This window comes from Pteropus medius, unplaced genomic scaffold, assembly GCF_902729225.1.
Source record: "Pteropus medius unplaced genomic scaffold, Ma_sr-lr_union100, whole genome shotgun sequence".
NCBI classification, from domain to species: Eukaryota; Metazoa; Chordata; class Mammalia; order Chiroptera; family Pteropodidae; genus Pteropus; species Pteropus medius.
In genome coordinates, this window is record NW_024345481.1 from 4,897,489 (window position 1) to 4,966,447 (window position 68,959).

General features: G+C 46.9%; 4 protein-coding genes and 2 non-coding genes across 8 annotated transcripts; 3 read left to right on the forward strand and 3 right to left on the reverse strand.

Moving 5' to 3' along the window:
• Positions 1-5,051: 5,051 nt before the first annotated feature.
• Positions 5,052-18,512, forward strand: ACAT2 (acetyl-CoA acetyltransferase 2). Its single transcript, XM_039873928.1, has 9 exons — positions 5,052-5,212; positions 5,863-5,997; positions 8,752-8,933; positions 10,232-10,349; positions 15,211-15,354; positions 16,208-16,330; positions 16,922-17,076; positions 17,597-17,707; positions 18,108-18,512. Exons 1-9 carry the CDS (start codon positions 5,158-5,160, stop codon positions 18,276-18,278), a joined length of 1,194 nt encoding a protein of 397 aa, XP_039729862.1. The 5' UTR covers positions 5,052-5,157; the 3' UTR covers positions 18,279-18,512.
• On the reverse strand, positions 18,418-27,433 carry TCP1 (t-complex 1). The gene is made up of 12 exons (XM_039873926.1): positions 27,230-27,433; positions 26,094-26,179; positions 25,773-25,901; positions 24,602-24,699; positions 24,102-24,212; positions 23,617-23,798; positions 23,200-23,326; positions 20,372-20,547; positions 19,910-20,033; positions 19,415-19,607; positions 19,098-19,261; positions 18,418-18,722 (listed from the first exon to the last, which is right to left on the reverse strand). The coding sequence occupies exons 1-12, from the start codon at positions 27,291-27,293 to the stop codon at positions 18,506-18,508; spliced, it is 1,671 nt and encodes a 556-aa protein (XP_039729860.1). The 5' UTR covers positions 27,294-27,433; the 3' UTR covers positions 18,418-18,505.
• LOC120611454 (small nucleolar RNA SNORA20) lies at positions 19,721-19,850 on the reverse strand. The gene has a single exon (XR_005655212.1). It is a non-coding gene; the product is annotated as a small nucleolar RNA SNORA20 (small nucleolar RNA).
• Positions 24,298-24,437, reverse strand: LOC120611455 (small nucleolar RNA SNORA29). Its single transcript, XR_005655213.1, has one exon. It is a non-coding gene; the product is annotated as a small nucleolar RNA SNORA29 (small nucleolar RNA).
• A 13-nt stretch (positions 27,434-27,446) lies between the features above and the next one.
• Positions 27,447-33,065, forward strand: MRPL18 (mitochondrial ribosomal protein L18). 3 transcript variants are annotated; one of them, XM_039873929.1, is made up of 4 exons: positions 27,447-27,684; positions 28,664-28,850; positions 31,933-32,164; positions 32,686-33,065. In XM_039873929.1, the coding sequence occupies exons 1-4, from the start codon at positions 27,462-27,464 to the stop codon at positions 32,755-32,757; spliced, it is 714 nt and encodes a 237-aa protein (XP_039729863.1). In that variant the 5' UTR covers positions 27,447-27,461; the 3' UTR covers positions 32,758-33,065. The 3 variants fall into 3 exon arrangements, with proteins under 3 accessions (XP_039729863.1, XP_039729864.1, XP_039729865.1); XM_039873930.1 differs by lacking the exon at positions 27,447-27,684 and adding an exon at positions 28,187-28,379; XM_039873931.1 differs by lacking the exon at positions 27,447-27,684 and adding an exon at positions 28,187-28,379 and having other exon boundaries at positions 31,933-32,015; positions 32,686-32,753.
• A 1,539-nt stretch (positions 33,066-34,604) lies between these two features.
• PNLDC1 (PARN like ribonuclease domain containing exonuclease 1) lies at positions 34,605-50,422 on the forward strand. Its single transcript, XM_039873932.1, has 19 exons — positions 34,605-34,680; positions 35,114-35,171; positions 35,440-35,513; positions 37,015-37,054; positions 37,631-37,754; positions 37,936-38,024; positions 39,302-39,402; positions 40,872-40,948; positions 41,135-41,278; positions 41,795-41,864; positions 43,349-43,434; positions 44,621-44,676; positions 45,477-45,541; positions 45,994-46,047; positions 46,236-46,278; positions 47,590-47,689; positions 48,007-48,182; positions 48,296-48,394; positions 49,179-50,422. Exons 1-19 carry the CDS (start codon positions 34,605-34,607, stop codon positions 49,240-49,242), a joined length of 1,596 nt encoding a protein of 531 aa, XP_039729866.1. The 3' UTR covers positions 49,243-50,422.
• The last annotated feature ends 18,537 nt before the right edge of the window (positions 50,423-68,959 follow it).

Sequence of the window (68,959 nt, forward strand, 5' to 3'; positions counted from 1 at the left end):
ATTAACCTTTTGTGCAGTCTCCAGGTAAATAAAGCCTATACAATTAGAGCTGATAATTATAAACATTTTGATTTATACTAAAACTAAATATTACCTTGATTAAGTAAGTACTGTGGGCTTTGGTTTTGGTTATGTATGTCCTTGTCCAATTTAAACAAAAATGGAATTTCTCTTTCCTTTTGGTGTTATGTAATCATTGATGTGCAATAGGAAATTTTCAACTAGTATAATTTTATGACTGATACCTATTATGTGTCGTTACCAATTTTCACATTTCTGTTGAATCTGCATTAATTGATGAATAATGATCAGAGAGAATTTAAAGATTTTGCAAAGTCAATATTCTTCATTTCTAGAATTGAATGCTTTATTTGCCATTGTGACTACAATTAGGTGGTAAATCATAATCCACTGAAAGAGTGGCCTCTAGAACTAATGGGTTTGAAACCTGGCCTTAACTTACCTGCTTCATGACTTGGGCAAACTACTTAATCTCTCTGGGGCTTAGTTTTTCCCTCTAAGGAGCATTAAATGAGTTAATGTGAAGTGTTTACCACAGTGCCAAGCTCAGTGACTGCTCAGTAAATGTGAGCCATTACTGTTGTCTCATTGTGAAGTCCAGCCCTGGTAACAGACCATCCTCATTGGTCAAACTCCAAATACAAGTTTGTTGTTTGGATAGTTTCCACTGAAAGAGAAAAGGCGGTAGCTTTAAATGGGTTTGTGATACCTTTGATGTGGAAGTGAAAGCTGCCTGTTTCCTGCCTGTTAAAAGTGTATTACATCTCCTTAAATAGGACAAGTGGGAGTGCGAAGCATTCTTTAGATGACTCCTGGAAACAGAGAAACCCAGAATTTGGCAAACGATGAGTACTGCCAAAGAAGATTCATTATTAAGGGTAGTCAACTTGGATAGAGGCCAAGATATAGTAAAAGTTTCAAAGTTTCTACTTTAGCTTTATTCCAGAGAGCTGATGGGTAGTAAAAAATGCCTTAACGCTTTTTTGACATCTGTTGAGTACTTACATGCCAGAAACTGACAGGTATTTTATATGCATTATTTTCACTCTCACCCCATGAGATAGGCACGTTATCCCCATTTACACAATGGGAAATGGGCTTAAAAGGGTGAAGTAACTACCAACGTGATGACAAAAAGTGTTGGAGCTGCCCTCTGTGGTACTGTCATTAAAGCCAGCAGCCAAACCACGTCTGATTCCAAGAGGCCAGATGTGACACTGTCATTATGCCCCCTTCATCCTCTTGATCGAGAGGAAGAAATGTTACCTGAGCTTCTGAGGATGACACGTCATAGCAGTCTGGGTTGCTGTGGCAAATACATACGTGTTGGAGACAATCGCAAAATGGTAATGCAATGATGGAAAAAATGCAAATTATAAAGATTTGTAGTTAAAGATGCTGGCTAAGGTAAGAGGATTTAGTCTCTTAGAAGTGGTTAACGTGGCCCTTGAAGGAAACGCTATCAGTTTGTGAACAAAAGGAATATTTCTCAAAGGTATGGCATTGGAGGATGTACCAGTCACCATCTCTCTTCATATAAAGTTCAGTGGATACTATTCGCTGGGAAGATTTAAATGAGAACAAAAATGTAAAGGTGCTTGTTAATAGGGCTCACTAGATGTTCTCTTGGCCTCTCAGCTGTATTTGATGGAACTGACTAATTAGTTTCTGGGACACTATTATGCAAATATAATTCAAAGCCATTCTTTCTGACAATTTTCTCTCAAATGTACCTTATTTCTCATTAATAGCAGCTTGACTCCTCACCTAGTCATTGCCTACTGCTCTGCTCTATGACACTTTCTTGGGAGTTCACTTAATCCCATGACTATAATTAATGCTGCTTTCAACCCTGAGTAATGTCATTACCTTTGAACGGTACCTTCCGTGGGAGAGTCAAGCCACCTCTATTAAGGAGCACCCCATGAACTCCAGCTGTGGCAAATCCGCTGTGGTAATTCACTGCTCGCTTCCGTCCAACGCCCGGACTCATGCAACCCTGTTTGTGAAACGACCAAGGGTTGCAAAGCCCTTTCAGGAGAAAATGGCTCAGTAACATCGTGTCACATTTGGAAGTTAAGGCGGCCACCCGCCCACCTATTTCCTCACCAGCCGAGGCAGCATATGATTCTAGGTCCAGACATAATTTTTTAAATGATGTCCTCTTTCACCTATTAATTATTCTAGTCCCCATCTGGCTCATACATAGCTTTGAGTAGATAATTGATGAGCAACCGTAATGAGGACTCCTGAGGACAGGTGCTGTGTGGCCACACAACAAAAACAAGCAATTACCTTCACAATTTTTGTTCTGAAGGTGGGTCTGGATAGAACCTCCAGGTAGGAAACGAATACATTCCTTGCATCCAGAAGAATATATTCAGATGTGTTAAGCACTGGACGTAAAGAATGCATTAGTATTCACATTTAATGCCTGCACTGTGCTAGGACTTGTATAGAAAGCCATATAACAAGATCGTCTTGCAAAGCTTATATATAGTCTAGTAGAGAAGACGTGACACTAGGAATTATATGGTAAGTAGAAAGTTAACGTCCCAAGGAGCACCAAATGCAGGAGGCAGACATCACTTCCTCCAGGAAGCCTTCCTTAGTGGGAGTGCTACATGGTAGATTGATTAACAGAAGATACAGTGCTCACTGACGTTTTTGAATAGAGAAGAAACAAACGTTGAAAAAGGTGGATATAATGAGTTAGGTTTAGATGTGTTAAATTTGATGTGTTTATGGGAAATGTTAACGAAGAGGGCCTGTCCACTCAGGAGACAACTAGGTTAGAGACGTTTCATTGCTGTCAGCTTATAGGTGGTAACTGAAGCCATGGGAGTTACTGGTATTACCCAGGGTGCCAGTGCAAACCTTGGGGAATATATTAAGGAGCAGTCAAAGTGAACCCACAGAGGAGACAAGAGTGGCCAGAGATGTAAGTGGACACAGAGTAAAGCATGAAGCCGAGGGACACGTTTCTCAAATTCCTTGGACTCCCATGTTTCAGGACAAGGAACACAATCCAGACAGAAAAGTCTTAGAGTGTGCTGCTGAGCTCTTGGGGAAGATTGCTGATTCCATCAGTATTCCAGACCCTAAGGATTTTTCCCCCAACAAAACTCTGTTATTCAAGCTCTTCCTTCTCCACCACCTGAGTCTTATGCTATAGTTATCTTCTCTCGTTTATCCGATCCATTCACATAGCTCTTCAAAGTTTTGATATAGGTTCCCAGGACCAAATGAATTGCAACCTACTTGAAAGTTTTTCAGGATTCCCTAGGCTTGTCAACAGTTTTTTTTTCCCTCTAAGATCTTGTGACAAAGTTCTTTTGCTCCAGTGTTCTCAACAAGCTGCACTGCCTGCCTAGAAACCTTTCCTCATTCCCATATTAGGTTGTTTCTCCTTGATTTCCCAAACATCTAAAAATCTTAACTTTCTACCAAGTAGTCAGCCCGGGTAAATCAGGATGCTTTCAGTTTGCATGTTACAGAACAGCTCGCCTAACTCAAGCTGGCTTAAACAATACGGAAAATTTGTCTCACAGTTGGGAGATCAGAGATTGAGTGGACTCTAGGGTTGGCCTCAAGAATGTCCTCTTTGCAAAGGCTGTACTTCTTTGCATCTCTGTTCTGTTGTCCTCAGCGTGTTGGCCTTGCAGTCTTACTGGCTCTCCTCATGCAGTTCCAGGCCTCATGTCCGGATACGGCGACGTCCAAAGGGAAAAGGATGTCTTTTTTGTATCTCTTAGAAGTGAAAATATCTTTCCCAGAGTCACCCTCCACACCCTTTGCATTTTGGTGGCAAAGGTCAGGTCAAATGTCCATTGGCCAAGGCTAAGACTAAATATTTGGAGTAAAATGGATGTTGGCAATCAATCACCCTAACTGGGTTCATGGAGAGAGGTGAAATGTATCAAGTCCCTGTAATAGCCATAAAATTCTAGCCGTCCCCAATTACCCCACACGAAATGTTTACCCTTTACTCAAACACACCTTGCCAATATTGACAATTGAAGGTTGTTCAATGTTAATCATTACTCAAATACTTGTAAATCTATCTCCATATCTGTACTGATTTTTAACTTCTCTATATGGGGCTTCATGCAGCCTTGTGATTGTAAAGGCTTTTAGATGATAATCATAAAAATTAATACTTGGTAGGCATTAATTATGTCCCTACTTCGTGCACAACCCTATTCTGGGTACTACAGAGAATAAGACAAAGCAAGACCTGGCTCTGGGAGACTGAACTAGACTGCGAGGTGTGTCTAGTCCAAGGGAAAACAGCCTGAGCTGAGGCTGGAAAATGACTGGGGCCAGATTTTGAGGTTCCACACAGAGCTCTAAAAGATTTTCAACTCTGCCTAATAGGATAGAAAGTCGTAAAGGCTGTTAAACAGAAGAGTGACCCAACTTATCACATGCTCCTTCGCATTACTCGAACTGTCTGCCAGAGGAAGTCCTTTTGACTTGTGGGTCGTTAAGACACTCCGGATTCACCTAGAGTTGATCTTCCAGGTTAAGAAAGGCAAGTGGTGTCAACCCGACGGAAGGGCAGGGAGTCCTCGCACGGGTCTGCACAGAGAACCAAGTTAACGCCTAACGGGAATGAATGATTATGGGCGTCCAGGCAAAACGTGGAGGAGCTTTCAAAGCCACGAGAGCAAAAGCACTCATCGGCACGCCCGCACGCCTGCAGGCGGCAGGATTCACACTGCCATTCTCGCCACTGGGGTTCCAGTCCTGGGCTGAACGCGGAGTACTCTCCAGTCACCTCCACTTTTCGCTGATTCGAAAAACACTAAGTTTTTTGAAAACTTATCCTCCCTAAAAAAACAAAAACAAAAACAAAACTTCACGACAGATACAACACTAGGACGTTCACGTAAGAGTCTGGGTTGGTGGTGGGCGGTACGCACCTGAGTCGGAAACCCGCGGCCCACGGCCCCGCCCACTGCGCGGAGCCCCGCCCCGCCCCCGCGCCTGCGCACCGGGCCCCGCCGGGGAGGCGGTGGGCGGGGAGTCCTGCGGCCCCGCCCCTCGGTGGTACGTCGAGGTCCCAGAAAGGCTTTGCCTCACTCGCGGGCAGCACTGGGACTACATCTTTGTGTGAGGTACTCGTGCGGCAGGATGAGTGCAGGTTCGGACTCCGTGGTCATCGTCTCAGCAGCGCGGACCGTCATAGGTGAGTGGCCGGCGGTCCTGGCACGGCGTAGGAGCTGCGGGCCTGGCCGGGTCGCGGGGACCCCTGGGGCGTCTGGGACCCCCCCCAGAACCACGCTCCTCAAGCCTCCCCCGGCCGGCTGGGAAGCCCCGCCCCTCGCCGGGTGAAGGCCATTCCTTTTCGCGTGCTCTGATTGGCTCCCCGGGTAGAACCACGCGTCGTCCGACTCTCCCATTGGCCGGCGTTCTCTGCCGAGGCTTCTGCGTGGTCTGCTGCGCGGTGCAGCGGTCTCTGCTCTGAGGACGCAGGGGCGGGGCCGCTGGGTGGTCTGATCCAGGGCCGGGGGCAGGAGTCTGGTGGGTCCAACGAGGATTACTGCGAACTGCCTCCTTCTCCCTAGTGCTGTAGAGTTTTCAAAGCCCTTGGAGGCGCGGGAGGGGCGGCTCCTTTTGTTAGGGAAGCGTGGCCCTTCCGCTTGGTCTTAGGGAATGAATGACCAGGCTTCCCGCGGGTCCGCGGTACCCCGAGAGCTCTGGGAGCCACGCTCCGGGGTCTCGGCTGCTACAAGTCACACGCTCTCTGCTTTGTACCCTGATGAGCTGCCTCCGGCGGCTGCCGTCCTCGCGCCGTGGGCACCGTCTTCATCGCCCTCGCATTCTCTTCTGTCCTAGGCTCCTTCAATGGTGCCTTGTCCACCGTTCCTGTGTATGACCTGGGCTCAACTGTCATCAAAGAAGTCCTGAAGAGGGCCGCTGTGGCTCCCAAAGATGTGTCAGAGGTTATATTTGGACACGTTTTGGCAGCAGGTAACTCCCCAGTGACTCTGGCAGAGGTCAGGTTTATTAGAAGCAGCCCATCAACGACCCCAACCCCACCCCTGCTGAAACTTATGTCGTTGGCTCCATACATTTGCTCACAGGAGTTCCTTCTAATTTTTCCTGTCGCCCGTCCTCCAAGTCCCATCAATAGCTTCTCTCCACTGGGTGTCTTTAAATTAATATGCTTTTTCTGAATGAACCTAGGCCACCATCCTCCACTGCCTTTTCATTCTTTAGAAGCAGGGCCAGCCTGAGGCATAGGAGAGTTTGCACAACCCTCTATATTTCCCTAAAGTGTCACACATTCAATAAAAATGTATTGCATTCTTCTTTCGTGCCCTGCACTGTGCTAGGTGGGGTTAGAACTCCAACAACACAGGGTCTTTGCCCCCATGGATCTCACTTCTGAACCAGTAAGGTGGGCTGTGCTTCCCAATCCTCACAGAAGGTGGGTCATGCCTGGGTTTGTCAAAAGTGTTTTACTGGAGTGCTCCAGTCTCACTTCTGATTCCCGCTGGTTTAATAGACCTGCAATCCCTGACGGTTCCTAATTAGTTAAATTATTTTTGGTTTTGTCGGAAACCAGCCGACCAAGTCAAACCGGGTACCTGAATGGGGGAGCGGGGACTGAGAAAAAAGAGAAGACAGACAGGGTGCAGGAGGGAGAACAGATCTCACAACTGTCTCTCCGAGTTTATTTCTTATGCTTCTTTTTATACATAATCTGTTCCTTTGTGTATCCCAAGATAACATAATTAAAGTAATATCCTGAAGATTGAGGTATGATCGACACTCCCTTCCACGCTCCCTTTGTCTATACTTAATCTTCTTCTTCCTGGAATTCCTCAGAACCAGCCTTTTCCCTTTTTTATGCAAGCAGGCCTCCCGAGATAATCCATGCACTCTTTTGAATTTGGGGAGCTTTAGCTCCCTACATGGTTTCATGCTCACTCGGTAGCACAAATTCTAATTTGTGGCGATCATTGCTAATGCTCACTAAACAACAAACTTTTGTCCTTACTCATTCTGAGATGAGACTTGGCCCATTTTTCTGTGTTTTTACTTTGTAATTTTGTAGTTCCTCTTCCCAGTCTTCCTTTCTCCACATGTCCACGTGATCCTTAAAGTCAAAGCATGCCTCAAGGTTTATCATGACTCAAGGTTTTAAATAACCTTCAGCCTTCAGTCACTTCTCCTTTCTTCCTTTCCAGACCCTTGCCTCAGCCTTACTCATGTGCAACAGGTTACTCAGCTGCTGGTTTTTCTGGTATTGTGTCCTCATCTCGCCTCTACAGTAGTTCCACGTAGTTATAATAAAAGCGATAGCTACATTTGTTGAGGGCCTGCTAAGTGGCCTTTAAAGTGCTGTGCTTCGTGTGTTCCTTTAATTACCTCATTTAATCCTCTCAGTCCGTTGGATCATATTATCTACATTTTACAAATGAGTAAATGAGGTTTTGAGAGGTCAGGTAACTTATCCAGGGTCACAGTTCAAAGTGGAGCTAGCGCTTGAACCCAAATCTGTCCTCCTTAAGCCCAGGTACCCTCCACAATCGTGTAACTATTTATTGAACACCTGGTGTGTGCCACGCACTGTTCTGTCAGCTAGAGATAAGCAGTGTTCATATCAGAAATCCTCATTCTCAATGAGCTCGTATCCTTTGCTAAATGCTAGGCTACTATAGTTAGTTATGTTCAACACTCATTTCTTAACTCTGAAGTACCTGAAGATGAGGATTATGAATAAATAATAAAGGTTTTATAAAGGAGTTACTTTACTTAAATGCATATGTAATTCATTGTAGCATAAAAAGCAGGAACTTTAAATAATATTGTCTTTTTGATTAACTAGTGTCCCATGAGTTTAATTCAGAGACTATTTTGAAACTGTTTTTCTAAATATTTTTTCTGTATCCTCAATGTCCAGTTTTTACCTTCCAGACTAATCCCAGATTAATAACACTGTGATGACCGTAATCTCTAAATATTGTAACAACCCATTTGCTAGATTTTCCAACACACTCACCAAGCAAGGGGGCTAGGTGTGGGTGTATCTGAAATTTGCAATGGAGCGACACTGTATAAACATTGACCCTTTGATAACAGACAGTGGTGACTAAGGCTGTTTGAAGCTATCAGCTCCATCCCCTTCTCCACTACTTCGATTAAATTAAATAAGTATGTGATATATGTCTTCCCATTCCCTGAAGGAACTCCCCACAATCGAATTCTAGAAAAGTATTTATCAGTTCTCATGTTGTATATAACTTGTTACATAACCAGTTAACGTTGGTGTGGTGAATATTAATCAAGGAAAGAAGTGCTTCTTATCTGAAGTTTTACTTTTTAAGTGACCCCCTTATCTTCCCAGGGGTCTAAGCCCAGATCCCAGAAGTACACAGCCTGGTTGGAGACATGCACCGTGTCCACATCCCGTCCTGTGTTCATACGGGAACGTTTGGGAACAAGAAGCCAGCTCCTTCTTAAGATAGATATGACTCCTTTGTGGAAAAGAAAGCATACAGCCATGAAATACCTGTGGAGCACCACAGGATAGTTTGTATTCACGGGCTAGACTGTGACAGATGTAGAGTGTTACACAGACCTTTTTTGCCTCTGGTGGACTTTGGTTTGGTTGGGAGGGAGACCCAGTTGGCCATCTCCTGATTTTGTGTTTATTTTTACCCACATATTTTATCTTTCTCTTTGATGGCTGAGAGTCCTCTGCGTTCATTGTTCCAGGTTGTGGACAGAATCCTGCTCGACAAGCCAGTATGGGAGCAGGGATCCCCTACTCTGTTCCAGCGTGGAGCTGCCAAATGGTTTGTGGGTCGGGCCTGAAAGCTGTTTGCCTTGCAGCCCAGTCAATAATGGTTGGAGACTCCAGCATTGTGGTTGCAGGAGGCATGGAGAATATGAGCAAGGTAAGGCCTCTGAAGAGGTGGCTCTCTTTGACCTGTCAGTAATAAATTCATGTCCATGCCATCGCAGAGTAAACTGATGCGTATCAGAGCTAGAACCAAACAAATAAACAGAAAATGGATTCAACCTTGATCCCTACCTGAATGTTAGTTACTTTTCAAGTTGGGTGGGAAATCTAGGTTGAAGAAAAATCCTGTCAACCAGTGTGATTAGAACAGAACACAGTTTTTCTAAAACGTTACCAAAGCGTAAAATATTTTCCTAATTAAGCCTATAATGTTAGCCTGTAGATATCCTTGGTCTTAATTTCTCTCTTGTTGCGAGGAAAAGTCAAAAACAGATGTTGCCACTTACCTTTCTGCACATGAGAGGAGCCCAGGGACTGAAATTTGTTGACCTTTGGGAGGCATAGGACTCAGAAAGGAGGACCGCTGAGTGGTGTCCTTCTCAAAGAGGTTTGGCAGGTGAGATTTGTTTTGCCAGGTTCCATCCCTCAAATCGGCACAGTGAAAAAGGAAAAAGAACATCCCCTGCCTCTTGCAGGCAGTTCAGGGTCTGACCTGGGGATCCCCTGGGCAGAGGCCAATGTAGCCCACCATTGCCGAGGCCCAGGAGGAGGTAGGCTGAAGGTAACAAACACAGAGTGATTCCCATGGGACCTGTGTAGTACTTTAAGAGGTGCTTTTATGCAGTCACAACAGCCCTTAAAGGGTAGATGGTATCATTCTTAATTTACAGGTAGGTAAACTGAGGCCAGAGCCAGGATTTAAATACAGACCTGGCTCTAAGTCTTTCCATTCTGTTATAGCTGCTATTGAGTTGGCAGGAGTTAAGAGGATGCCCTGCCTAGAAATCCTTCCCCATCAGTTGATTAGGCAACCTGGTGACTCTCACTACAGACATTAGTCTCCCATCAAAATAAATGACACATTGTTAGCATCACTTAAGCCCTTAGATGATGTCCTCATCTAACATAACTGGTTGCCTCTTTGGAAAGAATAAATAAGGCTCCCAAGGAAACAGGACACGGAAGGGACAGGTTTGGTGGAAAAGGGAAATGGGTGGGTAGGAGACCAATGGGTTCTCAAGAGCAGGCAGCGTGGAACGGTTGGCTGATTCCAGAGGCCTTTGGGCCCTGACCCTAGATGAGGAGGAGGATGGGCTGGAACTGAGGAGAGGGGTCAAAAGGGGGCTAGGTGAGGACTGGGGGACCCCTGGATAGTTTAGAATAGGATCCTGAGGGAAGATGACTAGTTACCACCAAACCTAAGTCCACGTGTGTTTCCATTTGCGTGTCCAGGCTCCTCACTTGGCATACTTGAGGGCAGGAGTCCGGATTGGAGAAACACCGCTGACCGACAGTATCCTCCTTGATGGGCTTACAGACGCCTTTCTCAACTACCACATGGGCATTACCGGTGAGGCAGACGTAGCTGAACATGTACTTCCTGTTAAAACGTTAAAAGTCATAATTGGCTTCGTGGGTGCTTTCCTCATTTGGGCAGGGAGCGTTTCTAATAATTTTGTGTCCCTGATAACAGGGATAGTTCCCCTTTGATGAACTTAAGTGAGGAAATAGCCACTTTATCCTTTGTGACTCCTTGATTATCAAGGAATGTTAGAGGTGGGAAGAGCCTCAGAATTCTTCTGAATCAATCTGTACTTTACCATATGAAGAAGGAAGGGCCCACAAATAGTGGCTTTGTGGCAGAGGCAATGTCAGAGGTAAACCTGGTCCCTGCCTGTGTTCTTCGCAATGCTCAGTCAGCTCTTCATTAGTCACCCACATAGAAAGCCTTCGCGATCTAGGTTTATTGGCACAGCCACTGGAAGATCAAAAGAACTGGTGTCTTTACTGCGTATAAATGTAACGTTTAAGAACAGAAGGGACATTTAAGTTTAGAGTTAAAGAAACAAACCTGAGAGATTCAGCACCTTGCTTAAATGCATGTGGCAATGATTCTGTGTCAATGAGAGGTATAAATCAGATGGGAAAGATAATAGAGAAGAGGCAAGATTCTAAGCAGAGGGTAACAGTGAGAGAAGCTCAAAGCATCTGTCACTGTGCGAGTGAGAGCCACAGCAGAGAAAGCTGGAGCTCATGGGCAAACCATGGAAGGTGATGTGTGCCTTTCCAGTTTTACTTGCCATAGTGTCTAGGCAAGAGTTTCTTGAACTAACTGCCTTAACATCACCAAAGATAATCATTAAAAACTCAGCTCCCAAGTCCTTTCCGAGCTGTTATGAGCTGTATTGCATCCTTTCAAAGTTCATACATTGAAGCTTTAATGTATGATGTCAGAATATGACTATATTTGGAGTTAGGGACTTTTAAGAGATAATTAAGTTAAGATTAGGCCTTTAGTGTGGGCCCTAGTCCAGTCTGACTAGCGTTCTTATAGGAAGAGGAAGAGACACCAAAGATATAGGCACAGAAGAAAGACCACGTGAGGACACAGTGGGAAGGTAGCCAAGGAAAGAGGCCTCAGGAGAAATCAAACTTGCTGACACCTGGATCTTAGACTTCTATCATCCAGAATTGTGAGAAAAATAAATTTCTGAAAAGAAAAAGATAATAATAGCTCAGGCCATGATGTAGTAATTAATAAAGACGAGACCTCCTACAATAAACAGGTATAAAACTAGTCAAAATGTATCAAGCAAATGTTTTCAAATGTTAGCCAACAATTATGCAAGACCGAGATTCTTCAAAGAAGAGAAAGCCTGTCACTGGCTTTCTATCTGGAGGTATTTTCCAGACTTTCTCCCAGAGGGAATAGTAACCTGGGTGAACTGGGGAGGCAGAGGTCAGAGTTTGGAGCTGCCGATATGGCTGGAGTTTGTGGGACAGGGTACTGGAAAGAAGGGAGCTACCAAGAAAAGAAGATCCAGAAATACATAAGGGTCCCCTTAAATCTTTAGTCACGTACTCAGCCCTGCCCGTGCAGGGCAACACCCTGCAAGGCCGAGTGGGAAACAGCTGCTAGGGAGCTGTGAATTGAATGGACATTTCATAGATTACTGGGGGACACAGGCATATGGACCTTACTGAACCCACTTGACACTCCATCGGCATCTCAAAAAGGCCACAGATAGGGGGGAATTTTGACAAAGCAGAAGATAGAAGGACTTACACTATCTGATTTTAGCACTTACTGTCAAGTGCGTTTATCAAGACAGTGTGGTTTTGGCATAAGGATAGGCAAGTAGACCAGTGAAATAGAGTAGAAAATACAGAGGTAGACACAGACTTATACTGATTTTCAATAATGGTATCAGTGTAATGAAATGGGGAAAAGAACGCTTTTTCAATGAACTGTGCTGAGACAACAAATTACTCATATGGAAAAAATGATTCTCAGTTTCTACCTCATACCATATACAAATATGATTTGAGATAAACCATGGATCTAAAAATAAAAGTTTGTGTTTTCGTTTTTTTAAAGGATTTTACCTACTTTCTCCAGATAGGAAGGCTACAAAGTCAGAAATTTTACCAAAGTTTAATAATCCTTGATTCTTCAAAACGGGCATAGGCTTTTCAACTCTGGACCATCCTCAGGTTACACAGTAGCCTTGTGGGACTGCTCAACCAGAACTATTATGCTTGCTCAGGAAAATACAGGAGACTATATTTCAGGTCTACCATTGAGAAACTTCTGTTACAGGACAAATGGAAGTTATAACACTTCTAGAGGTCAACATAAGAAAATAGCTTCCAAACCCGGGGGTGAGTTAAAACAAGATGCAGAAAGCAATAACCTTAAAAAGAAAAGTTTGATAAATTAGACTTCTAAAAAATTAAAACTTCTGCTCATCATCAGAGACGCTGTTAAGAAAACGAATAAGCAAGCCACAGATAGGGAGAAAATATTCATAATACATGTATTTGACAAAGGACATATCTAGAATATATAAAGCACTATAACAATGATACAAAGGCAACCCATTTGAAAAATGAACTAAAGATTTGGACATATATTTCTTCAAGAAAGATATATGAATAGTCATAAGCACATGAAAAAGTGTTCAACATTATTTATGAGGAAAATGCAAATTAAAACCATAATAAGATATATTATATACCTATTAGGATGATTAAAATGAAAATGACTGACATCACCAAATGGCGGCAAGGATATGGAGCAACTAGACTCTCATACATCGCAGGCATGAGTATAGCTATTTTGGAAAAAGATTTAGCAGTTTACTCAAGAGAAATGAAAATGTTGGTCACTAAAAGCTTTGTACAAATGTGTTTATAGCAGCTTTATTCCTAACGGTCAAATTCTGAAAATGGTTCAGGTGTCCATCAACAGAATGCATAACAAATAGTTGTATATTTATACCATGGAATACTATTCATTGGTAAAATGGAACAGAAATAAACTCAACTACATGGACAAATATGACAGACAGTGCTGAGCAGAAGACATGGAATCGCTTTTGTAATCTATTGTGAAAGGAATCAAAACATTTGCTTCAAGGAGGGGGAGATGGGTAAGGGGCACGTGAGAAGTTTCTGGGGTGATGGAAATGTTACAGACATATATGGGATATATGGTTGCATGCATTTGTCAAACCTCATTGAATTACATATTTAAGATTTTTGTATTTTACTCCATGTATGTTTTACCTAAAATAAAAAAGAACTGTGACTAGATATCGAGCTCTAGTTATTAGGTTTGCTTTTCCCAGTGGTATAGCATAACATTCTGAAACTACATTCTGTATATTCTTGGTGTGAACAAATGAGTGAATGTATTGATGATGGGAGCCAGGCTTCTCATTATTGTAGCAGGGAGTTTCAAGTCTCTAGAGAGGGAAGAATGTAGTTGTGTTAGGTTGCATTCAGAGATATCAGTATGAACTCAAGGTACCACAAATGTGTGTTTCTGTTCAGTCGTAAATTGGACGTGCATATTGGTTCTTAATGAATAGGCACAGAAACAGTAACATGCCGGTAACAATGAGCAGTTGTAACACCCAGATCTTGGTTTCTGGATGCCCTTTCCACTAAAAAGAACTAAGATTCCTTTGAGGAATGGTTCATTGCAGGACTAAGACAAAAGTGCTAAAAAAAAATAAGGCTGTGCTTAGAGCACATGGGGTCTTGACCCAAGGATCCAGGAGCCAGCTTAAAGGACTCCTACTGCCCAAATCTTCAAAAGTTTGAGCATCAAATAATGATAGTAACAGGTTATAATTTATTAAATAATATAAAAATACATGAACCCAAACTGACGTTAAATAACAATAAATGGAGAGAGAAGGAAAAGCTTTTTGCAGTAGAATGCCAACTAATACATATAGAAGGAGTGTTGGAGTTAGAAAATCATAAATGAATGCCAAAACTGGTGGGTAAAATTTGATGAGGAAGGAGTTATTTTGTAATCTCAAAATAACTTCTCATAAATTATTAATTATAAATGGAAAAATAGTAACTTTACAATGTAGAAACTTGGTAGATACCACTTTAACCAACTGATCAAAGCTAGTATCACCTGATAGCACATGTGTCTTGATAAGATCATATCCTCATTCAGTGGTACACCTGCTTTTTTTCATAATCTTAATCTATTCTTGAGGAAACAACCAACAACCAGAATTAGAGACATCTGATAAAAGAACTGCCCCCTGCTCTTCAAAAATATCAAGGTTAAGAACACAGAGATAGTCAGAGGAACTGCTCCAAATAAAAAGGAACTAAAGAGATTGACAGAGTAATATACAGTGTATGATCCTGGATGGGATCCTGAACTGAACAAATAAATTAGCTATAAAGGACATCATTGGGACAATAGGTAAAACTTGATTATGAAGAATTAGCTAATAGTATTGTATCGATGTTAAATTTCCTGATTTTGATAGCTGTGGTTATGTAAGAAAATGGCTTCGTTTTAGGGAAGTACACAGAAATTAAATTTAGGGTAAAGGAGTATGATATCTACATCTTTCTCTCAAATGGTTCAGAAAGAGAATGATAAAGCAGTTGGGGCAAAACTAATCGGTGAACCTGCAAAGGAATTTCTGAAAATTTAAAATTATATAGAAAGGAAGAGAGAAGGAAGCCAAGAAAGAAGCTCGCTTAGCAGTCACGGTATCATTTCCATATTCATCGCCAGTGGGAGGCAAGATGGCCAACCGAGCACTGTCCTGTCAGCCCACCAGTGAGCCTGATGGTGTCGGGTGGTCAGTGCTCGTTTAAATGTGAAAAACTTAAGCTAGCAAAGCCAGTTCTTGAAAATGTTTGTTTTTGCTTTATTTTTTCTTTCACAGCTGAAAATGTAGCCAAAAAATGGCAAGTGAGTAGAGAAGATCAGGACAAGTTTGCACTTCTGTCCCAGAACAGGACAGAGAGTGCGCAGAAGGCTGGCCATTTTGACAAAGAGATTGTACCAGTTTTTGTGTCTTCTAGAAAAGGTGGGTAGATCATAATGATTTAAACATCAACGTGGCCATTTATAGGGAAGAATAACAATATATGGGACTGTGTATAAATTGTGTCATATCTTTCAGGTAGCAAAGAAAAGATTGTATGTATAAGTGTGTGTGAGTGCGTGCGTGCGCGCGCGCGCGTCCTGGATACATCTGAATATGGGTTGGGGGGGCATGTTTATGGGGTGAGGAAACATGGGAAGCTGTGCCAGCACTCAGCACTCTTGGTCCCAGTGTCCACACTGCCATGTAGATAGAGCAGGTTTCTTAAGAAACTCAAACAGTGGCTCATGTTTGTGAAGAGGCAACAGCCGACCGTTTGCCCTCACAGGCAGAATCTCAGCAGTGAACATCCATTACTTCCTGTTGCTTCTGTGTACATTTCGTATTTCTTGGGTGGATCTTCTTGGATCACTTTGCGGTTACCTAACGTGGAGTGCTCCCGCCAAGTTCTGTTACTGATAACTGACATGTCTTCTGTCCAGCCCTGATGAGATTGGTTTTGACACTCCCTGACCCAGTCAGTTGTGACCAGCCAAGTCGTATGTCCCAAACCAGTGTCAACGTTTTGCATAAAGAACTCCTGGTAACTGCCTTCCTCAGAAAGGGCTATGCATATGGAAAACACCCAAAATGTCTCATGAGGGTATTGCTCGTAAAATGTTCTAACATGCAGTAACTTTTATTAGCATGTATGTCCCTCCTGTTGGAATGAAAGTATTTTTTAATGTCTTTCTTTCAAATGTGAATCTTCAGCTATCACGTGTGGGCAATCTGCCATTCCTGGCATGCTGCCTGCCATGTTTTAATCTTGGGTAACTGATTTTCCTTTTCTCAGGTCTTACTGAAGTTAAAACGGATGAGTTTCCTCGCCATGGGAGCAACATAGAAGCCATGTCTAAACTGAAGCCGTACTTCCTCACAGATGGGACAGGGACAGTCACCCCAGCAAATGCTTCAGGTTAGTTTCTGAAGGGCAGTTGAGGAAATCCCATCATCTGCTAGGTCTGCCAAGTTACTTTTCTTTATACTTCATTAACTATATACAAATTATTCTAAAACCTTACTTTAGCTGCTTCAGGGGGGAAATTTGTAGTTTGTATTTGAGATTTTTTCCATTATTTGATTATTGACTTAACCTGTATATTCTGAAAGGATGGATTTGGTTTCCCAATATCATAACTAGACATACAAATGAAAAAGCAAATTAAGAGACCCCCGAGTTTTACCTACCCTTGTACTTTTCCAAAACCCGGAACTCCCAGCACGTCCAGTGAGGTCTGGGCTGTTTCTTCCATTCCTTCTCATCCGTGTCCCCTCCCCTACTGCTTCAATCTTTCCACTTTTTCTCCCGGTGGAACGTTCTGTGGTCAGCTGTCATACTGCCCAGCTTACCATTGCTATTTACTCTGTAGTCTGAAATATGGCACGTGGCTTTGCCAAGACAGGTTAAGAATCATTTAACTCATGTCTTCAGGTGTTAAGAGACACAGGACGTTAACAAGCAGTTAACAAGCAGTATTTTCTAAATCGAGACATTGATGTTTTGCAGGAATCAATGATGGTGCTGCGGCTGTGGTTCTCATGAAGAAGTCGGAAGCTGATAACCGTGGGCTCACGCCTTTAGCGCAGATTGTTTCCTGGTCACAAGTAGGCGTGGAGCCTTCCATTATGGGAATAGGACCAGTTCCAGCAATAAAGCAAGCCGTGAGTTTACTTTTGAATGTGACTGTCCTTAGCTTTGATAAAATGTTATGTAGGTTCTGCCCTTTTTTATAAATGCTCAGGTCCTTTACCACTCCAAAATGGCAAGATTCTTGTTTTTCTATTTATTCCTGTCATGTTTCATTTGTGTGTCCCTTTTATGATCCTTCTGATTAGCCATAAACGAGTTCATTTCTACTTTCTCTACCACAAAGGGCAACCAAGAACATCTAGATTATATTTTAGGGAACTTGATTCTGCTAGATCACCTCTCTCCTACACATAACAAATGTTACTGGCTCAAAATTCAAGATAGCTTAGAATTTCCAAGTCTTTTTATCCTTAATCTCTTAGAATTGGTGTCACTAAGGCAAAACATGTGCTAGCACAGGCTGATGTAGAACCACCCAAGGTGGCGGTTTTTAGAGATCCTTTACTATCACACGGCATGGTATGCTTTTACATATAAGATGACCAGTGGTCCCACCTGATTTTAGATCTCTTCCACTCATCTTTCCTTTAGGTTGCGAAAGCAGGTTGGTCACTGGAGGATGTGGACGTGTTTGAAATCAATGAAGCCTTTGCAGCTCTCTGTGTTGTAATAGTTAAAGAACTTGGCTTAGACCCAGAGAAGGTAAATATGGGCAAGCAGTGCTGAGCTTACGAGTGAATGTTCACAGCGCAATTTCGATTAACAGCAAACACGTGTATGTAGTTAGGCATCATGTCCTGGGCATCGCCTGTTCAGGAGTGGGTGGCTAGTAAGTAGGTTGAGTGCCTGCTGGGACTCAGAGTTCACTTATTTTGTTGCTCTCCAAGGCAAAGACTCCTGACTGCATTAGTTTACTGCTGGCACACATGGGACATTTTAAATCTTATAAAGGAAGGTAGTCAGGATAGGTTGTCAGAGAAAAGTTTCTAAGCAGTTACAGTACTGAATTTGAAAAGGAAGCTAGTATTACTCGTGTAGCATTAGAAGGAAGTTTGATTTTAATCCTATATCCACAGAACAAGTATCTTTTTTCCCCCTTTAGGTCAACATTCAAGGAGGGGCTATCGCCCTGGGCCATCCTCTCGGAGCATCTGGCTGCCGCATTCTTGTCACCCTGCTGCACACGCTGGAGCGAAAGGGTGGCCGTCGTGGTGTTGCTGCCCTGTGCATCGGGGGTGGGATGGGCATTGCAATGTGTGTTCAGAGAGAGTGAAGCTGCTTAAGAGTCATGCTTACACTGAACTGGAGCCTCACTTCTTTCTGAATAAGGCACTAAATTAATTATACTGTGAAATCAGAGGACCAATGTGAGGAGGATGTAAGTCACCTCCCACTTCACAAGAACCCAAGGCTCATGACAGCTCATTGTATTTTAATGTGTCATATGCAAGGTGTACAAGACAACTGCAGCTAACATTGCTATAAATAAAACATGACTGATCAGTCATCAAGGGCTCCTGAGTGAACAGCATCTTCATAACCTCCGTGCTTATCATCTTTGCTTTCAGGATGTAATTTAATAAGATCATCAATTCGAAGAATGGTAATTGCAGCTTCTGTTGCAAATTTCAAACTCTTAACTTTAACTAGAGTTGGTTCAAACACCCCTGCTTGTTTGTTGTCTCGAGGTTTACCGTTGACCAGGTCAAGACCAATCCTGTAATTTAAAAACAAGACCTGTTAAATGGCCTCTTTACACATGCCCACCCCATCCCTTTAATTTTAATTGATCAGGTGGCTGATTAATTGCAGCTGGTCCATTCACGTTAATCTTGGGAATGTTAGGACCTTTGGTAGATCCCTTTAAGACTGAAGTAGTTGATTATGAATAGCAAAATCAGGACTGAAAGTTGTAGAAAGGTCTACAGAGTGGCTTAAACATCATTTAAAATCCTAACAGCTTTGCCTCAGGGGTCCTGGAGGTAAAGTAACTCCCCCTAGAGGTTAGGAAAACTTGAGACATGCTAGTAAAATCACCAGAAAACAAAACCGATATACATGTGACAGATGACAAGGAAAATCGTATACTTACCATTTTAGATTTTTGCGTTCTGGGTTAACTTGAGCCTCATTATGGAAAGCTCTTAACTTTGCAACCAGATCAGTTGAGTCCTGGGCCGCATTAACTGCCAGTGTATTAGGAATAACAAGGAGAGACCTTGCAAACTCTGCAATAGCAAGCTGTTCCCGAGAACCCTACGAAAAAGACAATGAGCTGTCTTTACAAAAGGAAGAAAATTAAAACCCACAGCAGCAGCTAAGGTCCCAGATGAGGTATCAACAAAATGCTAGATATGCTCTCTTACTCATAGCCCCTTGAAAATAAAGCCAGTGTGCAGATGTTCGTACCATGCTGGTTGCGTAGTTTTCGAGGTATATGGACAGGGCTGCTTCCACAGCGCCCCCACCTGGAACCACAGATTTTGACTCCAAAACTCTCTTCACCACACAAAGTGCATCGTGTAAAGAGCGCTCCATCTCATCACACATGAAATCATTTGCCCCACGTAAGATAACTGATGCAGATGTACGAGCCTTAGTGCTATGAAAAAAATAAAGTGAAATTCTTAAATTGATACTTTTATAAGTCTACACAGAAATTCAGTTAAGTGCCTTGATTAAATCCCGCTTACATAGGACATCTGAACATGGAAGCAATGTCTAGACTATGCAGAAGAGAGGAAACCATTATTCCATCTCAACTTGCAATGGCCCAATGTTTTTTTATCCCATGCGTATAACTGCTCATATCACTGAAAGACTATAGCAGCAAATAAATGGGAAAGTGATCTGTTTTTACTAATAAAACTTAAATAGCTATATAATTTAACAAGTAGCTCGTACTTTTTGATCAAGATCAGTTCATCATCGCAAATTCTCTCCTGTACCACTTCTTCTGCTTGTCCCAACATTGACGCTTCAAAAGTTTCTTCGCCTTCCAAATTGGCCAGGGTTGATAGAATAGTTGCTATTAAGATAATTACAAAGAGCTGTGAATACTACTTTCCCGTGCATATTTTCATATCTTGTCTTAGATCCAGACCTTTATGATAAAGCAATGTATAAATGTAAGTTTAAGGTTTACAGTTATACATCAGACACTGTCGTTTTAGGATGGAACTGTTATTTTGAGTTGAAAAAATTCAGTAAAATTACTTTTCCAGCTACATGAAAAATGACTATAAATATGTTGATAGCACAAATCATTAAAGAGCAAAAACAGTATGTTTTTAAAGCTATTTAGTGTTGACATTCCAACAGAGATGGCCATGAAGCACCACGTCTGGGAGCAGGCAGAAGACATACCTCCAGAAGCTTTAGCAATGCGCTTAAGGTCCCTTTTCAAAACTCTTCTGACTGCCATAGCGCCCGTCTCCACAAAATACTTCAGACACATGTCATCGATTCCACCAGTGGTTAGAATAACATTGGCGCCAGTCGCCAGGATCTTCTGGATTCGCTCCTTGGTGATGTCTGACTCTCTACAGATAAAATATTTGAATAGTAACTCAAAGTTATCTTCCGTGTTAATATAACACAGCTCTAACATGTACAAACTATTTTCCACAAATAACTGCACATTAAATTACATTAACCGGGTGGCTCCATAGTGCAACGGTTAGCACGTCTGCTTTACACACCGAAGGTCCTGTGTTTGCGCCCCAAGTGGAGCCATGGACCATACCCCGGATGTGCCAGGCCCCGGGTGCACGCTGCGAGCCTGTGGGAGGAGATGCCCCGCCTTCAGAGACCCAGTTCTTAAGGGGAAACGGCAATATCCATAGGTCAGCGGTAGAAGGGGGAGGAGGGGAGGAAAGGGGAATTATATTAACCATTCCTTCCCTTCTGTGACCAGAATTTAAATCAGTCTAATTTATGGGAAGTTCAAGGAATTAAAAATTACCATTTAATTCTTCTCAACCCGAGTCCCTGACCAAGAACGGTGGTTAGAAGAGAAAGCGTCCCTGCCTTCAGTGTTCTAGCAGAGAGGCAGACTGTAACCACATGTCAAGGTGAATGTCACTACAGTGGAGATGACAAGCACGAGGCAGGAATCCAGCCTGGTGGGCGAGACAAAGAAAGCCCAAAGGAGAGGGGTCCAGACCTGAAACTGCAGGTAGGACAAAAAAAAAGAAAAAAAAAGAACCTTGTAGGAGTGTTAAGAACCTCGACTACGTTTAAGAAAAGCTGTATTGTCCCATGTTTTTAAAGGACGCCCTGATGTCAGTGTGGAAAGTACACTGAGAAGGTGAAGGGCTGAGGCCATGAGGCAGTCACTGGAGACACATGACGAGAACAGAGAAGTCAAAGTTCATGGCTCAGCCGCTGACTCCTGGAGTAAAACGAATCCTAACAGGCTGGGACAGGATGAGAAAACAGAGTTCGATTTTCAACAAGATGAGGGGAAGCCCCATTATTCAGGTGAAGCTGTCAGGAGGCGGACGTAGTATGGAAACCACAAGTAAGCTACGTGAAAGGGATATGCTCAACATACAGACAACTGAAGCCACTTCGTTTTTCTTGCGAAGAATAATACATGAGGTCACTTAAAGACTTTTTTAAATTAAATGACTTAAAGCTTAACTTCAAAACAGACCCTTCGGTCTACACTAAACAAGTACTGGGTGCCGGACACTATACTAAGAACAGGGGATATAAAGCCAAAGAAATCATGTAGTCTCTACCTTTACAGCTTGTAATCAAAGTCATACAAATACACAGAATGACCCTGTTGTGGCTGAACCACAGTGAAAATAATTAAAAGGGCTCTGGCCTTGGAAGTAATGAGATCAACTTGGCTACCGTGTGGAAAACAGCCTGCGAGAGGACAAGAGTGAAATCCAGATGACCAGCCTCGGCACCTCTACAACAGTCTGAGAAAGAAAATGAAAATGCAAAGTAGATAAACTTGATTTAATTTGAAGATAGAAATCAGGTGGTCTTGATGGTAGACTAGAAGGGGAAAAAAAAAAAGAGTGCCAGGTAAAAAAAGAGGAGTCCCCACCACTAAAACAGCCTGGAGTGGATTCGGGGTGTTGTCAGTTTTAGAAACGACTTTGAGATGCTTAAGAAGCATTCAATTAGACAAGTATGTGTGTTTGGAGCTCAGAGAAACAGATTTGGGACTCTCTCAAATAACATCTGAAGTCATAGGAATGAGCTATCTTGGGAAAAGTGGGGAGATGGTGGCGGCAGCAGGAACGCCGATGAGATAGGATCACAAAGCTACTCCATCCTCCAAGTGTTTCAAGAAAGTGGCCAAAGGCTTGATAAAGATCAAGTGAAGGTTGAAAATGTCTCGTGAATTTCACCCTTAGTCACTAGTGCCCTTAGCAAGTGGTCCTCCACTGTCGAACACAGCTGAAAAAGGGATGAGAAGTAGAGCATCGGAAGAGTTTTTGTGTACGTCACTCGAGACATTTGGCTATTAAAGGAGGGGGGAAGGATAAGGACTAACTGGAGCAGGATGTGTGAGCTACAAGTGGAATCTACAAACGAATAAAGAGTAGAATTACTAGTTGAAGCTGCAAATGAGAAAGAACCACTAATGAAGCAAGATTCCAAGGAAGAAGGCAACAGAACCTGGAACACTTATTGTAGAGTTTGGCCTTTGGTGGAAAAAAAGCCACTGTTACATCAAGGAAGAAAGGAAAGAGCACACATGCGATTAGATTTATAAGACGAGCATTCCTGACTCTCGGCAAAGACAGCCTGCAGGTTTGGTTCAGTTACTGTGCTTGTTTCTTTTAAAAAACCCTTAAAAACTTATTTTTGAGTGATATGGGTCCAATAGAAGTAGGTAGTCAAAATCCACAGCAGCAGCCAAATTACTTCTTCATAACTAGCTCCCCAGCATGCCAATCAATTTGCCACATTTTCTAATTTTCCTGAAGCTTATGTAAAAGTTTGACTTCAGTTAAAAATATTAATTTTTAAAGTACTCCAAGACACTCACACTTAAAAAATCCAACTGGATAACTGCCACTCTCTAGTACCCAGTAACTGCTTGACCACCCGTATTGTTAATTACGAGATGTAGCATGTGCTCCTTTTAGCTTACTATCAATGACTCTAACAGAAGAATAATTTACAAACAGCCCTTTTCAAAGGGCAAAAATGATCTCTCGACATACCTCTGTCTAATCTGGTCCAGCTTTTCAGGATCTGTAATAACCACTTGTACACCAAGCTTCATTTTTGTCTTCTGCAGGCTGAAGTCAAGGCAAGCAATTTTTGCATTAACTATTCTCTTGGGCATGCCTATAATTGAACATATTATTAAGTTCCTTTATGGTAACTATAAACAATGCTACGTTTTAAAACATACACCTATCCTGAAAGCATAATAAAAAGTAGCAGAAATACTAAATTGTTATACATAAACACAAATTTAACAACCTGACGTATGGTTTCCTTTTCCTCTGGGCTTCCTAAAAGAATAGGAAGTGCACACTTCGGATAGTTCATCTGAAGATGAACAGTATGCAGTCTACAAAAAGCTAATTTTACCCTTTAGTCTTCTTGTTATATGACCAAATCCCGAGCCTTACCCTGGGATCCCACCACACAGTTGAGTGCATAGCCATTGATGAGCAGACTCTCCATCTGACTTCTCCCATGGGCCTTCAGAATATTAATGGAAGAGACTGGATAGCGAGGCTGGCCTCTTACATCTGTGTATTTAATAGCAAGTACAGCATCTACTACCATATTAGCAAAGAAATCACCGTTTCTAAGGCAATAGTTAAGGAGAACAAGAGATTTGGACAGTGGGTGCACATGAAAATCAAGGGTAATTCAAAAGCACTTCCTTTCTGCAACCTCATCAAAGAAACAGGCATTATTCATGCCACCCAAATGCTAGAGTGCTATTTATCACTATCTGTAATTCACACTACTTTTAAACACACTTTATTTTTCCCCCTAGAAAAACAGGGAAAGGAACATAAAATTTCAATACAGCATCACCTGCCACAAAAACTAATACAAGGTCTTTTAATAAAGCCTCAACTTTATCAGATTGTTACAAGGATACATTCCAATGACTTTGGATGACATTGATGTTTTTGCAGCATTAATCAGGCAATCTCTTCCAAGATCATCCGTGTTAATAATCAGATTTTCACTGATATAACGCACAGCTTCCCTGTTTAAAGCATGAGAGAGAAAACACAAAATTTACTACTCAAACTTTTGTTTTATCATAGCATCAAAATGTCATAGACACCACCAATTTTCTGTTCTGCCATTTCATATAGGAGGAGGACACGAATAAATCCTCCCTCTTCAGATCATGGCAATTTTAATCTATCCCATAAGCATAGCCACTAAAATCTATTATTAAGAGAAAATGTGGTAGTCAAACGGGAAAATATTGATACTGGCTCTACTTCTTACTTCAAAGACTACTACTTAAATCCTAAAATACAACTTTTTCAAAATAAAATTTAGTCCTTAATGAAAACATTTGAAGAACACAGATTGTTTATAATTATTACATTAAATAAAATTTTCTCTGAATGCAAACAAACTTACTTGCAAGCAAGCCGATAGCCGCTAATAACTGATGTGGGGTGAATTTTCTGTTTGACTAGTTCATCTGCATTTTTTAGGAGTTCTGCTGCAATAATAACCTGTTGAGAAAACATTCATTGCTCTAATATTAGACAGACATTTAATATATGCAATACATATGTAAAAACACCACCAAAATGATCAGATATTACTAACCAGAATGGTGATGGCAGTGAAAATAACTGGTTATTAGACACCTAAAAAAATATAACTACAGTGTTTTACATGTGAATGCCCAAAGCTGGATAAGAGCCAGAAAAAACGTTCTGGCTGACACACTAGTTCTACAGTACAATAGTAAATGAAGGACCACACACCCACTACCTTTAAAGATGCTAAATGAAGAGCCTGACTACTCAAATGACCTGTACTAGCTTAGATTATTATTTAACTTAAAATCAAAGACTTCAAAAATTCTGACTGCTTCTTTTGGGGTAAATTATAATCATTTTACTTAAATGGTATTATCATAAACAAGTTACTTGGAAAAGACCATTATTATTTTAGAAGAGATAGACTGTACTCTTTTTACAGCTTGTAGTTTAATACAGTTTAATATAGAAATATAAACAATAGTGTTTCTACCACATCAGAGTGCTGGATGATCTTTAAGTTCATGTCGTTTACTTTCTCACACTCCCATTTTGAACTCATGAGACTGCCTTGTCAATATTTAAAATGTAAAAACTTGTTATTAAAAAGTGGCAACATTTTTTTCTTTAGATAATTATAAAAAAAGGTTTTAGAAATGTCCAAGTCTCAGGTCATGGTTAGGGGTTGCGGGGACAGAAAAACTTTCTTTTAAAAACTATTTTTCAAAATTGTGATGTATGGATATTGTTATGGCTGAGGAAAAACTCATAAAACTTGTGTAAACAAATGTTTAAAATGACATGACCATATTATCTCAGATTTCTTTTTTATTTAAATTGTGGAAACTAGCTACAACCACCCAGTTTTCAAGTTTTGTTTCTGAATCACTACCCAAGAAAGACCTTACATTTTCTCCCTCTTAAGTATGTAACTTATTTCCGACTCAGAAGCAAATAACTTACTATGGCTTCACTTTCTATAAGCTTGATTTTAGGAAAACACCAGTCCTTAGCCATCTACCCAGTGACTGACTACCTACCACGGAGGTAGTTCCATCTCCCACTTCTTTGTCTTGCAGATCTGCCAGCTCACAAAGAACTTTAGCTGCAGGATGCTCTACCTCCAGTAACTTCAGGATGGTGGCACCATCATTAGTAATGGTTACATCCTAAGAAATTTGCAAGGAAGAAAACAACAATCACCTACAGAAACAGGATATCCTCTAATAACACACGTATACCCCCTTGTGATATACGCCTCCCAACAGCAGCAGTCCCATTAAAAACAAAGAATTTACACCATGAAATTTTTACGGTCTTTTTAATTTAAAGTAACAAACACAACATCTAGCTATACTTACACCAATATCATCCACCAACATTTTATCCAAGCCAACTGGACCAAGGGAACTTTTAACGATATTGGCAATAGAAGCTGCAGCCATAACTGTAGAAACAAAAAAAGTAATGACATTAGAAAAATCTACTACTTCAAAGAACAATCATTTCCCCTAAAGGAAGTAAATGACATCCAAAAGCCTCTGAATTTTCCAAATCTACAAATCTGTCCTAATTAAAAAGTTAGCTAACAAAATCTCGCATGCAAGGAAGACTAGCAAATTTGAATTCATATGCAAAGGTGACACAGGTGTGTCAAAGAGCATCCACTTCATTGCCTCAGAATAAAAAGGTAATCTGCTAGTCCTAATTCGGGTTCTACCACTTCATACAGAAGATAAAAGTGGGAATCCAAAGGTTCTAACTTTATTTCAAATTCATCCAAGGCAAAAATAAGTATCGTAACCAATAACGGTAAGGTTGACAGGCGTGTGTAAACGCTCTCAAAAGAGGCTCAATGACAAATTGTTTACTAGAATAAATGCATTTTAAGTATCGCTTATGCTAACACCCAACTGAAATTCCGTCAGCTATTTAAACAAGCTGTCAGCGAGGGGTGGGATAAGAATTATACACGGACATTGGAGCTCCCGACATCTACTACACATGGTAAGCGGTGGGATACAATAGGTAAGTCTTCGGAATTGTGGCCATTTGCTCGTATTAAAACTAGCAGCTGAAACTAGTCTTTTCTGGTTAATGGTCCTAAAACAAGGCCAAGAAGTTGGGAAACGCCCTTCGTGGCTGGAATCGGAAGAAAGGGGGCGCAGAGCATCCGGACCAAAGGACCCTGCAGGCGTGGCCGGGACGGGAGCCCGCTATGCCAATACCAGGGCCTGGGCACCCGCACTCAACCACCTCGTCCAGCGCACTTCTCAAAAACGTGGGGCGCTTTCCGGGATTCCTCCCCCACGAGAAAGAGGCGCTGCTGCCCCGCCCAGTGGTCGTGAGGCCGCCGGGGGTCGCGTGCACCCCACCGCTCACACCCTTTTTGGGGGAGAAGAAAGCGCAAGGACGGCGGCCGCAGGCCCCCAGCGGGCGGGCTGGGAGAGAGGAACCGCGCTGCCGTCGGCCAGACCCAGGCCTCGCCCGCCCTTACCGTTCTGGGAGCGAATAGCCTCCCCCGTGCTGCGGTCCCCGAAAACGGACAGAGGCCCCTCCATCTTCGCGGCAGGGTACACGTCGAGTTTCACTCGCACCGCGGACAAGTCGCGTCTCGATCCCTAAGCCCGGCGACGGCGTGGAACGGGCACAAGCGGCGCCGCAGGGGCTGCTGGGAACGCCGCTCTCCGCGCCCCCGCCCAGCCGCGGGGCAGGGCGGGAAAGAATGAATGGTGGGGGGCGGTGGGAAGCGCGGATGTACCGGAAGCGAGCGGCCGGAAGAGGGCGGCTCGGTACTCTCACCGAATAAGAGAGCGAATAGGAAGGGCGCGAAGGTGGGAGAACGGAAGTCAGGGTTTTGGGCCGCTGGAGGAAGAGGGTGCTCTGCAGAAGCGTCCCTCAAGGCACGGGTTGCGCGTGCGCGTTTGCACATTCTAGTGACTTCTAGAAAAGGTGGTTCGGTTGGGCGGAGCTTGGCGCAGAATGGGATGGGGGACGGGGCGGGCCCTTTTCTGAGGTTCTGAGCGGGTCATGCGCGATAGCTTGTGCGGTGATTGTTTTCCTCAAATGTAGGAACTTGCTCCGAGAGCGCGCGGCCAGTCGCAGGCTTTGTTCCTGGGCTCCCGAGTGTAATCTTGGGGACCTGACCTCGATGGGGCGGGGCAAGCTTTTCCATGACCTGCGGGGCGCTGTCTCCCCAGTGCCCAACTGGCGTGTGTGTGTGTGTGTGGGGCTCCGACAGGGGTGGGTCTAAGCTCTGCGACCCGAGGTAACGAGAAGATGCCTGACGCGGGAACCTGGCACAAAGCGTCGCCCAACCTAAGGGTCGGGCCCGCCCCCAAGTGCGCTACTGCGAGTTGGTTGGTCGGCTCTGGTGTCTGCGTGCGCCCAGCGTAAGTGGTGATTGGAGATGCGGGGATAACAGGTTGCCCTCTCGGCCACTCAGTGGCAGGGCGCTTTTTAGTTCCGGGTCGAGGCGCCGACGCCCTATGCGATCGTAAGGCTTTACTCTGAATTAATATGGGCGCCGCCGGCGTGCTGCTAGGTCGCTGGTGAGAAAAGGAGGCCGAGGCTTTGCCCGTGATCTCCCTCAGCGATGGCGCTTCGGTCGCGGTGTCGGGAGTTGTTGTCGATTTGCAGGAACCCCGGTAATCTTCCCACTAAGCTATAGATTAACCCTCGCGGCCCGCACAATCATGCATGTTCAAGTTTTTATATTCAACTTACTCCATCGAAGAGTAAACGAACTACCAGCATTGACATGACAGTCGTAGAAAATTAAGGATTGAGACCTGTGATAACCGGACCCTGTGACCAAACATACCTTTTGTCCCCCTTCCAGATTGCGAAGAATGGGGGAGTGGATAGGAATAGTCCTGTTCTGTCCATATTTGTCATTTTTAAAGATCCATCTGGTTGTTTCCATTCTTAGGGTGTGGGGTAGCAGTGTTCTCAACCAGTTCCAAGCCAGAGGTGAAGCCCGAAGTGGACCCTCTGGAAAACGAAGCAATTGCCCCAGAGTTCATCAACCGGAACCCGCGGAACCTGGAGCTCTTAGCTCTAGCCAGGAAAGAGCGGGGTTGGGGGACAGTGTGGCCCTCCCGTGAGTTCTGGCACAGGTAATTAAGTTTTTGACTAACAACAGAGCAGTGCACGGTGCCCTCCAAATTGTTTTCATCAATTCATCAACGAGCTTGCTAGTATGATACTGTTGGGGACTTTACTCTCAGGAAGCTAAAATGTGAGGGGGTTAAGGAAAGGAGGAGGTCGGAAACAAACACTGTAAGTAGGTGTCACCGAGAAAATTTAAAGAAGATGATGGTTGAATGAGGGACTGGGTGCCACTCTGAGGCCCTTCTAAAAGACAGTAAAAAGCCAAACAGCCGGCCAAGAAGAGCACTGCCAGCAGAGGAAACAAGGTGGATATGAGTTTGGTGCCTTTGAGAAACTAAAAGGCCTGGATCTCAGCAGGCAAAGCATGAATGGTATAAGATGAAAATGGAGAAGTCGGTAGAATATGGATTATTAACTTTGTAAATCAAAGTAAGCGCTTTAGGCTTTATTTTCACTGCAGTGAGAAACCATGAAACGATTTAAATTTTGAGCTTGAATTAGAGATAATTTTGGTTTGTTTAGGGAGAACACATTTTTAAGGAGCAAGGGTAGAAGCTGAAGACCCGTTAGGAGTCTTTTATGAAGATGGTTATTTATTGAACACCTTGTTTGCCAGGAACTGTGCTAGTTGCTTTACATGCATTTAATCCTTAAAACTATTTTATTAAGCAGGTACGATCATTTCCCCCATTTTATAGGAGCAGGGGAATTGAGGCTTAGGGAGACAACTTTAGTAAGCTCCAGAGGTAAGATTCCAACATGTTTCGTCTGACCTCAGACCCAGGGCACTAATTATTACCACTGTGCAGCAGCTTATCTACTTGGTAAGGATTTGTCAAAAATAGAATATTTTTTAAAAATTGTATAAAGTTATAAGAGCAAGTTAGAAATCATCACTGTGTCATATTCATTGCTGCAATGAATTCTTTTGTCCATTTTGTCATTCGATAAACATTAGGCCTATGTCACCTCAGAGGCATTGTGCTAGATGCAGGAAATGCAAAGATAAAGTAGCTGTCATCCCTATCAGCAAAAGTCTTAACAGTTTCGTAGGGAGAGATTGGGATAGGGATAATGAAGTGTTACAGTTGCTATGATGCATTTTTACTTAAGTGTGTACAGGAAGGAGTCAAAGGGAATAAGCAGTTCCATTTTGAAATAATCTGGATCTTAAGTCTAAAATTCTTTTGAACCACCCAGCCAATTACTGTCGATATTTGGATCATTTGAGTAATTAAAGTTTATTTTCCCATTTTTTTGCCCCATCTACCCTATTGGCAGTATCAACAGTATAGAATTTTGGCATATAATAGTAGGAAGTGACCTTAGAGATGAGTCCTATCTCTTTGTTGAACAAATGGTTTAAGACAAGGAACAGCAGACTATGGCCCATGGGCCAAAGCTGGCTTACTAGCTAAACATTTTTATGATTTTTTTAAATGTTGAAAAAAATCCAAATAATATTTTGTGACTCGTGAAAATTATATCAAATTCAGATTTCATTATTCACAAAGAAAGTTTTGTTGGAACATAGCCAGCACTTATTCTCACCTGGCTGTTCTAGTACTACTATAATTAAATTAAGCAGTTGTGATAGAGACTATATGGCCTACAAAGCCTAAAATATTTACTATCTGACCCTTTACAGAAAAAGTTTGTTGACCCCTCAAAATCAGGCTACCCCCAAACCAGGAGTAGAACCCATGTTTCTAAATCTAGTGTATTTTTCACACTGAGAATCTTAGTGTAGTCTGTAATTTCAGTGGTTTTTTTTTTAACATAAGCCTGATTTTTAAATGTATAATGTGTAGATGTGTTATAAAATCCAAAAGAATAGTTTTTTGTATATCCTAGAGATAGTCTATACATATAAGTATAAACTTGTAGTTTTTAAATTATAAATCTTAGCACACCATATACACTGCACCTCTCCCCTAAAACATACACATACACACACAAATACATCTTGGAAATCCTTTGCATTGGGTCAAAACATTGGCTCTTCAGGCAGACTCCTGAACTTAAATTCCATTCCATTATTTACCATTAGTTGTAATATTGCTAAAGTTAGTTAACATTACTATGTCCGTTTCTGCAGGCTGAAAAAAAAAAGGAAATAATAATGGGGTTATTTTGAGACATGAACTGTACCTGTAAACAATTATAATAGTTCCTGGTACAGTAAGTGCTCAATAAACGTTAGCATCATCATCGTAAAGTACCGCTTCATTCTTTTTAGTAACTGTATAGAATACCGTTGCATGGATGTTTTAGGTAACTGGCACCCTATTGATGATTATTTTCTATGATTTCAAATATTGTTGCAATGACTCGTTTTGTCCATGCATTTTAGCAATGATATTGGTCATTTTTATGGGCTTAAAAGTCATTTATATTTTCCTTTTCTGTAAATGGTTTTTTATACTCTTTGCTATTAAGGTATTGGTCATTTTCTTAATGATTTATAGGGAGCTTTTGACATGAAAATAACCGCTTTGAACAATACATGAGTTTAAAATATTTTTTTGTTTCATTGCTTGCATTTTGACTTCTTTTTACTGTTTTTGTTTTCTATCATGTGGAAAAGTTTGTCAATCTTTTTCAAAAGCCATATGACATGGTTTCACGTCATTTAAACAGGCTTACCTTAGAGATTATAAAAAACTTCTCTCATGTCTTTTAGTACTCTTATGATTTCTGTTTTTACATTTAAGTCCTTGATCCATCTTACATTTGTTTTGGTGTTAGCTAGCAAATTAAAAGTATAGAGTAAGTATATATTTACCTAGTGTAGGGTCAGCAACTTAGCTCTGCCTCCTCAAATCCTTTTTTGAAGTAGGTGCTGTATAAATAAATCTCTGCTCTCAGAAATACCAAATTTCTCTTGGATATTTGAGGTTAACTGAGAGTGTTTAGTTTATTTTTGAGGACTCCCTCATAAAGGTAGAGGAAAAATACCTTTCCCCGGTAAAATCCAAGTTAAGTATGTTGAAGTAAATGAACAAAATATTTAGGCATATTTATTCACCTAAGGGCACTTGCCTTTAGGATTCTTTTATGATTTTATTCTCTTCTCACCTCATTTAGGTTGCGAGTTATAAGGACTCAGCATCATATAGAAGCAGTCGTTGAGCATCGCAATGGACAGGTTGTGGTTTCGGCATCCACTCGTGAATGGGCTATTAAAAAGTACCTGTACAGTACCAGAAACGTGGTGGCTTGTGAGAGTGTAGGACGGGTGCTGGCAGGACGATGCTTAGAAGCAGGAATCAACTTCATGGTCTACCAACCGACTCCGTGGGAGGCAGCCTCAGACTCGGTATATTTGTTTTCATGTACTTTAACAAGTTTCGCGTTAATTCTTGATATTACATACTTACATCATAATAATAGTTCCATTTATGAAGGTTTTTTCATCTGTCAGATTGAGGTCAGTATCCCGAGGTGCATTACCTAATTTCATCCTCAAAGCAGCCAAGGGTCAGGAATAGTGTTCCCTGTTCTGTATGTAAGTAACTGGAGGCCCCTTGTCCAGAGTCAGTTTGGGAGAGGTGTCAAACCCACGGTGACTGATTCCACAATGGCGACCACTCCACTTTCCTATTATGTGTTGACATCTTCTCTGTATAGTGCTTTAAAATGCCACTATTAATCCTTGCCGTGTCTATATTCTGTACTTTCTTATCTATATCATTACTAGGATTACTTTCTGGAAAACCGGTGTAGGCTGGGAAGTTAGCAAAAAGCAAATCATTTATTTCTTTCTCTTGTTAAGTGAACTCTTTATTGTCATCTTGTGGTGCTGACTTAACCTCATTTTTTTCTGATCTTTCAAACTAGATGCAACGACTACGGAATGCCATGACAGAAGGCGGTGTGGTGCTTCAGGAGCCTCGGAGAATCTATGAATGAAATAGCAGCATTCTTTGGAGCGTGTGAATATAAAGCTGCCAGCTGTTACATCAGAAGAGAGCGCGTGGAAGAACAGACCGCCTGGAAGTTTCATGCAATAATCTAGCTGCGATGTTGTTAATAGTTAAAACCACCCCACCTCCCCTCGTGCGTGTGTTTGTGGGTTTTTTTTTTTTAATCAAGGGCTACATTCTTTCCCTCTCTCGGATTTGCGAGGAGTATCTGAGAAAAGCTGTCACAAGTTGTAATTAACTTTTAAAGGACAAATGTTTTAAGTTAAAGAATAAAGGCATTTTACAAACTCTTAATTTCTGGTTATACTAAATCTCTTCACCTTTGAGCTCACTGTGGCAAGAGTACACATAGGTTTATGCAAAGCACGTGTTATGTCTAGCTCACAGTGATCTCAGTAATGGTAGGTGTTGCTGCTCTGGGTGAGGAGGTGTTTTTTAAAAAATAAGAAATTTCAACTTCTTATAAACAGTCTTAGTAATATGTCGGTAAAAGGGACAAATTCTGACCTCATTTGGGGGTCTGGATCCTAACAGGCAGAACCAGATTTGAAAAAGGAATGCGAGAAGGAACAAAAGAGGTTGAAAGGGACAGGATTATTGTATGCCAAATTGCTATGAAGTGAAAATTTGTTAGGAGTTGAAGCTTGAAGTGCATTCTAAATTAAAACTGAAGCTGGGGTAAATGGGAATCATTTCAGTTATCTTAAAACAGTTGATTAAATCAAAGTAAGGTATTAACTGTTTCTGGCTATTTAAGACATGAAGAACCTGTAAACAGTTAAGGTGGCTTCTAGAGCATTTTACCTCCAAGTATTAAATGTGTGCCCAATTATATATTTATATAGGAGCAAAATAACTTTACTCTCAATCTGAGTATTCAATGTTTACTCTCAATCTGAGTATTCACGTATGCACCAACATTTTTAAAATGTATGAGTGATTCAGAATGCAATGGCCCAGTAGGCCCCTTTGATCAATAAATACCCGAGTGGAGACACAAAGTAGTTGTAATATTTTCTTCCCTCTTAAAGATTGGAGCATCTCACTTTGAAGACCACGGTTCTAGTCTAGAAGGCTGTTGAAACAAGTCTAGAATTCAAAGGGGGAATTAGATGATGGACTGGACTAGTGAGTTTGGAAATTCAATGGCGAAACCAGGATCACCTACCTGTAAGATGCTGTAGGCAGGGATTTTTTTTCCTGCAAGGAATACCATTCTAGATGGTCTCTGCACCAAGGATTCCTTCAGATGCGATCTTTGAGGCTTTGCTACAAGGTATTAAGGACAGCTATGATGCCCAATAAAGTGAGGAAAAGATGGAGTGTGGGGGAGGGAATAGGGACCGACCAATACCGGCGAGGACGGTGAACTTGGGGAGAAAGTGCTGATTTAGGACACACAGGAAGTGGCCCCTCTGCCCCTCCCCCGTCGTACTTGCTGTAGGTACTTAACTGCAATTGCTTCAGGTGCTGTCGATGGTCTGGTTTCACCCTTTTCCAGGCCTTACTCTCCCCTTAACACTCTAGGTCTGTGTAAACGACACGCTCACCTTGGACTGCAAAGAAATTGCTGCGGAGCAAGGTAAAACGGGCTTTGATCTTAAAGGCGGAGTCTAACCAACCCTTCGCCCTAGTGGGCAAGGTGTAAAAGCAAACACCTGTTGGGCAGGTGGTGCGTGGCCAGCAGCTCAGGCCCAATCTGGGGGCTCCCGGAACTGGTGGCGGCGCGGGGGCGGCCGGTTTTACTGCGCGAGCCCTTTAAGGCCAGCGGCGCGGCGGAAGCGCGTGGCTGCGCATGGCCGCACTGGGCGCCCTCGGACGAGCTGCGTGGCCATGGACGTGGGCGCCGACGAGTTCGAGCAGAGCCTCCCTCTGCTGCAGGAGCTCGTCCTGGGCGCGGACTTCGTGGGTAAGGCTCCGGGATTCCGGGCCTTGTCGCAGGAGGAGACCCCTGTCCCTGCGAGCCTGCGGTGGGTGTGGCACGGGTGGGACAGGGCAGAGAGGTGAGGCCCAGCCAGGACAGTCGCCAGGCCGCGGGACGCTCAAAGCGGGCCCTCCTGAAGGACCGGGAGATCCCTTCTCGGCCTGGGCAGTGGGACATTTAAGCAGCATTTATCCCCTTGGCCCTGCTGTGAGCAGGTGGAGCTGAGCCTGCAGACAGGGGTGGCCAGGCTTGTCCTTGCTTTGGCTCCCTCCGTTTTCCCTTCTTGATTTCACCTGGCCTCTTGAGCACCAAGAAGGTGAGCAGAGTACGTTTGCCACCTGCAGCATTTCCAGCAGGAAGAGCGGTGGCAATGGTCAGCGCCTGGGGACTCTTGTCTTTTTTTTTGCCTCCCCCACAGGTCTGGACATAGAGTTCACGGGCCTTCGTTCTAACCTGTCCCACCCCGAGCAGATCAGGTAACGCTAAAGCTGCTGAAGAGCTGAGGTAGAGGCGCTCACCTGTGCCCCTCTGGGTGACTGACATCCTGGTCAGCCAGCAGTGCTTCTCAGCAGGCCTTCCGTTGGCACTGGGTGGGCAGGACGTTTTGTGTGGGAGCCTGGGGACCTGGCCTCTGTCTGCTAAATGCTGATACTGTCCTCCAGTCGTGACAAAAATGTTTGAGAGGTTCTGGGCACCTCGGTGCTGTCTCCTTGCCTGTGCAATGAGATGCCTGTTTTTTCACAGTCTTTTTGACTTGCCGTCGGAGTGGTATCTGAAGACTCGTCAGAGCGTTCAGCAGTTCACAATCTGTCAGATTGGTGAGTTTCACCTTCAGCTGTTTGTCATGAGTTATTGAGAGAGATTTTTATTGTTTTTGTGTTTCCTGCTGGTCAAACCGCTTTGACACATTTCGAAGAACCTGGCTATCATTTTGCGAGCTTGTTAGGTTTTTGTCTGTGTTGTGCTTGTGGGAACTAATCCTTTGGAACAAGCGGGAACTTAATCGAGCAGCATAATTTCCATGCCTAATGAAAGCAATATTAAGGAACCTCTACCGTCTTTCAAGGAAAAATGTGCACGTATGATTTTTGTTTAGAGAAAACTTATATAAAAAAGATCATACCACACACGTTTTGATCTGCATCTTGTTTATTTCACTAATGGAGTTTAGAGATCTTTATATCAGCACATAGAGACCTTTCGTTCACTTTTAACTATTGTATAGTATTCCAAACTGTGAATGCATCTGTTGGCTTGGTCTTATCATGATACGTGCTTTGGTTACCATTGGTGTGTAATAAAACAAGGTTGCATTGACCGTCTTTTATACATTATTGTAGTTTCGTGGGTGTGTGTTTGGGAGAAGTGCACGTCCACTTCTAGCTGTGGCATTGCAGAGTTAGAGAATGTGCGTTTAAGTATTGCTGGGCGTTGCCAAACTCTGCGTACCAGCCATTCCCAGTTCACAGTGACTCTCGCTACAGCACTGACTATGCCTCTTTCCTTCCCTCACACTGGCTATTATCAGTCTGAATTTTTTTTGCCCACCTTGTAGAGGAAAAACGATCTAATTGTTATTTACATTTTTAATACAGGGTCAACACACTTTTCCTGAGAAGGGCTGGACAGTAAATATTTTAGGTTTTGTAGGCCACATGATCTGTTACCACCACTCAACCCTGCCATCGTTGGTGGGAAACCGGCCATAGGTAGTACGTAAACGAATGAGCGCGGCCGCGTCCCAGGAAGACTTTATAAAAGCGGGCGTGAGCCAGGTTTCACTATCCCTTGCTTTTTCTATGAATGGCGGTGAACATCTGGATGTGTGTTTCGCTCTCTGTACGTGCTCTTCGTTATTTCTGTTGCGGTGGTTCTTCTCGATTGTAAGACCTCTTTCAAGAGTGTGAAAAACAGCACTTAGGTACGTTTCTCTTCTCCCCCTCCTCGGAAGTCTTTCACTTTGTGCATGGTCTTTTTTAATAATGCAGACATTTTAAGGCCATTGAATGTATACATCTGCATGGTTTTTGGTGTTTCTTCTGTTGAGTTTTAAAACTATAAAAATGTCAGTTTAATTTTACTTCTGCGTGTGAAGAACCAGCCACGATTATATTTTCGTAATTTCAGTGTGAATTACAGTTGGACAGTTCTCATGTTTCAAATCTGTCCCTGCTCCTCCCCTTCCCCTCCCCCAAGAGGTTATCATCTTCTGAAGCCCACCCAGTGTCTTTGGATGCAAAGTACCATTCAGAATGTTTTCTTTTAGTAGTTAACTTCCGGCAGCTCTGCTTCGGTACTCATCACCTCTCATTCTCCTAGGATTGTCTGTGTTTTCCAGTATTGAAGGAGAGTCAAACAAGTACGTACAAAGACCTTTTGCAAAGCACGTGGCTCTTGCCCCTTTATCTTCTCCACCTGCTCCCCCCGAAATTCTGCTTCCGGCTCAGAACCACTTTGGCCCTGGGCGCTCCATAGTCTCTCCCGCTTCTGGACCCGTCACTCACGCTCTCCCCTGCAGACTCCAGCTCGTCCATCCAGTCTCAAAGCAGCACCTTTCCTGGGGGCCTTTCCTGACACCCCGCCCTGCACCTTGGGAACTCTGTGCCCCGCTTCCCTGGTGTCCTTTGTGGGCCTTCAGGACAGCCGTGAACAGTGCCACACGGAGGGTGGTGTAGCGGCCAGGCAGCGACAGGGAGGCGGTGGGGTGGCAGCCCAGCTGGGCTCGGGACGGGAGGAGACTGTCTGTCCTTCGAGGGCAGGATCTCTGCCTTTTTTCATTGGCCCCCAGGGCCAGTCCCAGTACGGGAGACAGCCGACATTCAAATACTTCTCAAGTGAAAGGAAGAAACCCCCTCGGAAGCTTGCTCTCTGAGCCAGAGTTTTAACAATGGTTTTGGCTTTTTCTCCAGTATGTGTGTGTTTATTTTTTTTATAGGTACGTAGCCCATTCGTGTAACTTCTTTCTCTTCCCTACAACGTTTGGGATTTTGGATTCGGAATTCTCTTTCCAGGCTTCTAGTGTTCAGTTCTTGAATCAGTATGGCTTCGACTATAACAAGGTATGGCGCTGGAGGACGGGAGTGGGAAGGTTTAAAGGTTTAGCTCGTCCGACTGGCTCCCGAGCTGTTTTCCTTCCCCTTGGATGTCCACACACAACCCAGCCAGGAAGGGCTCTTTTCACTCTGCTCCCTGGCAGAGAGGACGACACGACCTGATGCCTCGTTCTTTTCCTGTCTTCAGTTTCTTAAAAACGGGATCCCATACATGAATGAAGAACAGGAGAAGAAAATTAAACAGAACATCCTAACTGGGAACTGGAAGGTTCGCAGGTAAAGCTCATTGCTCCGGGGCCCTGTGGGTTTCTGGGTTGCCGGGGTTCTTCTGCGTTTTCCGTGGGTAGGCACATTCCCCCCAGAGTGTGGTGACCTCACACCGTCACCTGTAGCTGGGGCGGCTTCTGTGGCATGTGCTCAGCCGAATGTAACAGCTCCACATGCTCAGCGGAGAAACCTCTCTCCGCATTGAGTATGATTTCCGTGTTTAAAAACGAAGGGGAAGAAGGAAAAGAACTGACTCTCTCAATCTGGTACTCGGAGAAGCCCGAGCTCCGCCCCAGCGCCAGCGGGGGAAATGGTTTCCTCCGACTTACCGTGAGATGTTGTGTTGGCCTTCAGTGTGATCTGAGGGATTTTTCAGGGGTAAATCACAGGTAACCTTGACCATGTCAGTCACACGTTCCAGCTGAGACATGTCACCTCAGGTGCTTGCTTCTGCTGTATTCCCCGAGGGCAGATTTTCTGCCCTTTCACTTTGATCCCAGTGCCAGTTGTACTTGAAAGCCTGCCTTCCCGTAAGGCTGGGAGTGATGCGAGTGGCAGCGTTGGGGAGTAGAAGGCCACTCGGTCCCAGGCAGGCCCTGCTGTCTGTCAGCTGTGTGGTTTTGAACAAGTTGTTTATATTTTGGGGCATTCATAGCCTTTATCAGGAAGGGGGTTAAATTAGACAGTTTTTAACTCTGGAATATTATGATTAATTATCTGGTCCGTGTCATTATCTTATGTAACGTTGGAGGTTTTTGTTTTTTTTTAATCTTCATTTGTGGTTTCCACATAAAAATATAGTTTTTTTTCCCTAGGGGAAAAACAATTTGAATTTTTAACCTTCTGTTGTTTTCAAATGTTGGAGAAAAGTCCTTCCGTCTCTCAAAATGACATCGTGTTCTTATATTTCTAACACAGGAGAAGATGTACTTACCCAAATGCCTGTTGCTTCCTTATTTCAGCAGATGGTGCTTTTCCACCTCTGAAAGCGGTGTGAGGAAGTCAGGCCCGATAGTGAGGCGCAGTGTTGGCTAGCCCCCAGTACCTTTTCCGCCCCACGTCCTACCGAAGCAGAAAGGGATGGAACGTTCTCCTGTGAACATACGGGAGAGGGTTAGGCCAAGCGCTTGGCTTCCTACTGCAGAACGAGACTTGGAAAATAACTGGTCTTTTGGGGATCCGTTTCCTTGCCAAGATCGCAGTGTTAAAACCGGAGACAGTGCTCAATCGTGTTAGGATTCTGCCGGTTTCCCACAGCATGTCCGCTTTCATGTGCCCGTTTTCAGTTCTCTGGATAAAGACCAGATCAAGGTGGTGATTAACGAGGTGACACGGTGGCTGGACCTGGCGGAGGAAGGCGACTGGATGACTCTCCCCGGTATCGCTGGTAGGCAGGAGCCTGCTCCCCCGACCTGGTAGTGTGGGAACTGGTCTCGGTCACACACCAGGCGTCAGGGGGACCTACCCCTTGCCTCCCCGGGCAAACGTGTGGTCCTTGTGAGATGAAACCCTGACCTCAATTCAGAAGTCGAAGGCTTTCTGACCTATTCTGAATTTTAAGGCTGAGGAAGTGAAGTTTCCTTCCGAGCCATTCTCTTGTCCTAGGCCTGAGTGCCCTAGGTACTGTTGTTTACTTTTGTGAACCCCCAGATTTTTCCTTCACTGTGGAACCACAGTGAACATGACCTTGAGCACCGGTTCTCGGGCCCGGTCTCTGAGACCCTTTCCAAGGGATTCACGAGGTCAAAACTATTGTCGAAACATCACTCCGCTATCACTTGGGCTGTCACTCACTGTGGTCACCATGCCATTTGTAGTCTAGGTGGGCCTGTCGACGCCTTGGTAGGGAGCAAGGCGGCGCGTCAAACCCTATGGGTGGCCATTGTGTTCTTTGTTGCCACTTACTCTCACTTAAAAAAATCCAATTCTACTTGAGAACCTCCTTGGCGAAGGCGTAATAATTGTTAATTTCATTAAATCTCAACCTTTGTTCATTTTTTAAATTATTTTATGCGACAAATGGGTGTCAAACAATAAGTGTGCCTAAAATGCTGCTGCCTGCTGAAGCGCGGTGGCCGCCGTGAGGACAGGCCCTCGGGCAAGTCAAGAGCTGAATCGGCTGCTTTTTTTCCCCATGGAATATTTTTACTTAAAGGAACTAACTGGTTATTTTGACTTGGGTATTTTCACTCATTTTCTTGAATGAAAAAAGCCTGATGCTTCAAGGAGATTAACTCGCAATATTTGCTAGTAACAAAATAGGAGCTTTCAGTCAAGAACTAGAATTTTGGAAAACTTAAGTCTGTCACCATACGCTTGACAGCTTCTCAGTACAGGGCCCTTTCTGGTGATGTCAGTGGCCGTATTTCCAAGTGTCCTTTGATGGTGTTGTATAGTGAAACGTGTGCACGTTGGAAGATCTGCAAAACTAGGCAAACCAGTGTCTTCCGAATAACCAATGCATGATGGGACGAAATCCGGGACCAAAGCAGAATGGGTTTATTATTTTAAAAGAAAACTTTACAATTTTGAATTTAATCTACAGTGTCAATTTCTAACATGGTGGATATCAATAGCTATAACCCACGCACAAAAAGACTCCGGGGTTCTCGATTTAAGAGTGGCTGTGAGGTAGACTTGGAGATCGCCCCGCTAGATCAGGCCATGACGGACGGTCCCATCCCTGTGACATAGGCTCGTGGGCTTAGGCACGCCCGAGAGCTGCTTTCCATTTGATCCACCCGTCTCTCGGCTTCTGTTCCCCTCGGTCGTGTCGGGCTCCTCTCGAGGGGCAGGTGGACTTCCGGTCCAGGGTCTGCGGTGGCTCCGTGGCAGCCTTGTGTTTCCTTGCCGCAGGCTTCCAGGCCTTCGAGGTCCAGCTGGTGCTGAGGCAGGCCCTCCCTGACATCTGGACCGTGCTGAGGGACCAAGGGGTGAGTGCCCGCCCGGCGTGGGGCACCTCGGTGCCTCCGTCGTTCCTCTCTCATTGGGCCAGGTCTGACCTCGGTGAAAGGTCACTCTCTCTCCCATTGCCCCCTCCTCCTCTCCCCTCTTGCATGAAGAACCACTTTAGCCTCAGTCCCAGGATTCAGGGACCTTGTCTCTACTTCTCATTTCAGGTGATAGTGAAGAAAGTGAGTAAACAACATCGCTGGTATCTTGAGAACACCTCTTGTGATCGAGAGAGCTGTTGGAAGGAGAAAATTCTTCTCTCCGCGAGGGGTTTTTCTGTGTTTTTCCAGATGCTGGTGAAAGCCCAGAAGGTAGGAAAAACATCTTTTCTTAGTCTTTAGCAGTCTTTTGTATTTCGGGCTGTAGAACTGATGGGTTCACCAACAATAAGATTTGTCGAGATAAGTGATTCCTTCTTGTTGCTAACTGGCTTTATAGACCTAACCTTACATTTGTCAGGTCATAATAGAGTAAACTGAGGACAGGCTGCCCACATGAAATACTATTTGTTCCTTTCAGGCACGTAGGCATTTTAACACTAATTGACCTAAAACTATTTGGGGACTTGTATGTGTCTGCTTCACAGTTTAGATTCCCAGTGGAGACCTGGCCTCAAGTGCCTCCTACTCACTGCTTCTCTTCTTTTCTGGAATTTAAGCACTTGGGCTACTTTTCATGGGGGCGGAATGAGGTCGAAGATGGAATTACCGTGTGGTCAGGATCGCAGTGGGTTCTAAAGCTATATCCTTTGCAAGAGAGATTATCAATCGGTGGCGTCTTTTTATTTCTAAAATTTAATTTCTCCCCTGTTGATTTCCTCCAAGTAGCCCTTGGTGGGACACAACATGATGATGGACCTGCTGCATCTCCACGAGAAATTCTTCAGACCCCTCCCAGGTAGGCCACATCTGGCAAGGGCATCGGCCCAGCGCCATGCTCCTGAGGTCGGCCCATGTGCACATCCTTCCCGGGGCTGCGGCTTCCGGGGGGATCAGGCGGGTCTGTGCCGTTCCCTGTGCTCCCCGAGTGGAAGACCAGGGAGTTTCCCCAGGGAGGACAGACTACACCTGAATCGGCACTGCTCCCCTCATCACGGGAGTTGTTCGGTCATCACGTAACACCTGGCAAAGTCAGAAATGTGGCGGAGACGAGCCCCCCACGATCTCTGCCCTCATCCTGACACGTTGCCTTTCCTCCCTTGTGAGTTCTGGAACCTCTTTGATCGCACTGCGTATTTGATTCTCTGTTTGGCTTTTTTTTTTTTAACTTAACCAAAAGCATTTACACGTGTCATTAATTCACACACGTGCTTTCGATGGCTGTGTGGCCCCGGGCCGTGGCCGCGGCAAGGATGCCGTTGTGGGACCGGCAGCAGCGTGGTGGGTGCGGGAGCCGAGCTTGGGTCCTCCTTGCCCCTTGTCACGCGTCTGCTCCAGAGCGAGCTCCGCGGACACGCCTCCTCTCGGTGTCCCTGCCCCCGGAGCGGGGTGTTAACAGGACCAACATCGTAGAGTCGTTCGGGATTAAATGAAGCCGAGGTACAGAGAACACTGGTCTATTCAAAGGGGTGAGAAGGTTCCAGCAGCGATTTCCCCCGAGAAATGAGCATATGGAGAGAACCGGGGGAGAACTAGGGGTGAAATTAATAATAGTAAAGCACTCGCTGAAAAACGAAGCAGACGTCAGACCGAGTGGAGGGAAAATGGCCGGAGAACCCCGCATGGGCTGGCGTGAGTGCCCGCGGTGCGGTGAGGGGCAGCTGTCATCTTCCACGCTGGAGGGGCAACAAACGCCCGCAGCTGGGAGAACCACCCATCCGCACAAATGTGCCATTTAGAGAGATGGGGGGAAAAGCACCAAAGGAAGGGGGAGCAGGGGCCTCTGGGGAGCAGGAAGTGGGATAGTGAGAAGGTAGCAGGGGTGTTTTTGGTGTGTTTCTGCAATAAACCTTTTTCCACATGGGTATGATTTAATAAATACACCCATTAATAGTAAAAAAAAAAAAATGATCAGGCTCTTTATTCTCACAGTGATTTTTAGTTTGACTTTTCTCTGAACAGTCATTCACAAATGATGCTTTCATATCATTTCCGATAGCACGTGTTTCTCCCTTTCTCCGTCGGCTAGAACTTTCCGAGGCTAGTTAACGGAGTTTGCGATCACGGAATCCTGAATCTGAGGGAAAGCGCCCAGCTCTCGCTGTTACGAATGGCGGTGGCAGGCGGATGTCAGGGGTCCTCGGCGCTAAGGAATCAGGACGTTTTCAGTTCCCGTTCTGTTTCGTTTGCTCGATGAACCAGCGGGTGACGCGCTAGGTTGGAGAACTTTCTTTCCCATTTTCACCCACAGACTCACTTCTGACTCTGGGTCTTTCCCTCCAGAAAGCTACGATCAGTTTAAGCTGAACATCCACAACCTGTTTCCTGTCCTCATTGATACCAAGAATGTGACAAAGGACATCTGGAAGGTAACGGGTGAAATTCTCTGGGTGAGGAGTGCTTCGCTTGTCCCAGTAACACTTAGCTTTCTCTCTCTCTCTCTTTAAAAATTACTCCTCTTACTCTTTTCTCATAGTTTACAGCCAGTAACAGTTTCCTTTTCTGTCTTGGCACCTCTGGGTCGTGTTAGCTCAAATATGAATGTTTTTCTTTCTCTCATCCAAGTTCCCGTGTTTCAACTTACTTGTGTATAGTTTACGTGCTTATTTAGATGGGACAACAGAACTCATACCTAGAGTACTTACCTAGTCAGTATTTGCAGCACGCTCAAAGGGCATCATAGGGGGTTGTCCCCTCTTGAAAAATCTTGAGAAAACATCTCTACTGAGCCTTAAGGTTCTGGGTTTTCAACTCTGACAGCCCGTTAGAATCACCTGGGAGGCAAAATACTGATACCTGGGCCCCGTCAGCCTGCCTGATTTAGAGGAGAGGGGGCGGGGTATTTCTGAAGCTCCCAGGGGACTTCTGTGTGTACTGCATGTGGAAAAGGAGCCCCCAACTGGTTTAAATACCACTTCTAAGTTAAACTGAGAAACGGAAAGGAGATCAGATCAGTGTTTTAAAGCTATAAGCTCATCATTGAAATTCAATAGGGAGCCACAGTGAGACCGGGCTGCTTGGTCCACCTTTGCCCAGAGTCTTGCTTTCTGTCCACACATTTCCGGCCCCGACGGTGTTCTGTGATGCTGCCCGTCTCCGTTTACCCCAAGTCCGGGGCTGGGGGGAGGTGCAGGGCTGACCTGAGGGAACCTGTGCTTTCCTTTCCACGTGACACGGGATGAACTCTAGGACGTGGTCACCTGGCACTGCCTGAGGCCCTCTGATCCTTAGAACGCCTGGTGTCCTGCATATGTGTCCCTAGCCTGGTCTGAGGCCTTGGAGTCTTGTGTTTTTCTAGAATCCCTTAAACACTTGTCTTTGAAGGAAGATGGTACAAGCTGTGTTTGTGGCAGCTTTTTCTAGCTTCGGTTATTGGGTCCCTTATCCAAGGACACTTGGTCCCCTGGCACTTTAAAGGCTAAGTCTGTGTTTATTTTCAGAGAAAGGAAGAAGTCATGGGAGTTAGCATTTTCCAGGTCATTTTAGATAATTCCTAAAACAGATAACAGAAGCACAAATTTTTTATTCTCCCTAATTCGTTTTCCATAATTACAGGAACTGAATTTCCCAAGGGTTTCGAATCTTTCTGAAGTTTACGAAGTCCTAAGCAGGTAAGAACGCTGGTGTTTGGAGTTCCCTGGAGAGCAGGTTCTCAGCTGGGCGATTCTGCTCCCTGGGACACGTTTGCAATGTCGAGACTCTCTGGTTGTTACAACTCCAGGGGCATGGGTGGCTCTTGAGTAGAGGCGAAGATGCACTGGCAGACCCCACGTTGCTAGCCCTGAGATTGAGAACCCCCTTCTAAATGGGGGTGGGGGGACCTGGGAAAATACAGCTGCTTAACGATGTGGTACTTTCTGACGGCCGGGGCTTTATTTTTCTTTCGATCCGTTTGATTTTTGGAGTGATGAGCTCTGTGGGAACAGGGTTGTTTCGTTTTGTTTTGTTCTTTCGATGTCCCTCCTGGGCCTATGGCAATGGAAAGCATTAACCGTGCACACGCGTGAAGGCCGCCGACACTCGGGTGCGTCCCCGACCTCTGGGGTGCACCAGTCCTGCCTCAGGCCCTGTGTTTCTAGGATGCAGGCGGGCAAGTCCTTCAGACCGCTGGGCAGCCAGCCTGAGGGCAGAGCCAGCGCCCTTCATCCTGGTGCCCAGGCTCGGGTTGAGCGTCTGGTAGGTGCTCGGAACCACCCAGCTGAGCCTCGTGCCTGTGTTCTCTTCCGCCTGTCCTGTCACCTGGTTACCGAGACCCTTTGTGCCCAGGCCTAGGTCCCTGCTGTTTGTTCTTTCTTTAAGGTGTTCCAGTATTGAGGACATTTTTACGAAGAGGGCGAGGGGAAAACAGGAAGGATTGTTTTCAGTGGTTACTCTCTCTTCTGCTTCAGCGTCTGTTTATTTTCTCTGATAGTGACTTGAATCCCACAAAGAATTCTGGGCCAGTGATCATTCATGCAAGCAAGTGTGAAAAATACGGTACGTGCCCGGGAGCGCGTGTCCCCCACCGCAGAGCACTGAGGTATTAGAGTGTCGCAGGTGTGGGGGCGTCACGTGGAGTGTTCCTCACCCAGGCGCCGTGATCCCTCCAACCCCCTCCCTCAAAAGGAGTCACCCCAGGTGCCCTAGAGGTCCCGGGGAGGCAGGGCGTTCGCTCCCCTTTGCCGTGGGGCTAGTCTGTTGAGAAGCTCTCTGCGTCCTGGTCCCGTGGATGCTCGTGCCGCCGTGGGGAGGGTCCGGGTGAAGATGGGGCGCGTGTGTCTCTGGAGGAGCAATGGTTGGTGGCTGGTTGTGCCAGCCTGCGTGGGTGTGGAACTGGGTGGGGGGTGTGGGGCGGTAGGCACAGAGGGTGAGTGCGGGACTGTCGTGGGGGGAGGGTGTGACAAGGCTCCTTTTCCGTTCTCTCCTGCTTCTGGAACAACGCCCCTCAGTGGAGACAAAGTACCCCCACGAAGCAGCGTATGATGCCTTCCTCTGTGGATCAGGTGAGAGTCGCTGTCCTTTAAAAAGGAGACTCGTGTTTTATTTGTGATCGTTCCCCGCCACCCCTAGGCTCTCCGTTGATTTCCAGGTGGGTCGCACGTAACGGAGTGGAGCACGAGTCTGCGTGTGCTTTGATAAGGTGGTTAGGTTGAGCCTTGACGTCTGTTACACGTCTAGCCTTTCTTTGCAGTGCTTTTGAAAGTGGCGCACTTGCTCCTGTGGAGGGTGCACAGGTGAGTCCGTCCTTTCATCCTGGGGTTTGGTCAGCAGTTGTGTTTGTCCAGCCCTTGCTGTACGCCGAGACCCCTGGCCCCTGCTCTCCTGAAGAAGGTCACTGTGTGGGTACCCTCTGTGACCGGTGGCAGCTTCCTCCCCAGGACGGCCTTGCCCACCGCCCCTGCCTGCCTCCTGTCCCGGCGTGGGAAAGCCACGTGTCGGGAGCCCAGGCAGTGGCCCAGCCTGTTACCGCGCTTCTCACGGCCATGTAGATCACAGCGAGGGGGGGCCAGGTGTTCAGGTCAGTAGACGACATGTCCTCGGGGCCACACAGTTAGGCGGCCCAGGGCAGCGACTTGGAATTGGCACACGGGGGAGCACCCTCCAAACCCTAGGCCAGAATCCGAAGTGCATCTTTGGTGGCGGCGTCACCGGCGGCGACTCCACAGTCAAAATGCGCCTTCCGCAGCGCCGGCCCGGGGGACACTAGTTCGCTGGGACTTGGAGGCCAGGCGAAGGAGCTCAGCAGAACTGAGATGTGTTCTTTGCGGCTGACTTGGAACCAGCTCTGCAGTGTGATCTGTAACGTCGGGTACAGCCTGTATTTGTCCGTTTTGTTAATGGATATCATGCGCAGAAGTCTGCGACGTACTGATGTGAGCCTCGTAACTTAAATAAGAAATCTGCTGTCCCGTCTCCCTTTTTCCTGTGCCTTGCTGGCATCTCAGTGCCCACTGGGAGGTACACGTGCCAGACTGTGGGGGCCGCTAACGGCGGCGGACCCCTGAGTTCCCTGGCACCTGGGCCTTAGTCCTCACAACGTAAAAACCCTCCTGGGTGTAGAGAAGCCCCGTAGAGGCCCAGGCCTGCCAGCCTCCGAGGCCTGTGCCTCTTCATGGCCTGCGCGCGGGTGTGTGTCTGGTGGCGTCTGGGTGCAGGCGGGGCTGGTAGTGGAACAAGGCTGTGGTATGGGGACATCCATTAGGAGTCAAGGGCAGTGTCATGTCAAGGGATGAGAAAGTGGCCTCTCACTAATTGCGAGCCTTTCACTAATGTCCGTCAGCAGAGGGGTCCTCACCAAACTGTCACCAACAGATGGTGGCCACCTGGAAGCTGCGCTTTAGCTTAGGCCATGAAGGGGTCCTTTTGAGATTGGCCGTTTGAGGGAAGCACACTGACCTGAGCCCCAGACTGGCGAGGGGAGGGAGGGAGAATTGTCTGAGACGGCGCCTCCCCGTTTTCTGTCCCCAGAGCCTTAGCTTCAGCCGAGGACATGTGCATAACCACCCGTGTGCCTGAGTGCTTTGGGCTTCTCTCTGTCCATGTAGTGCCGGCTCCATACCTGAGCCCTCCTTCCCACTGTACCTCGACGTGCTGGCTCCCTATGTGAACCAGGTGAATCTGATCCGCGCTGGGGTCCCCAAGATCGTGAGTAGCCTTCACTTTGCTTTTTGACTCTACTCGGAGGCCACGCTGGGTGGGTCTCCAGGGCATCTTGGGGGTTCTGATCATGACCAAAATCGGGGCCGGAGAGGGTGCTCACGCCCCACCAAAGTTATTTTTTCTTGGGTCTTCTTGCAGAAACCAGCGTGGATCTGTTTCCATTATCCCTCCTCCCTCCCTCCTCCTCCTCCTCTCAGCTCCAAATGGAGCTTTTCCTACTGCCGCTCTCAGGATTTTCAGACTGGGTAGGTCGTCAGTAGGAATGGAGGAAAATCCCTTCCGTTCTTCTCTCCGTCTTCTAGAACTTTTCTGGTCCGGATCACCCCAGTACCCGACCTCCCATCCTCATCCTCAGTGTCAGGAAGTGGCCCGGGGTCACCGAGCAGCAGGTCTACCGCGAGTTCCAGAACCTCTGCAAGTTTGACGTCCGGCGGCTCACGCGGAGCCAGTTCCTGCTCTTGACCAACAAGTTCAAGGAGTAGGTGCCCTGGTTCTGACCGGGACGTCCCCGCCACCGCAGCCACTGGGCACCCGCTGGCAGCCGTGGGCCCGGCTCTCGCGTGCCTGACCGGAGAACGCTTCCTTTGGCAGCGCTCGGAGCATCCTGAAGGAGTACAGGTGCCACCCCACCCTGCAGGTCTCCCTGTATCGCTACTGGAGACACTCTCCGAACATCAACTGCGTGTTACAGTAAGTGGGCGGGACCGCGGCTGCTCGTCACACCGTCCTGAGTCGAGCTCAGCTCTGTGGCTGCGTCCGGGCGGAGGGGGCGCCAGGGCAGGGTTTCTCGGGCGGGAGGTGCCTGGTGTGCCGAGGGCCCGCGAGAAGGCCACCGTGACGGGAACGAGCAAGCATGGGGACGAGGCTAGAGAAGCGAGTGGTTCCCGACCGTGGGGAGGGCCGTGGGTGAGGACCGTGAGAGGAACGGCATGCGGTCACAGGTGACGCATGGCTGTCGGTGTTGGGACAGACCGGAGGACACCAGGTGGGGGAGAAAGTCGTGAAGCCGGTCACCCGGTCCCGGTTCGGCCGTGGCTCGGGCTGCTCGGCGGCAGAGCGGGGGCAGTGACGGTGGGATCGCTGACAGACCAGAGCACGGTCCAGGCTGAGTCCAGGGCTTTTGGCCTGAGCATCTAGAAAGATGGAGTTGCTGTTCCCGTGCTTCATATGGATTTCGGCAGGCCGATCAGGACCTGGACCTGAGAAAGCCATGGCTCCTCGGCAGCCGTGTCCCGGCGTCAGCCTCCGGTGTAAATCACTAGGGAAAAAGGCTGGTCCGCGGCCCAGGGCCATTCTGACTTCGGGAGGCAGACGTTCCCTGTCGGTGGAGAACCAAGGGGAGGAGATTCACACCTGGGTGAATGAAGTCGGGAAGGAAGGGGCGAGCCCGTGTGTCGAAGCTCAGACGTGCTTGGCGCGCACAGCCCGCCCGCTCGCCCGGGCCCGCTGACCCGTGTGTGCCGTTGTCTTGCAGAGTCTGCGGCATAGTCACCGCCTGGGCCCTTGTCGCGTTTCTCCTGGGACGACCCAGGCCCTGACGCAGCGAGGCCCTGCAGCTGTGCCCCGTCTCCACGCCTCTCTGGGACAGCCGTCCTGGGGTTTTGTGCGGCCCACTCTCCTTGCAGGTGGATCTCTAGGATCCTCATGAGGACTTCTGTTCAGTTTCGAATGAGAATTCTGTAAATATTATGAACGATAAAGAAATTCTTAGAGCTGGTACCTTTGTGACCCAAACTTTTTTTTTTCCTGTAAACGGGAGAAGCACCACCTCTGAGAAGGTAATGTCCCAGAGTGTCTTACGAACAGACAGTTACGTAGGAGCTGGACACCAGATGAACAAAAGGCTACGTTATTTCTGGGAGGGAAGTTAATGGCCAGTAGGCTGGCAGGGGTTTAGGCCTGAGAAATTGTCTGAGTTTAATAAAGGAAGACAGGTGATGCTTTCGATAAGTATTTTAAACCATAAAATGCTAATATTCACTTTACAAGCAACAGAATTACCCATATCGCAGAGTTGAGGTGCAATCAATACTAGTTCATTATGTTATAAGATCTTAATTTCATCTGCATCATTTATTATAAGAATTCATTTAAATCATCTCAAATGTTTTGTGTAATTAAGGGCAAAAAGCAAAGTAGTAAATAAATATTTGTGGATGGACATTTCTCGCAAGTGCATCTCTCGAGGCCTTCACTGGCTGCTGCTGCTTTTCCTGGTACTGATTTCACTGCTGTGGTCTGAGCAGCAGGAGGTCCCCATGGTAGTTAGGGACAGGACTGGAGGGGACAGCCAGGAACCCTGGGCTTATTTGGCCTTGTGGAGTCCTGCTGGCCTGAGGGCCCCACCTCCCGCCCCGGGAAGAAACAAAGCCCCGTCACCTTTGGGACTGCGGTCTCCAGCTTGGAGCCAGATCCTTTGCTCTTGTGTGTTCTGCCTGAGAACTGCATTGACAAAATGCAATATAGATAAAAGTTTATTTTGTGTGTGTGATGACTTCGATCAATTCTGTGTAGCTTTTAAGTCACCCGGCACCCCCAGCCTCAGGACCCGTGGCCGTCTCGAGGATCAGTCTTGATTTTTTTTCAGTTACCACAGATGTCTCAGGGACCCTAGTCTGAAACAGGCTGGGGCTTCACGGCATCGCCTCCACTCTCCTCGCTTCCCGGGGGGCTGGGCCCCGAGGCCTTGGCCGTGCTGGGCCAGGAGGGCTTCCAAGGTGAAGCAGAACAAGAAGATAAGCTGTCCTCAGTTTTTAGAGCTTGCTTTATGTGGTAGTGAGTTCAGCGTGCTTGCCATGGTGTCGGGTCTCGGAAGCGATTCATGTAGATCAAGCCTACTTCTCAGCGCCCTCCAAGGGAGGAAGGGACATTGTAACCGGATGTCGTCATTGTCAGTCAGCTTGGGGCATAAAAAAGGGAGACAGGTCACCTCCTGGGAGAGCAGTGGCTGCGCTGCATCCACCTTCGTCCACACTTACAAGGTGGGCAGCGCTCTGATATCTGCTTGGACCTTTGGGACGATGCAGGGAGAAACATGGGGGAGGAGGCAGGAAGCAGCGTGGGCGAGAGCTGAAGGCCGTCATGTTATCTCGAGTAGAAAATGAGGGACTTCATGAAAAGTCCCTCTTGAGTGCTGCCTCTGAGACATTCAGTTAGACTTCATAAAACAGCCTATTTAATTTGGGGTTGGCCAAGGTCAAGGAATCTTTTACTGCTTTGGGGGGATGGTAAATTCCCCTAAAGCAACAGTTCAAGAGATAAAATTCAACTCCCTGCAGAAGCAAGAAAACAATAAAAATCATAATTTCCATTGTGTGGAAACCTACATCACCACTTGATGGCACCAAAAAATAAGAAAACCAAAGGGTTTCTTATTGCCTCCTGGTGGAGGCATTTAAAACCATTCTGGGGAACACGAACCGGTGCAGCCACTGTGGAAAACAGCGTGGAGGTTCCTCAGAAAAACTAAGACCAGAATTACCATGTGACCCAGCCATCCCTCTGCTGGGTCTCTGCCCCCAAAATGTGAAAACATCCGTAAAGATACACACACCCGATGTTCATTGCAGCATTATTCACGATGGCCCAGACATCGAAACAACTGAAGTGCCTCTCCACAGATGATGGGGTGAAGATGTGCTGCTTTTATACACTGGACTAACACTCAGCCATAAGAAAGGATGAAATACTGCCATTTGCAACAGCATGGGTGGATCTGGAGATTATCGTGCTCAGTGAAGTAAGAGTTGAGAACCATATGATTTCACCCACATGTGGGGTATAAAACTGAAAGCAACAAACGAACAAGACAAACAAAAACTTAGACACACACAGTTTAGTGGTTACCCAAGGGGAAGGGGGTGAAGTATATGGTGACGGAAGATTTGAACTTTGGGTGGTGAACACACAATGCCATATGCAGACGATGTATTATCACACTGTACGATTGAAACCTGTATAATTTTGTTAACCAATGTCACCCCAATAAATTTAATAAAATGTGTTACTAAGTGTGCAATTAAACTTTCTGAAATATCAAAAAATATAAAGAAAGCTCCATTCTCCCCAAATGTATGGGACGGTTGCTATTTTGTGAGCCATGATGTGTTTTTGTCCTTGACTCTCTTCCCCTGCCTAGGACAGACCTCATTGCCCAGGCTACAGTTTAAAACAGTTTAAAAAATGATTTCTGAGACAAGAGGTTTCCTGGGGACTTGAAGGTGGGGCTGTGAGTGTCCATAGGCCTGGCCTGGGGGACTAAAGCCTGGAGTGTCTATTTTAAGACAGACTGGACATCGAATGGCTGATGCCAGCCGTGAAGTCCCTGTGGGAGCTGGACGTGGGCGGGAGGGGGGACTAGGGTGCGGGACACTTGACACCCACACTCAAACCCCAGAGGGTGGATAGCCCAGGAGAGGTGACGGCTTCCCTCCTGGGACCCTGGGTGGAGGGGTCGGGGTCGTCCTGTGCGGTACTGGGCAGGGGGTGGCCGAGGTGGAGTAGACTAGTGGAGTGGTGTGGCCCCTAGCAGCCCGGGGTGGCCTCTTGCCTTTTTGTGCAGGGCTGAGAACAAGCATTTGCATTACTGCTGGGGATAGAAGGGATGGAGCAGGATGTCCCACAGCCAGGTCAGGAGGGTGCTGCAGAAGCCAGCAGCTCTGCAGAGAATGCACCTCCACCTGTGCCCCAAGGCCATGCTTCCCGGGTGTTGCTCTCAGCCAAGCCAGCCAAGCCACAGGATGCTGGACAAATGGGGCTCCACCCACAGCCAACTTGGGTTCAATGATGTCCCATCAGCCTGGCTGACCCTTCGTCTGCAGGCAGGCCAGGGCACGTCCACTGGCCATCCTTCCCGCCCCTTCACGCAGGGTCAGACGTGCTCAGAGGTCCGGCAGCTCTCCCGGCCCCCCGGCCCCCGGCCCCCGACCCCCAGCCCTCTTCCCATTCTCTCACAGGTGGTTTCCCTAATACCGAGTTTGCAGGTCAGTCCGACCTCGTGGTTGCCTCCTGCAGGACCAGCTCACACATCTCGTCAGGCCATGAGGTCCCATAAGCCAGACGTAGGACAAATACTGCGTGGTTCCACTTACGTGAGGTACATAGAGTAGTGGACCCGTAGAGACAGAAAGGTTTGGGGTTAACAGGCTGGGGAGGGAGGATGGGGGAGTTGTGTTTAATGGGCACAGAGTTTCGGTTTGGGAAGATGAAAAAAAGTTCTGGGGATGGACGGTGGTGATGGTTGCAGAATGTGGTGATTGTACTTAATGCCACTGAACTGTGTGCTTTTAAGCAGATTGTACTTATGCTTAATGAACTGTGTGCTTAAAGAATGGTTAAAATGGTAACTTTTACGTACGTTTTACTACAGAAAAACGAGCTACCAAACTTAAATATATTCTATCCTCTACCATGACAAATACACCTTTATATCAATTGGAAGAGTAAATTCAAGTTCCGAATTCTTGGACCCCGTGCAGTTCTGTGCCGGGACATGGCCACACTACAGAGCAGGCCCCGGCCCGTGTTTAGCCCCCTTCCCCTCACCGTGCCTCACGTGTGGGTGCCCTGCAGCACATCCTCCACAAGCAGCCTGGTTTGGCCACCCCCCGGCCGAGGGCGTACAGGCCATGTCATCACCAGCGGGCCGCGGACCCAGGGACAAGGCCTGTACGGACCCTGGCAGCAGGCTCAGTGCTGTTTGGCCTGGAGAACCAGGGTGCCCAGAGCTGGACTCCCATGGGGAAGGGCCACAGAGTGCAGACAGGCCCATGGCCTGGGTGCCGTGGACTCATGGGTGGGACGTGTGGCGGTAGGCCCCTGGGGGCCTTTAAAGTGTGGGGTTCAGGGCAAGGGCCCAACTTAGGCAGACCGAAGGCAGTACTGAATAGCTAGGGACACCTGCTACCTGTGATGAGTATTGGGATAGGGCTGGAGAGGCCAAGAGGGTCTTTCTCTCCTTTTGGCCACCCAGGACTCAGGCGCCTTCCCACGCAGTTGGGAAGGGGATCCCCCACCTTGTAATTGGCTCACCTCCCTGGCCTCCCCTCCTCTGGGCTGTGGGCATTTGCCGTTGGCACGCCGGCCAGATTCGTGGGGTCCTGACTTTGTCTCAGTTGCTGGTGACAAGGGAGCAGGGACACTGAGAATCCTCTCTGGTGGGGATGGGGGTTCGGGAGACCAAGAGCCTGGGGCGGTAGGACCGGTGCTCACAGCACGTTGGGCGCCGGGTGCTGGTGGCAGCGAGGGAGCAGCTGAGTCATCCGAGGCTGGGCGGAGGCATCGGCAGTGTCCCGACGGAGCTAATTCTGCCGCACGATTTTAGCATCAGGCCGTTGTTTCTGGCTTCCTAACTTAGCCTGGATTTTTCTGTCCTCCTGGAGATTCTGTGAGCTAGCTGACATCCTTTTAATAAGTCCTCCTTCTACTCAAATTAGCTGGAGTCTATTTCTGTTGTTTGCCGTTAAGAACCCTAACTGATGCTGGTCCCTTGGTGCAAGTAGAGTTTAGGGCCAGAAGTGCCTGCAGACTACCTTCTACGCAGTTTTAGGTGAACTATGCCAGACTATTGATTGCAAAAGGGCTCTTGAAAACTAGATGAGAAGAAAGACATTTGCCCCCCAGCCCCGTATAACACTCTTAACTATGATGTCCCCCAACAACCCAAGTGTCCATCTTGGATGAAGGGATAAACAAATGTGTTCCATACGTATTCCGTTCAATACAACAGAATGTAATAGTTTGAAATAGTTTTCAAACTATTTCAAAGGGATAAACAAATGTGTTCCATACGTATTCCGTTCAATACAACAGAATGTAATAGTTTGAAATAATGAAATAGTTTCATTAAAAGGAGCGAAATTCTGACACGTGCTACAGCATGGGTGAACTCTGACGGCACGAGGCTGAGTGGAATAAGTCAGACACGGGAGAGCAAACCTTGTATGCTTCCCCTCACCGGTACCCAGAGTAATCAAAGGTCAAAGGGACAGCAAGCAGGTCCAGGGGCTGGGGAGCAAGGGAGGGGGAGTTGGCGTTTAACGGGTATAGAGCTTCGGTTCAGGAAGATGAAAAGCGTTCTGGAGATTATGATGATGGTCGCGCCACATTGTGACTATGCTTAATGCCACTGAACTGTACGTTTAAACACGGTTAAAATTGTAAATGTTATGGTATGTCTATTTTAACATAAAAATTACGTACAAAAAAGTCCTCCAAAAAGAAGGTTTGGTGCATCAGAAACTGTGTGAGAGCGAGACCTGAATCCTACATCAAATTAGACTTCCTAGCCCTCAAGTCGGCCCTTATAAACTGGTTTCAGGGGTAGGACTGTGGGGTTCATCCTTGTGGTAGGACCGATAGTTGTCCCCTCATACAGCTGCTCATTGGGACTAAAACTCACGAAGGTGGGTGGCCATGTTCGCTGAGTTGGGGACTCGGTGTGAGCTGCAGCCGTGAAGACATGGATGCTCGAGCTGCAGGTCCCATGTATCCACCACTGAGTCTCCCCAGGAAGGAGAATTTGGGACTCAGGGCAGTGGATCTTCCTGTGGAAGCCTGAGGACTCGTGGCAGACAGCCCCTCCCCTCGCCCCTGTCAAGGCCGAGAAGTCCGGGCACCAGGCAGCTCTGTGGACCGCAGTCAGGGCAGGAAGCGAAGGAGGATGCAGGATGCAGGATGCAGGATGCAGGATGCAGGATGCAGGATGCAGGATGCAGGATGCAGGATGCAGGATGCAGGATGCAGGCGGGCGGTCCTGAGCTGAGGGAATTACCAACGTGGAAGAGCCACGCTCTGTCCCCATGGGCTTTGGCATTTTACCGCAGGACTAAGCGGAGTGCGGTGCCGACCTGGGTACTTTCCCGGTGGGCGGCAAACACCAGTCTTGATAAATGTTCACGGTTCTAGAGGCAGCACGTGATGAGCGTGGGCTTGACCTCGGGGCCACATGGCTGTAGACTCTTTGAAGTGGCACGCGAGGGGCGTCAATGTGCCCGCACCCTGTTCTAGGACCTTGGGAGCCTGAGCCTGGAGCGTGTGTTGGTGTGCCTCCCGGGTCACTGAACATCTGAAGATCTTGAGCGTTCACATGTCCATATGTCTCTGGAAGCAGAGCCACAAGACCTGTCGCGTCGGGGACGTGAGGGACAACCAGGCTGCCCGTCAATCTCTGGAAAGAGTCGAGACACGGGGAACCTAACCCAGTGGCCGCTGATTTCAGGCACAAACACAAGAACTGTCGTGAGTTGCTGCTGACTGGTCTGGGCACCTCAGGCTGGGATTGGCGCCAGCTGGATGCTGAGTGAGGGCGGGTGAGCTGTCCGCTGCGGGAGCCAGGGCACGGCTGCAGCATGGGCGAAACAGCCACCTAGTGAAGTCCCCCCGTCTTGTCCTGGGACGGTTTAGGGCCTTCCCCTAACTGGCCATTGTTATGGGCTGAATTGTGTCCCCACAGATTCATATGTTGTAGCCCTAACCCCCAGTAGCTCAGAACGTGACTATTTGGTGACAGGGCATTTAAAGAGGTGATTAAAATGAAGCCATCAGGGTTGGCCCTAATTCAGTGTGGCTGGTGTCCTGATAAGAAGAGATTAGGACACAGACACACAAACTGGGAAGACCATGTGAGGACACGAGAGAAGATGGCTGTCTACAAGCCAAGGAGAGAGGCCGCAGTGGGAGCCAACCCTGCTGACATCTTGTATCAGGCTTCCAGCCTCCAGGACCGTGAGAATCAAAATTTCTATCGTTTCAGCCACCTGGTCTGTGGGACTTTGTTATGGCTGCCCTATCCAATGCATGCACTTGTGCACAAAGTAGAGAGGGAGAATGAAATAGGGCAAAATATCATAATCTGCAGAAAAAAACCTGTTTCTCATTGGGGAGCATCCTTGGTGTCAGTTAGACAGGGGGGCCAGCCACAGGTCCTGACAGCTTTCCCAGCAGGTCCAGGCTTCTGCTCCTCCTTGGGGACTGTGGCAGGGCAGTGGGGAGAAGGGAGTCTAACCTTTGCATCAAGAAGCAGAGCCAGAGCCCATGCAGGCCACGGGGTGGGCACAGAGCGAGGGACAGAGCGGAAGGGGTGGTGCGCACAGCCTCTTGCTGGTTCGTGATGGGACACGGGAAAACACCTCTCTGGAGAGGCAGTTTGGGGACAGCTCCATTTTTGGGAGGGGAGAGGATACAGCGCTTTTCTAGGACTCCACCTCCTCACCATTGTACCCTGAAGGCTTCTCCCCCGCGCCCAGCCCGCATCGCTCAATATAATTCTCTTCCACGGTTACCGAAAAAAAAAAAGAGGCTGCAATTTCCCAAGATGGAAAGGTCAGGCGCATATTTACAGAGCAATTTTTCCACTGGCAGTGGCAGGATAAACGTGACGGGCTGAGAAGGAGGAGAAGACCCTGGGCCAGCCAGGCGGGGGTGCGTGCGGGGGCGCGCAGGGCCGCTGGGCAACGCAGCACCTTGACCTAGGGCTTCGGGACTCCAGGACTGTGAGGGAACGCGTTTCTGTTGTTTTAAGCCACCCAGTCTGTGGTCCTTTGTCACCGCGGCCCCAGGAAACTGACATAGGACACACCTACGTCAGTGCCACCTACAGAGCTTTTCTGCTGTCTCCGTACCCCGCCTGCTGAGAAGACTCGGTTGAGCCCTGGTGTTAGCAGTGTATGTCATAAAAACAACTACATGACATTGAAAACTTCAACCAAATTTCAAATGACACATTCTCCGGGCCACACTGGCACACCCCACTATAGCAGCAGGAGCAACAACAAAGCAACTTAAGTTTCTGAGCACTTCCTAGGGGACCCCGTTTAATTCTCACGCAGCCTGATGTGTACGGCATTGTCCCCATTTCACAGATGAAGAATCTGAGGCTTCGCGAACTTGAGGAACTAGCTCAAGGTCGACAGTGGTGAAGCGGGGCTGGGATTGGAACCTGGGCAGTGAGAGCATAAGCCCGTGGCTTTGCGTCGGCCCCTTGTTTCCTGCCAGCCTCTTTCTCCTGCTCGAAGGTCTGCTTGTGCGGGGAAGACCCTGTGTGTGTAACCAGACTGAGGTATAAAGCCACGTCCTGAGGCCAGCAGACGGTCAGGTGTCACCTGCTCCAAGGCTCCCTGATGTGCAAATGGAGAAAACCCCTCAAGTTCAGGCTGTAGGAAGGGGCTCCCGGCAGGGCCCGCCTCCACCGAGGAAGTGAGTTGCATGGTTTGGTCTCTTGTCGGGACTGGGAGCCCCAGTGCAGGGAGAACACGGGGGTCGGAGGGTCCAAGCCTCGGGACTTGGTCAGCAAAGGCTTCTGAGGCTAGCACTTTGCTGTTCTAGAACTTTCTCTTCAGGTTATTCCTTTTACAATTCCAAGCTGTCAGGACTATTTAAGGGATTTGAATGCAACTCCGATTGGTGATGACATTAACTTAGGTTGGGCTTAGTTTGCCCCATGTCAACAGAGCTCTGCCCGCTGCACGTGACCTCTCCCCGTGGGGCACTTCCCAGGGGTCACTCATCTTCACCTTGTGCACGGAGGTCTTCTTTCTTCATCATCCTCTTCTTTCTTCTCAACACTTAGGAATCCACTTCTGTATCACCCCCCCACCCCGACTTCCACCAGCCCAGAGCTTGGAGGACAGTTAAAGGCCAGCATCTTCTGACTCAGGATAGTGACGTGAGGTGACCTGCCATGTCCTTGTCAGCAGAGCACAGGGAGAGAATGTTCAATGGAAAATACTGAAAATCCCTTAATCTCATTTTGGCCAGTAATACAATCAGCTTTTTTCTCCAGCACATTCTCTAAGAACAGGAGTACGGTGGGCTTACCCCGTCTCGTTTCTCTGGCCCACCCTCACCTGGCACTGGGCCTGTGGGAATGGAGGAAGAGGACACGATGAAGCCCAGGGCGAGGACGTGGAGAGCCACACAGCGCGTGGTCCAGACCGAAGCCCTGGACACTGACTGTGCTGTCTTCTTCACTCCGAGTGTGATTAAAGTTGAGACAGGATTAAGGTCGATTTTCTTTATTTTGCCTGATTTACTCTGTTGTAGGCTGAACATTTTTTGTTTTGCCTGATATGATTTTTGTAGCTAAGCATAGGGTAGCTGGGTAACCCTAAAGTAGCTGCAGTTGCCAGAAGTAAAACTATTATTTCCTTGGCTACAGATGCTGAGCGTTCCTCCTTAGAGCAAAATATGGATATCAGCCTACCAAGAATGAGCCCCAGACACAGAATTCGGGTGTTGTACCAGTCTGATGTGCAAATGGAGAAAACCCCTCAAGTTCAGGCTGTAGGAAGGGGCTCCCGGCAGGGCCCGCCTCCACCGAGGAAGTGAGTTGCATGGTTAACTAAAGCAGCGGTCCTCGACCTTTGTGGGCCCAGGGACCGGTGCTGCTATGAGAAGCTGACGCCTGACGATCTGAGGCGGAGCTGAGGCGGTGATGCTGGCGCTGGGGAGCAGCTGCGAACACAGATGACTCTTCGCTGGCTAGCCCACCGCTCTCCTCCTGCTGTGCAGCCCGGTTCCTAACAGGCCAGGGAGAGGGAACCAGTCCATAGCCTGGGGGTTGGGAACCCTGGAACTAAAGCAAAGCCAGTGGGATACATTGTCACCTTTGTAATCTGCCACCCAGATCACCTAGTATGTGCATGTTTGGCCATGATAAGATGCTCTGGTTTTACAAAAGAGAGTTAACAAGCCCTCGCCCTCTAAAACATGAGAGGCAGAAATGACAGAGAGGTCCCTCATGCACCTAGACAACTACGAGTCGGCAGTGTGATGTGTGTTATACGCACGCGAGGGTTTGCTGGCTGCCAGTTACGGTCAGTAGGGACAGGTTGGTTCAGCAGAATGTCAGCCTAGGGCTCTGCTAGGTTTACTCTGTTACCTGGAGCCAGGTGTTTGTCAAACCATCTGTTAGGGTTCAGCCCTCTGTTTTCTCAGCACCATGTGAGGCCACATAAGGAAGCAGAGATGCAGTTTCTTCCCCAAATGGCTTTCAGTTTAATTGGAGAAATGAGACTAACGTTGAAGACACAATAATAAAACAACCAATGTTGAAAATTGTGGTGCCGTTAGCTGATTGATTCCACGTATCTTTTCACTCAGCCAATACTAAATGAGACACAGCCTCCGTCTCAAGGAGCTGAGTTTTGTGGGGAAAACAGACATCTATACAAGTAATGCTAATAATATAATTTAATAGATGCTATTATAGAATTTAGGGACTCTTTTCTGCATGGAACCAGAGTCACCACTATTTAAGTTAGCTACTTATAGTCATCCTAGTATGTAAGTTATGTCCTTAGGAGGTGAATTTTTTTCAGTCTCCTTGAGGATCTGGTAGATAAAAAAAGTCATCATTTGCAAAAATCTACAGTTATGGCCAAAATGCATACAAGTTTAATGGTGTCTGGATTTGATCTTTGACTAAATTAGTAATTTCGAACATTTTTTTTAAGTACCCACATGCTTCATTTCCAAAGGCAGCTTAAAAGCGTGTCTTCAGGCTTCCTAGCAGGAAAGCAAAAGACATTTACACACTTAATTTTTGAAGTGAGCATTTGTACGCACAATTACAACATGCAGACTTCTTTTGAGGGATTTACACTTTGGTATTCTATTGACATAAACATATCATCTGTGCAGGAGCGACTCTGCTACTTCTGAGGCAGAAATCTCTCAGAGGAGACTGTAGGTATTGTGGGAAGGGTGCCAGCCAGTTCCTGCAGGAACACAGTTTTGATCTTTTTATGTCTCTTTTTTTAGAGCCTCTAAATGCTAGCTGATGAATATCTCCAAAGGATAACTTAGGAATTACAGTTTTATAGAGGGCCAACACAATGCCGGCCAAGTATGCAGAGCTGAGCGCAGGGTAATATTTAGAACCTCTGGAGGGATGGATGGACTCCATGTCCCAAGGCAACACTCCAAAAATACTCTTTCTCACAACTGGATGTTTTCATGGTGTTTGGACAAGGGAGAGCACATGATTGCAATCTAGGTGAGGAATCCAAAGCGTCTCCGTACCGATGCGGTCCCGAAGCAGAGGACAACGAGACGTCCCGTTTATTAAAACGAACAAACCCGCCCCATGCTCGTGTCTGTAAGGGCGACCACCATGCCGTGGGTGCTCCCACCGCCCTTGGGCGCAGAGAGCTGGCTGTCGTCGGTGGAGGACGGCTGGCCTCGTTTGGGGTCACTTCACATTCTCCTCGTCGCTCTGCAAAGGCAGGAAGAATCTCTTTTCTGGCAGCTTCCAGATCGTGAGGGGAGCTGGGGGAGAATCGGGGTTGGGGGCCCAGCCTCCCACAGCTGGGTCTAATCTGAGGCCGCCATCTGTTTCGGACCCGCCCCGGGGTTCGTCCAGGAGTTTCTCTGCCCCCTGGCGGATTTGCTTCCCCCTGGGGTCCTCGCATCTGCTGTGGTTTTTGCCCCGGCATGCGGGCCTGTCTAGTTGGAGGAAAACAAAAGACGTGGGAGAGAAAATGCCATTTCTCTTTAAGATCTGTCGCTTGAGAAAAGTGCACGAAAAGTAAAGCTCCTTACTTGGGAGAGACCCAGCCAATCCTAGGACGGGATAAGGGAGCAGAAGCCTGGAGAGGATTCCTCGAGGCTGATGAGATTCGGATCAGCCTGGGAGAGTTCTGTTCTCAGGGTTTTATCTTGGACCTTTATCTGACCAGTGAGATCTGAAGTCTCTTGCAGGACTGGAGGGCAGAAGGCGGTGCCAGCCCTGCTCTGAGACCCTGTCAATCACACAGATGGGATAAAGAATCACTCATCACTCCAGTTGAGTTCGCAAGTCCCACATTTCTAGCATGCTGGAGGTTGTTCTGCTCCCAAATGGTGAACCAAGACAATTTGTACTAAATTATTTGTCTGCCATTCTGGGCATCTGCTGTTTCTCAGCCCTGACTCTGGAGCCTGTCATCTTGCTATGAAAATGGGCACTCGGACCCATGCCACCCACTGCCCTTCTCCCAGCCCCTTGTCATTCTAAAACAACAAGGTCAGTGCCATTCTAAAACAACAAGGGCTTTCTCCCCGTAACTACAGGCTCAGCATCTGGTGTAGCTGAGTCCCTTCCCGATGAGAAATCCATCTTAGGCTATGGCTGGCGTTCACTGGGTGGATCCCTGAGCGGAGCCCCCACGGCATTGAGAGGGTTCAGAACCTAAGGGTAAACTGAGGGAAGGACAGGTCTGACACTTACGGGTCTGCGTATGGGGTCTTCCACCAAGGGATCGTACCATTCGTGGGGTCTACCACTTATAGGGTCTACCGCTGATGGGGTCTTCCACCAATGGATTGTACTATTCATGGGGTCTACCACTGGTGGGGTCTACTACTCGTGGGTCACTCTATGGCCTTCTGGGTTACTAAGCGTCTTCCTTCCTTGACTCCCGTAAGGACCTTCCCCAGGCTGCCTCCACCATGTTTCCGGGCTGTTTTATGGGAGAAAAAGGGGTGTTTCCCTAGGAAGCTTTGGAAGGTGTGACTTGACTTATGGAGATGAAGCTAGAACTTCCTTCCACACTGGGACTTCGGGGACCACAGCCTTCATGTCCTCGGGCTCCTCTGGCTCTGTTACCCCCTCTCTGGACAGCTCCCCCTCCCAAACTCTCCTTACCTCTCGAGAGGGGGACGATTCCGCACAAAGAAGAGCCAGGCACAGGAATAGCCAACCTATTTGTGGCTTCAGTGCAAGCAGTTTTATTTTTACAGAGAGTTGCTGTATTTTCTCTATGTGTAAATCATTATCAACCACAAATGAAGCTCCAGCTTCATCTGCAATAGTTCCCGCTTTTGTCAGCGGTGCCAGTCAGTCCGAAAACAATTGGCAACTTGTACCAAAGAGAGAGAGCGCCATCCCTTCCAGGCTCCCCTGACCAGCCACCACCCCTCTGCCTCCTCTACCTGCACACCATCTGGCCTCTCCAGCTTCCTGGCTGCTCGTTCCTCATTCACCTTGTGACTGCTGTCATTTTCCAAATTGGGTGATTTGTTGTTCTCCGCCAGTGTGCACAGACTTCTCTGTTCTGTTAGGAGCTGGGAAAAGCGAGTCAGTGAGGCCCTCTGTCCCGGTGACTAATTAGTGTCGTTGGAGTCTTCCTTCCAGTTGGTCACTCTGCTCCGGGCTTCACGGCCCCCATGAGGACAGGGAGAAGTGTTTGCAGAATCTGGACAGTCCCTGGGCTTCTGAGAAGCAGCAAGTGTAGAGCAGAGGCTCAGGGCAGGTCCTCCATCCCGCCTCAGTTCCTTTCATTCCTCCTTTCCTTCGGGGATCTCTTCCTTCCCAGCCGTGACTCTGGAACCATCTCAGCCAGCCTGTCCCTCCTCATCGCATTTGCTCCCGTGCGCCTGATCCCTTTGCACTCAGCGCCCCTTCCTTCCTGCCTTGCGGTTTGCCTCAGCCGGTCTGGTTTTCTTTTCCGTTTCTGATTACCCCCTGGGAATTGTAAGGTGCTTCAGGAGGCTGGCTTCTCCCTGGGATCATCACAACCAGGTAACAGAAACATACTTCCAGCTTCCCAGGACGGAGGTCACCTGATTTTCGGACTTGCTGCTCGGCCCCTGCCTACCTGGTGGACGCCCCATCCTCACCACATTTTCCCTGTGGCTTGAAGTTCCTTAGGGGCAGCCCCTTTCTTCCCCCGCCCGGAGGACAGCACAGGTCCAGCTTCCTGCAGGAGCCGGGAGCCGTTTGGCTGGCCTCTGGTCTCGCCGCTTAAGAAAACAGTCTGAGGAAGGCTTCATATTCGGGTTCCCAAGTCTGCTTTCCCACAGAGTCTGAAATGGCTTTCTCCCCCTGTTCTGATCTCCCTTGTCCCAGGGGTCTGTGACTCCTTTGACACAGTAGCCATGAAGGAATACTTCTGACAAAGAAGAAATGCTATAGTGAGTGGGGGTGGGTCTTTACGGCCGGGCTTGGCCCGTCGAGCCATCCAGGGTCCTCCTGCTTGGCCTTGGTGCCTCCACACTGGGGTCTGTTGGGAAAATGGACAGGGTTCCGGGGAAAAGTGACTGACTGAGTGGGTGGAAGTCTCATCTCCTGGGCTGAGAGGCGATCTGGGCTTCACCGATGGTGTCCCCTCACCCCTGGGGCGCGCTGCCCGGCTTCCTCCCCCGTTGCATTCTGCTTACACACGGAGGTGGGCACGAGACCGAAAATGGATATTTAAGTGCTGAACAGTGCGTCCCTCACTGTGCATCTCACTTAATCACTGCACCTTCTTGCAGTGAGATGATTAGCTCCATTTTACAGGTGACAGAACTGAGTCTCGCAGGGCTTGGCAGAGCCCATGCAGCTAGCTACAGGCTGAGTCAGGGTTCTGAGCTGGTCCCGTCTTTCCGACACACATGCGATTTTGTCCTCCCACAGAGCAGTTCTCTGGGTCATGTCTCCTCAGCCCTGTCTGACCCTGGTAGTTCACCCCGCATCATCGTCAGCTTGTTCCCACTCTGGATCAGCGTGAAGATTTTCACTTGTGTGTGTCACCGAATGATGCCATTTGAACACAGCTTCTGCTGATAAGCGTGGGACCATCTGCTTGGCACATCTCAAATATTTTCAGCAGTGGGAGAGCAGCTCTGATTCCTTTGGAGAAGGGAAGCTGCAGCATCCTTGGAGAAGATGTTGGGACTGGAGATCCTGCAGGCTGGCGGGGCGGCGGTGCCCGAGGATGCAAGGGGACAGCCTCCCTGCTGCCGCTTTTGACCCTCCCTGAGCGAACGGAGCTAGTGAGTCTGCACCCCACTTTTTCATTGTTCAGCTGCCCTTGACCGTAAGATTTTCCTACTTCAAATAGCTATTGCCCGGGCAACTCTCTCTGTGCTGGTTGATTTTACGGTGTGTTTGACATTCGGTGTGTGTTGGCAAAGACCTCTGTGTCCTCCTGCCTTTGTTTTAGAAATTTTGCTTCTTCGCTGAGTTAACGGTCCCCAAACATTTTTTTTTTCCAACTTCAAGGTTGAAACTTCTGCATTAGCTTTTTCTTTTTTTCTCTTGGGGTGGTCAGGGGCAAGAATTTTCAGATCTATTCATGGATCTGGTGGACCTTGAGGTGTTCAAGGTTGTTTAGTTAGATGTTATGAAGAATGAAGGAGTTGGGGTTTGAAAGGATTGTCACCCTATGTGATTCCCCTGGGGAATTCACTTGATTCGAAGCAGTTGGGCATAGCCAGAGGCAAGCTAGGTTCGTTTTCCTTTGCCTTTTCTTAGTGGGCACAGGCATCAGTACCAGGCTCTGTGGTTTGTAAACTCTGGTGTGCCACAGCTGGATGGCCAGGTGTCTGTTCAAAGGAATCTCCTGCTCAGTCTCGATCTTTGATATTTCCCAGACACGGTGGGCGGGGGGAGCTGGGAGGATAACGCACAGGGTGTTGTTTGACTGCTGTGCACAGCAGTGAGAGGCGGTAACGAGCCTGTACCTGGAGCACGGTTTCTCAGCCTCAGTGCCACGATGGTTGGGCCGGATAATTCTTTGTTGTGGGAGCTGTCCTGTGCACTGCAGGATGTTTAGCAGCGTGCCCCCTAGATGCCAGTAGCCCCCATCCTCTCGGTTGTGACAACCAACATCTCCAGACATGCCAAATATCCCCTAGGGAAAAATTCCCCCCTCCTGTTTGAGGTGGGTGCTCTAAGTTGATCCTGCTGTACACAAGAGGTTTCTACTTCTTTATGCAGGTGGCTCACGTGTTAGGAAGATGGGAACGAGGCGTTTGGTACCAGGACAGATGTTCCTGCCCCCGCATATCCCAGTCGGTTCCCTTACCTACCGTGGAGATTCCGTCTCACAAATGGGTTTCTGTTTGTCCAGGTCGCTGCACACACACACCCACGGAAGAATTTGCCCTTTTCTCTGAAGCTGCACACCTGGAAGTCCCAGCCTAGGGTCAGGCCTCTCTTTTTGGTTGCCTAGGAACAAGACAAGGTTTCATAAGGCTCAACCTTGAACCCTAGTTGCGTTGGCTTTTCTCTCTTTCTCCTTCCTTCCTTCCTTCCTTCCTTCCTTCCTTCCCTTCCTTCCTTCCTTCCTTCCTTCCTTCCTTCCTCCCTTCCTTCCTCTCCTTTCCTTCTTTCTCAGAGTGATGGGAATCCGGAACCACGTATGGACTGTGGCCAACTAAATGGGAATATGGAAGGAGGTGTTTGTTTCTTAGATCCCTAGAGAAAACTTCAGCAAGCATAAATGTATAGTATTTAAAACTTTCTGCCTCATCCCTCAGTAAAGCTGAGAAACCCCACTACTCTGCTTTCTCTGATTCTGCTTACTTTTCTATCAGCCCCACTGCCCATCTGTTCCTCTCGTTCTCGTCAAGAGGTAAATGCACACGGCAGTTTTGAGCAGGTCAGGACATGGGCTCTGCAAAGCCCACATCCCTAAACATCTATGGAAACCACCATGCTTGGTTTCCCTGCGGGCCGATTCATTGTCTCAGTTTGGCATTTCCATGAGACTCGTACTGGCTAAGTGCTTTCCAGTCTCTAGTTTCTCTTGTACCCCAGCCTTCTGCCAGCTGTGCAGAGGAGCTGAGGTCGGAGGGGCTGAGCTGCTTTGCTTAGGACTCACATCCGGTGGTCAGTTTGATGGAAAGAGTGGCTGCGAGGCAGGGCCGGCTTAGGCACAGGCAGAATTGCAGTCACCTCTGCAGTGTAATTTGAACAACGTCAAACCTCTCCTCTCAAACGTCTCTTTCGCATTCGGATGCCATACTGCCGAGAATTCTTTGGATTTTTGTGCGAGGGGGGTGGGTGTTACGTGTACCCTCTGCTGTGGTCGGCCTGCCTCGCCGTGGCTTGTGTGAAGGATTGGAGTCTGAGCAGGGGAGGAACATTCACGTGGGGGGGCAGTGAGCTGGGGTGAGGGCGGCGATGGCGACATAGGGGGTGGAGGGGACCTCGTGCCAGATTCGGAGCTTCCGTTGGGTGAGAAATGTGTCCCAGGGCAGGGGCAGGGGCAGTGGCAGTGGTGGCCTGACGTGAGGTGAAAGAGCCCAATAAAGTGACAGGACATCCACGTGGGGATGGGTGACAGGCAGTGGTGGATGCGGGAGATCGTGTATCTATAGGTGGATTGATCAAATGAGTAAATATGTTGAGGATAATGGGGCCCAGGTTTCTCACCATCAGAGAAGGGAGATACAAGTACAGAGAGATAGGGAACAAAATTGAACTCAGTGGTGTTGGATCCAAATTGAAGATATTGGTGCGAATTCATTGATATTCAGTATAAACAGCTGACCCTGAATGACACAGGGCCGATGGGTGCCAACCCCTGCACAGTCAAAAATCTACATATAACTTCTGATTCCCCCCAAACTTAACTGGTACTAGTCCACTGCTGGCTGGTAACACGAACAGTCGATACTGTGTTCTTCTTATAATAAAGTAAGCTAGAGGAAAGAAAGCATTATTAAGAAAATTATAAGGAAAATACATTTACAGTATTTATTGGAAAAAATCCCTGTATAAGTTCAAACCTGTGTTATTCAAGGGTCAATTGTATATGGAAAGATACAGAGATATAGATGTCAGTGTGTGTACGTAGGACTGTATTATGTGTTTATATACATATACTCCTTAGCTCCATCCACTGAGGAGGCCCGGGAGCAGTGACACCCCAATAGCAATGGGTACACCCAGCACCCAGACCTTGGCTTCTGCATACCCTTTCTCTACTAAAAGGAACCAGGGCTCCTTGGAGAACTGGCTGGTGCAGGGAACATATGAGACGAGCAAGGCTTGGTGAAACATTAAGGTTTTTCTCTTGGAAGACTGGGGGTCCCAGAGGGAGCACAGAAAAGCAAGTCTGCTTTCTGTTTTGGATCAGCTGAGGCCGGCGTGCCGCCATGGGAGGCCCCCTGGGAGATATCCAGGGCTGTTGGTTACAGGATCTGATATTCTGGGGAGATGTCTCAGTTATAGCTATAGATTTGGATTCATGAGTACATAGTGATAGCTGAAAAGAGGGGGTCACCCAGGGGCAGTCTCTAAAGTAAGAAGGGAAGAGGGCAGGAATGGAGGAGCCCCTGGTCCAAAGGGCAGTGCACAAAGAGACCCAGGAAAGGAGACCGAGAAGAAACTGCGGGAAGGCAGGACGAGAGCTGGAGGGAAGAAAGCAAGTCTAGGCAATGGTGTCGTCTCAGAGACGGCGGTGGGGAGAAGAGATGCAGTAAAATTCCACAACGCACTTGCGTGGGGGGAGGGAGGACCAAGGCCACGCCTTCCTCCCTGTTGGAGGACTTGTCCGAAAGCTGGATGCTGACGAGTGGGCCAGCTGACTTCTGTTACCTTTCAGTAGAAGTGTTTGTTAGTAGCAGTGATGACCATGAGTGACTCCATCTCACAGAAGAAACTGCGATCAGAAGTAACTAGAAACAACTCACTTCTGTTTGTTTTTATTGTTATGGGTTTGGCATTGGGCAGATGGTGCTTTCATAAATAAAAATCCATCCTCTAATAAATAACATCCATCCTTTAACAAACCAAAGGCCATCCTTTGAGGCTTTTAATAAAGATCATTAGTGACGATCAAGTTGATGATGGCAATGGTGTCTGGTGACATTAAGGCCATTGTTAAATGTCCCAGAGGTCCTACTAGCCACATGTACGGGTGAGTGAACTTCACACATAAGTGACTGTTGACAGAGGACAGATGCTGGGTGTAGAAATAGGGCCCCTGTGGGCAATCCAGGCTCTGGTTCAGGCTCACTAAATATGAAAGCTCAGCTGGCTGTGAGTTTGCTCCCTCACCCTTAAAATAAAGGGAGGTTCACAGTATCCACATGATTCCTTCAGCCTTTAAACCTCGAGGGTCAGCGGAGTCCAGGCAGACTGGGACCAGTCAGGAAGAGGTTTTAAAAAGGCCCCAAGCTGCATCCTTTTACATCTTCTCTAAAATCTCCCAGTTTCTGGGGAAAAAAAATTTAGAATGTGACAAAGTGTTATATTTACAAAGAATTCTTGCAACTCAATGAAAGAAACAGGCAAAAAAAAAAAAAAAGAAAGAAAGAAAGAAAGAAAGAAAAATAATCAAAAATAATTGACCAAAGAAAAACTATAAGTGACCATTAAGATGAAGAAATATCCAAACTCATTAACACTCAACTAAAAGCAGATTCAAACATGAACCTTTTAATCACCATTAACTTTGGGAATTAAAAAAATAACGGAATTGTGGAGGAATAAACGTGTATATGCGCTGGGGGAGAAAAAAGATCTATATACTGTGATGTCGGTATAATTGGTACAGTTTTTTG

Excerpts from the sequence above, each read along its gene's own strand:
- TCP1 (XM_039873926.1), bottom strand. The coding sequence starts at position 27,293 with ATGGAGGGGCCTCTGTCCGTTTTCGGGGACCGCAGCACGGGGGAGGCT. Across the intron at positions 25,902-26,093 it reads TGTTGGTGGATGATATTGGT|GATGTAACCATTACTAATGA; the intron begins GTAAGTATAGCT and ends CAAATTTCTTAG. Across the intron at positions 20,548-23,199 it reads CTGGACCAGATTAGACAGAG|AGAGTCAGACATCACCAAGG; the intron begins GTATGTCGAGAG and ends TTTTATCTGTAG.
- ACAT2 (XM_039873928.1), top strand. The coding sequence starts at position 5,158 with ATGAGTGCAGGTTCGGACTCCGTGGTCATCGTCTCAGCAGCGCGGACC. Across the intron at positions 8,934-10,231 it reads GCATGGAGAATATGAGCAAG|GCTCCTCACTTGGCATACTT; the intron begins GTAAGGCCTCTG and ends TTGCGTGTCCAG. Across the intron at positions 17,077-17,596 it reads TTCCAGCAATAAAGCAAGCC|GTTGCGAAAGCAGGTTGGTC; the intron begins GTGAGTTTACTT and ends TCTTTCCTTTAG.
- PNLDC1 (XM_039873932.1), top strand. The coding sequence starts at position 34,605 with ATGGACGTGGGCGCCGACGAGTTCGAGCAGAGCCTCCCTCTGCTGCAG. Across the intron at positions 40,949-41,134 it reads CCGTGCTGAGGGACCAAGGG|GTGATAGTGAAGAAAGTGAG; the intron begins GTGAGTGCCCGC and ends TTCTCATTTCAG. Across the intron at positions 41,865-43,348 it reads ATTCTTCAGACCCCTCCCAG|AAAGCTACGATCAGTTTAAG; the intron begins GTAGGCCACATC and ends CTTTCCCTCCAG.
- MRPL18 (XM_039873929.1), top strand. The coding sequence starts at position 27,462 with ATGGTGGGGGGCGGTGGGAAGCGCGGATGTACCGGAAGCGAGCGGCCG. Across the intron at positions 27,685-28,663 it reads TCTAGTGACTTCTAGAAAAG|GGTGTGGGGTAGCAGTGTTC; the intron begins GTGGTTCGGTTG and ends TTCCATTCTTAG. Across the intron at positions 32,165-32,685 it reads GGGAGGCAGCCTCAGACTCG|ATGCAACGACTACGGAATGC; the intron begins GTATATTTGTTT and ends CTTTCAAACTAG.